The sequence below is a fragment of the Callospermophilus lateralis genome, chromosome 6 (genome assembly GCF_048772815.1).
Source record: "Callospermophilus lateralis isolate mCalLat2 chromosome 6, mCalLat2.hap1, whole genome shotgun sequence".
Lineage (NCBI taxonomy): Eukaryota > Metazoa > Chordata > Mammalia > Rodentia > Sciuridae > Callospermophilus > Callospermophilus lateralis.
In genome coordinates this window covers 18,975,699-19,047,234 of record NC_135310.1, presented here as the reverse complement: position 1 = coordinate 19,047,234, position 71,536 = coordinate 18,975,699, and the positions used below count along the sequence as shown (strand labels likewise).

Below are 71,536 nucleotides of genomic sequence, written 5' to 3'. Positions count from 1 at the left end.
CTGACCTCCTAGACTGCCAGGTCCCCTGTTCCAAGCACCAGTAGTGCCATGCCACTCTCCCTGGCACTTAAGAACGTTCGTCCTCAGCCAGGGGTCAACTGGGCCTCTCTCTGCTCTACATCACGGCTCCCCCTTGCTCACCACTGACTTCCCAGCACCTGGCCCGGTGCCTAGTAATTGGTAAGGGATCAATTTGAATTTTGGGGTAGACCAATGACTGAGAAAAAAAAAACTAGCCGTGTCAGCAGCTGGAGAAGGAGAAACCCAGAAAAAAGGGACAGTTCCCTGGAAAGACCCTGATGCAGGTGGGACACGGCATGCTCCAGGGACAGAAGCGAGAGCGTGTGGAATGAACAAAGGGGACACAGCGGCAGGGACAGGTGGACCCCTTGAGAGCCCAGGGTCCTGAGGGCCTGAACAGAAGCAGCCTGCCCACTTCCGATGGGACTACACCCAGTGTCCCTCCCAATGCTTTCCTGTGTGTGTGACCTTCCCTACAAGTTTCTCAGGGGGCTCAGGACAGTCACAAGTTTGTAGAGCAAGAGAGGAAGGATGACCCTGGAAGCGCTGGTCAGCCGTGCTGGATGGCAGGCCCTGTGGAGCCGGAAGAAGCCACACGCGCTGCCAGGCCTGGGACTCTCCTCTGGCCAAAGAGCAGGCCCTAGGAGGTGTGTGCAGACAGAAAACAGAAAGTGCTGATGGGATACGTGTGGAAAAAGGAAGGGGAGGTGGAGCACTGACCCCCCCTGCCCTTCAGAAGGCAGAGGAAGATGGGAGGATGAGAGGTCATTCACGTGGTCACTCAGCCCCTCGCCCCACCCTGCTCCTCCCCACTGAGCCAGAAGAGAAGGGGAAACATCAGAGTGGGTGTGAACAAGAGGAGGAAGCCTCCTGTGTTTTCCAGCTTCAAACCCCCCAGAGAAGCCTAGTGTCTGCAGGGCGGCCTTGGAAGGAAGTAGCCTATAGGTGATCCCACAGCGACACCCAAGTCCCCTGCAGGCCCCAGGCCTGGTGGGTTAGAAGAATCCTAGGGTGGACCAGGAGGCGCCTACCAGGAGGAAAGCATTTTAAGTCAGCATGGCCCCCAGGGAGCCTGGATGGGACCAATGACACGCCCACCCTCACCCAGCCGCTCTCGCAGAAGAGCCCTGAGGGACAAGACCCCCTCTTCCTGCCAACACCAGGTCTCAAAGCCCCCAGAGGCCATTTGGGAGAAGAGCACAGGGAAGGAGGGGACACACGGAGCCTGAGTCTTCGGAAAGACAAGACACAGACATCTGCAGACCCTGGAAAATGTCAGGCTGCTCCTTCCCCTGCTGAAGAGCTGGGGAAGAGATTATGTCTGTCACAGGAAAAGAGGTGCATTTTCTGTGCACGTGGCAGTACTGTGGGCAATGGACGACCCACCCCAGCACACGCATCTGTTGACTGCACCAATCCATTCTGTCCATTCCAAAGTAAAAATGTCACCACTGCAGTTATTTTAAAAATCATTTGTTAACTGATCTCTTTCCCAGGGCTCTTCACAGATCTGTTTGAACCACTCAAAAGCCAACGTTCACTCCCGACATTTTCTGTGGGTATATGATTAGTGGGGGCCAGGGAGGACATTCAGTGGTGAGGGAGAGGGAGGGAAAGAAGCCCTGGCAGAGCTCCCAGTCAGGCTGAAAGGCACGGACAGTCCCTCTGGGGCCCCTGTCCAGCATCCACTGGGAAACACAGAAGCCAAAGGCTCCCGTTCCTCTGTGCTTCCTCACAGTCTCTGCATGGATTCGTGGACATTTTCCACACAAGGCTGTGGCCGGCCTGTCTGCCAGGTCACTTGGCACATTCATCTCATTTAACCATTACAAGCCTTTGAGGAAGTGACCTGTACCCCCCATTTTACCCTTGAGGAAACAGAAGCAAAGAAATGTTCCCAGCTCTCTGTTGAAGTGTCAGACCTCCAAATGCAAACTCCTTCTCTCTTGGCCCCAAGACCCCTGAGATCCAGAGGGCAGCTCTTTTGGAGCAAAAACGTTGCCTGCTGTTTAAATGCTCTTGCTGAGCCAGGCGCACGCCGATAACCCCAACGGCTCAGGAGGCTGAGGCAGGAGGACTGTGAGTTCAAAGCCAACCTCAGAAAAAAGCAAGACCTAAGCAACTCAGTGAGACCCTGTCTCTAAATAAAATACAAAATAGGACTGGGGATGTGGCTCAGTGGTTGAGTACCCCTGAGTTCAATCCCCAGTACCCACCCCCCAAAATATTACTGGGGTGGTGGCAGGGCCCTTCATGGGGTTATGAGCAGGCACCAGGAACCAGCTTCTCGGCAGCCTGCTGAGAGGCCTAGGGGAAGAGGAAAGGGGAAGTGGGTTGGCACCTTAGGCAAATTTCTACTCCACAATCGTGCCTGGGGCAGCTGCAGATAGGGTGTTGTCATTTCCAGAAACTAATTGTACACCCCTGTATCCCTGTATCTGTGTGGAATTTAGAGGTCACCAAACAGCCCTATGGGGAGGGAAGAAAGAAAGAGATGAACAATGGTCCATTAGTGGTTTGAGATGTAAAAGGACACCACCAGTTTCACTCTTGTTTCTTATTTGAGGTCAAATCACCAGCATGTCAAACCTTAGTCAGTGGATCTCTGCCAGATCCAGTCAGGGGAAAGAGAGAGGGTGAGCAGGGGCTGCCCGCATCATAAGAGAACTAGGTGCAGACTTAGGTAGGAGCTCAAGGCTCAAGTTAGCAGAGGAAGACAGGTGGGATTTCAGCCTGAACTCTCTTCACTGAATGATTCCTTCCTCCAGAAGCCAGAGTCCACCAGATGGTCTAAGTTTAAAAATTAAACAACAACCCAAAACAAAAAGTCCAAAACACTCCAAACAAGACATGCTCAAATGGAACCCTCCTCTGGGACAGGAAGAGGAGGTAAAGTTTACCAGGTGGCTTCCCGCCAAACTCCACACTCCCAAGCCCCTGTTGTTTCTTGATTTGCCTACAGGATGTAAACAGGTTGGACACTTGTGAGTTTGCCACTCCCAACTCTCACAAAGAAATGCTGCGCCCGTGGCTACCAAGAATCTGTGTTCTTCCAAATACCAAGATGCAGCTTCTAACAGGCTTTCAAGGAAAGCCACCTCTAAAACGTTGCTGCAGATTTTTCTTAAGGCCTTGTGTCCACAGTTATTCTCTCTCTCTCTCTTTCTGTCAAACACACACACACACACACACACACACACACACACACCTTGAAGGTACAGGAATTGTACTTGAGAATTGTCTCTGGGATGCTATTCCATCAGTGTCACCAATGAACGCACACATGTCACCTGCAGGTCCCCAGTCTTGGTGGCAGCAGGAGTAGATCCCAGGTTCTAGCCCTCCAGGACCCTGGTGAGGGGAGTAGGGGCCTCACGCCTCCATCTACAGCTGCCAGGTCCAGGCCTTATCCTGCTTGGGCAGGGCTCTGGTCAGCACAGGCAGGCTCCGGCCCCAGGACAAAGGCCCAGGGTCAGGATCTCCCACCCTCTGGCCAGACGGGGAAAAAAGCCATTGGATGTGATGGGTGGCTTTGGAAACAGCACAAAATCCAGAGCTGGGACTTACTGCTCTGGGACCTTGGGAAAGTTATTCACTCTCTCTAAACCTCTGAAGAAAAAGGGAAGTCCCTTTATAAAAGAAATTCCACTTATATCTTTCTACCACACATAAAATAATCACCTGGAATCTCAGCATATCAGAGATTAAAAAAAAAAAAAAAACCTCTTAATGATCCAGCTTTTAATCGTGTAACTGTGTGAATAGGACCCAAGAAAGTCAGGGATTTGCACAGTTGGTAAAGAAAAGTGAGAGCTCCTCTCTCCATGTGTGGCCTGTGGGCCTGGCTCCTGGGAAACCCCGTGCAGGATACAGAGACATCACAGTGGGAGAACGGGCAGGGAACCGAGTGCAACCTTGGACCCACCCTCTCCCAGAACTTGCGTTTCAAGGGAACAAATTTAGTTCCCTGAACAAGTGGTTATTGTGCAATTTCTCTTTTTCCTAACTATTGGGACCCAAGGGGCAGGGGGAAGGGATGTTTGTGGGCGTGTAAGCCCGTGTGTGTGCGAGCGTGTGCATGTGTTTATGCGTGTGAATGTGCGTATGTGTGCATGTGCGTGCACCCGTATAGAGAAGACATATTGGTTGATCAGGTGTTTTTTAGGCCCCAGGTGTGTGACAACATCCAGGCTCTAACACACTCTTTGCAGTATGTCTGAGTAATGGTTTCCATTTATATCCCACAAAGATTGAGTGAGAGAGGAGCAAACTGATTACAGGGGTGAGACTGGAGCTGGAGATGACGGGAACAAATGGATTCACCCAGGACATTTCATGGTCATGTGCAAGTAGAAGCTGTAGTTTAAGTTTGAATTCTAGGCAACAACAGAGACTCCCATCAAAAGAAAACCCTCCATGGCCACACTATCAGAAAACTAAAATTCTTCTCTAGCCCCCAAGGAGAGAATGCCTATGGCCTATTCTCTATAGCTGTTTTTTCCCTATAGCTATTCTGCTGTTTTGACTTGGAACAGTGGACTCAAATAATCTTCTGGCTGGGAAGATCTTTGATTTATGTAATATCATCCTATAACCAAAACCCTCTTAGCAGGGCATGGTGGCACACACCTGTAATCCCAGCTACCTGGGAGGCTGAGGCAGGAGGACCAAAAGTTCAAGGTCAACCAAGGCAACTTAGTGAGACCCTGTCTCAAAATAGATATTTTTAAAAACAGGGTTGGGGGATGTAGCTGCTGGATTCTAAAATTACTTAAACAATCCATAAATCTTAAACTTAGCAGGATTTCATAAACTCCCCTGTTTGGTGCTTGCTGGGGATGTGAGTTAGAACATGAGCGTGACCTGGTGGAGCAGCTCCTAAGTCCAAGAGGGCAGCGGGGACTCAATCACCTGCTAATATAACCAAGCTCAAAGAGATGGAGCTGTCTAAAAACAGAACAAACATTTGGTACACACCACGCAGGGTGTATAGGGGCAGTCCCTGAGGCTGGGCTGTGTGGGGTGAACCATTTCAAACTTGTGTCTTGCAATGCCAAGTCCAAAGTGAGCTCCAATCCCCAGGGACAGCTTGGGGATGCCTGACACTTTCGGAGCCGCTGATAACTGCTTTTCCAAGCTCCTACTCAGCTTCTACAAAAGGAAGTGCATGTGTGTACAGCTGTGAGTGAACAATTTCCTATGACTCTGCCCTTTGCCTGCCTGTAACTAAGCCAAGTGGTAGAATAATCCATTGGTTTGGGCAATGCCCCTCCTCACCAGCTCGAAGTGCAGGAGGCCGCAGACTGGCAGTGGAGTTCTGTCAAGCTGGCACCATAACCACATAGGGCATGATGCTCACACCCCTGAAACACAGGAAGATGCCAAGACCCAAATAGGCACACTGCCTCTCCGCAGCATAAGACGGGAGGGGAGGACCACAGACACTTCTGTCAGACCTAGCAAGGGGACTGCAACCTCACTGCCCAGCAACCCCCAGCAGAGGGTTCCCAGCGCCATTCAAATGCTTCTTCCCATCTGAGTCTCATAACCCAGAGGGAGACAGAAGGGAGGTCTATTGACCTCTTTTGCAGAAGAGGAACTGAGTAGTTTTGCTTTCCCAGAGTCACGCAACCAGTTAGGGACAGAGTCCAGAGAAAAAGCCACATCTGTTAACACCTGACCCCAGGTCCTCCCCATTACCCATTACCTTCCCCAGAAGAAGCAGCTCCTCTGGGTGAGTGTAATAATATCACCCACTTGAACACTCACTCTGCATCAGCTCCAATCTTCACAACATCCTCCAAAGAGGGTGAAATCCAACATTACAGAGGGAGAAAGTGAGGCTCAGAGAGATTCAGTGACATACTTAAGGCCACACAGCTACTCAAGAGATGTAATCGATTCAAAGCCCAATCCAATAGCTCCAACAGTCTTTGGACCAAACCAAAGAGAAGGGGTGGTTCTCAGGGCTCCTGAGAATAGGTCCCTCACCCTGCCTCCCACTGTAGGTTGAAAGAAATCAGGAAAGCTACCTCATTGCCACATTGCTGCCGTCGATCACTATGGGACGCAGGGAGCTGGCCAAGTCTTCACAGTCCTCTTCTAGGGCTGACCTCAAGCCCCGCTGGGCAGAGTCTGGGACTCCACAGGAGCCCCGGGGAACGAGCAGAGGCCCAGTGCTGCTGGCAGGGCTCTCCTGGGCCCCAGGGCGGCTGCCCGTCTGGATCAGTTCCTGCAACACGTCGTTGACCAGGGCACCATCTCCCAGCTTGCCCAGCACCCTGACCACATCCTCCCGGCTGTAGCCCAACTTCTGGAAGAACTCCATCTTGCTCGGGCGCTCCATACTGTGCCAGCCACCTCCTGGCGTGGGTCCTGCCCCCAGCTTCCTCCTGGCAGAGCCCCACGGGCATTAGCTAAAGAGAAAAAGTGCCCATCAGGTATTTTCCGGGCAGTCTGGCACCCAGGATGCCAGGTGACCGAGAGTAAGTTGTATATGTGCTCCCTCCCTCTGACCTTATCTGTCAGGAAATCATGTCAAGCCTAGTCCCCGTGGGGATTTTCAGTTGCTCAGTGTGGTTTGTGGAGTCACAGATACAATCACACTGCTTCTACTGTGCATTCTCTGTGGCTGTCACCCCAGCACACCTGTGCAGGGAACAACACCCCGACCCCAGGGTGACAGGGGCTGAGCAGGGTACCCACAAGTCGGGACAGGCCAAGGAAATATTTCTGAGGCTTTGTTACAGGTTGAATGGTTTCCACACAAATTCCCATGTTGAAGCCCTTAGCCTCACCCCGCCGTCCTACCTTAGAGCGTGACTGTATTTGGAGACTGAGCCTTTGAAATGAGGTTGTTAGGGTAGGCCTCCTCCAATGACTGTGTCCCTGCAAAAGGAAATTTGGACACAAACACACATGGAAGACGGCCACATAAAGATTCAGGGAAAAAGGCAATCATCTCTGGGCCAAGAGACAGGGCTCCGGAGAAACCAGCCCTGAGATCACCTGGATCCGGGACAGTGGATTTCCAAGGTTTCTGCTCCAGCCCCTGGTGCTCTGTTAAGGCAGATGAACACAGGCTCCTGGGTTTACACAGGGAGAAATGCCCTCTGGAAAGTTCTATCTCCCGAAAGGCAATGCTCCCACCCGACCATGTGCTTTGGCACAACTTTAATTCAGGCCACACTGGACCTTGAAGATAGAAAGTCCTAACCGGTATTTGACAGTTTCCCCTCCAGGTACCCCTGAGGATAATGGGAGCAGGGACTGTAGCCTCAGAGATGCTGTCAGAAGGGACATGACTAAGCCAATAGGAACACTCCAGACAAACTGGGCCTGTCTCTCTTTTCTACTGCAAAGACCTTCATCTTACACCTTTCAAAAAACATTTAGAAATACAGACGTAACTTTGAAAACACATTTGCTGTGAACAATTTGAACAATGTCAAAGTCTAAAGAGCAATGCACATAGCACATCCGTGGTGCCTCTCCTGCCAATGATCTGCTCCCTCTCTCTAGCATGTTCTCTGCACTGCTCTGCATGTTACTAGATAACAAAGCCGGCTTTAGGACTGTTTTGCTTGATTTGTACGGAAATGATACCATACTGTATATAAAAGCAGTGTACTTTTCTTATCAAAAATGCATTTTGGAATCTTTCCCTACCAAGTTACCCGTTCTGCTGACCACTGTGTATGCCCAGCATCTAGAACAATGCCTGGCACAGCCGAATCCCAATGCATAGTTGTTGATTAACGAATGAATGAATGTGCTATCCAGCATTTAACCCTAAATCAAACCATGGAAACCATAGATTGCCTTTGGTTTTTCACTGTTAGCAAATCCTGCACGCTGAAGATATTTGTGCATCTTCTTCTCACCCCATCCTCTTCTCGGCATTTCGAGCTCCTCACCTTTAGATGCTATCTCTGATCTGCAGCAGTCATGCCTCTGTGGTAGGTTCCCACCGCAACTCTCCCTGTAGTGCGGGAATCAGAGCACGGCTAACAATGTCAGGGTCCGGCGGGGGAAGGGCATTTCACAGCCAACTTTCTGGGCAGAGAGGCCTCCACTGCAGCCCCCACCTGCCTGCTTCCCATCCCACCTCGGCCACTGACAACAGTCGTCCCAACTGAAACACTAAATCTCTCCCCCAAGGTCACCAGTCCCTTCTAACTGAAAATCCATCCAAATCTTCACAATCCTTGCCTACGACCTCCCTGCCACTTTTGACACCGTGGACTCACTCACTCTCCAAATTGTCATTTTAAATTTTTAAAATTATGAGCTGTCCCCAACTTGAAACTCTCTGCTCCCCCAGGTTGCATAACTTAGGGGAGTTATGCAACTGCCTCTCCTCCTATATGTTTCCAGCTCTTTCTCTGCTCCCTCCATCAGTGTTGGGGTCCTGCCCAGGCCCTCCACCCGACCCTATATTCCCATGGGTCCCACAGCTTCACATCTGGTTCCCACCTCTTATGGAGCACCAGGCACACACACAGTTATAAATCCATGCAGTACATGCCAGGCATGCGGTTTAAGCAAAATGCATCAGAACTCAGAACGCTGTCGTTCAACAGACATTTGTTAAGTGTCTACTTTAGTTTTTCTCAAAATGAACTCCACGGAAACTTGGGAGACCCCAAGCCATTTTCAGGGAGTCTGCGAGGTAAAAACTACTTTCATAATAATGCTAAGATATAATTTGTTTACTTCATTCTCAACCTCTCAAGAGTATACAATGGAATATTCCAGAGACTACATGCTGTGGATATTGCAGCAGTTTAAATGAAGAAGCAGATATGAGAATCCAGCTCTCATCTATTAAAACAGATATTAAAGAAACTTGCAAAAAATAAGTCAATGCCACTCTTCTTACTAATTTTTATCTTTTTGGAAATAGAGTTATTTCTCATAAAAGCATGTCATTTAATATAATCGATTTATTGCTATTTAAAAATAAATGAATTTTAAAAGTTAGTTTCTAATAAAGTAGACAGATATAATCTTCATAAGGAAAAGCTCTTGGGGTCCTAAAAAATTATCTAAGAGTACAAAGGATTCTGAAAATAAAAGTTTCTTCTTAAATCCAGACTGTTCCTAAGATATTTCCACATATGTGGTTCCATGAAGGGAGCCTGGAGACGGGGCCTCTCCTCTTCAGTCCCAGCCAAGAAAGCCCAGTATGTCCCCGCTTCAGTCAGGAGGTCTCAGGCCCACCTCCTGTAGCTCACCTGCCACCCACTACTCTGCAGTCTCCTTGGTTCCTTCCTCACCCATCTGCCTGTGCTTGGAGCCAGCATTTCTAACACAAATCTAGCCACAGCAGCCCCTGCCCATGGGTGTCGTCCCCACCTTGGGCCCTTGATGACTACAACATAGATGCCAAATTCCTAAGCAGGCTGAGCAGCTGCATCCCGTATGCTCTGACCCTGACTAAGTCACAGTCACCAGTGGCCCACCTGGCCCTTTCTCTAGAGACACACTGAATTTATCCCTGCTTCCTACGTATTCCAGAATGTTCTCATACACATATTCTTTTGGGCTTCACAAACATCAAGATTCAGCTCACACATCACTTGGAAAGGGCGTGTGAATGTGACCTTGGTCATCTCATCTACCACAGCCCGTGACCTTTGCTATCACACATCAAATCAATCATGTATATGTTTCTCAAGAGACTGAAGGATTCAGTATTCTGACCTACTCATCTCTCAGTCACCAGTACCCGGCATGGTGCCTTGTGTATTTAAGGGGTTTATTAGATTTTTCTTTAATAAATCACCAAAATATATATTCTCTCCTCAAATATATTTTTCTCCTTGGGTTCCCAATCTGATTGAACAGCATCCCCCAGAGGCCCAAAGAAAACATCTGGAAGTCCTGTGACTCCTCTCTCTCCCTCACATCTACATCTGATGGATCGTTACCTATTTCTGGGCATTTCCCATAACTAACCTCCCTCGGTGCTCATTCTGCCACCACCCCCCCCCCCCCCCCCCGTTCCACTCACTTCTTCCTGGAACAAATCTTGATTGATCGCTTACTCTGCACCAGCACTGTGCCGGGTCCCAGCTCCATAAAAACAAAACAAGACACAATACAGTTTCAACTTGTTCACAGTCTACTCAGGAAAAACAGAATCCAAAAATGTAAAGAAGAAATTGTGAAGGGCAATTCTTTTGATTAAAAAAAAAAGGTGCATTCAAAATACAAGTGAGAAATGACTTATCTTCCATTGAAGGCAAGGATGGGCCCCTCACAGAACTGGGTAACAAAGGAAGGGCTGTACCATCACTCTGGGGACTCCTGGGAGGCCTCGATGGTGCTCCAGCACCCCACTTCACCACTCACTGCACCCCACCCAGACAGTCCACGGCTCAAACACTTCCACGTCCCTCCATCCTGTGCAGAGTAAAGGCCAAAGCTCTTCTGCATGGGAGTCATGCCCTTGCAATCGGGTTTCATCTACCTCCTATCTCTTGTCCACAGGCCTCTGGTCGAGCCTTGTGTCCCTCTGTGACTAGTGACCACTTCTCTCCAGACCATTGTTCCCTCTGGCTGGGGTCTAGCTTTGGACCAAACTCCAGGCAGGAAGAAGATTTTTATAACAAACTGACAGTCCAGCTTCACACCAGGGGTCACGCAGTGACCCAAAAGGCCTTTATTCAGGTTCCTTCTCCCACCTAGAACATGGGCCCCTCCACCAAGCTAAGCCCACTCCTGTGGGAAGGCAGCATAGATACAGGTATTCTCCTTACCCAGATGAGGAAACAGAGGCTCAGGTTGGAACAGAATGATGGTTATATAGCTAATAAATCTCAGAGCCTGACAATCAGTATGTCTCCAAAATAGCTTGTCAGTTTGAATAGCACTCAGGATGAAGGTGGCATCCCATTGCAAAAATGGAAAACAAGAATACAACTGTTCAGCTGGGCGTGGTGGCGCACACCTGTAATTCCAGCGGCTCGAGAGGCTGAGGCAGGAGGAGAGTGAGTTCAAAGCCAGCCTCAGCAAAAGTGAGGCACTAAGCAGCTCAGTGAGAACCTGTCTCTAAATAAAATACAAAATAGGGCTGGGGATGTGGCTCAGTGTTCAAGTGCCCCTGAGTTCAATCCCTCGTACCAAAACAAAACGAACAAACAAACAAACAAAGAATACAACTGTTCAGGTGACTTTTCTTTGATCACAAAGGAACAGCTATGAGAAGAGTTTATTTTATAATCTTTCATTCAGATGTGACAAAAACATGAACAATTCTAAAATGAAAAGACGTGGTCTTTGACCTGGGCAGGCAAGCAGAGTGACACACCAGGCCCCCTGTTCAAAGCTGAAGTTTTCCACGAAGCCCAGAAGTTACCACCCAGGGCTCCTTTTCTGAGGATTGGCAAAAAGATTATGCATGGGACCAGACAACTGTTTTCACACAAAATTAACAGAAAGAATTCACCTACTTCGGAGAGTCCTCCCTACCCCCATCCCAACCCTGGAACTTTAAAGTCAACTTCCTTTCTTTTTACAACGAATTTCTCCTAATAAGGGAGTAACCAGGGTCAGGGGTTGTTCTCAGGAGCTTCCCTGGGCCTTTGGGTGACAATTTCCCCTTGGATGCAGTGGTCCATGAGCTCCCACACCCCAGCTGCTTGCTGGGTCTTTCTATTTTTAAGATCTGAAAGTCTGAAGAACTTTATCTCCGTTTCCTTCCTCAATCTTGACTGGAAGTCACAAACAGCAGATTAGTAACAAAATCTTCAAGGTTGCCTCATGAGCTGGCCCAACGGTCAGCGTCCCACAGCTTTCTTCCTTATGGTCAATCAAGGCGACCGCACCCTGGACATGGTGTGGAGCCCAGAGTCAGAGCCACCTATCAGAACAGCCAAGGGAAGTGGGGCAGATTTCGCAGGTGGAACAAGGTAGTCAGGTCAGATCTGTTTCTTCTAGAGTCAGCTGGCCTAGGTTGGGGACCTTGGGCCAAAGGTCTGGGGCGCTGACTGACTGAAAGAGGAAGAAAGAGGGAAAGGAAAGCAGAGAACCAGCAGCGCCCACGTGCACGGCGCCGCCTGTATTGCAAGAGGAAATCGCACCCTCCCTGGGAAGCCGAATGTGCTACCTCATTCCTCAGAATGCAATTGAGGAAACAGGAAAAGACAGGCTTTGCTGACAGCTGGGGCCCACAGCTGGCCAATGGGAAAGACCCGGCCGTGAGGATTGACGCCCAGGTCGGAGGGCGCCCCCCAGCGGCCGCCTCAGGCCATAGCGCCGTTCTGGGTGGCCTTTGCCGGCGCTAAATCCATGACCTTAGGTCCGCTGGAAGTCCTCCAAGTCGGCGTGTTCCCAGTTTCTCCGTGCAGAGTCCAGGCAGAAGTTTGGGGGTTCAGCTCAGATCTTCAGGCTCTCAGTGGAGTTGTCAGTTCAATTTTGAGGAAGTCACAGTCAGGCAAGGATTGCAGCCCAAAGGACTGGTGGTTTGACTGTTTTTTTGGTTTTGGGGGTTGTTGTTTTTTGGGGTTTTTTTTTTTTTTTTTTTTTTGTAATTTTTAAAATTTTCAAAAATTGTGATAAAATATAGCCAAACATAAAGTTTACCACTCTAACTAATTTTAAATGTACGAGATCTGTAGCATTAAGTACAACTAGTTGGGCAACTCACCACCATCCCCAGAACTCTTCACCTTGCAAAACCAAGAAATAAAATCAAGAATCAATAAATGGGATGGACTCAAACTAAAAAGCTTCTCCTTGGCAAAAGAAACAATCAATGAGGTGAAAAGAGAGCCTACATTTTGGGAGCAAATTTTTGCCACACACACATGCCACATAGAGCTCTAATCTCCAGGACATATAAAGAACTCAAAAAACTTAACATCCCCTCCCCCCGCCAAAAAAAAACCCAATTAATAAATGGGCTAAGGAGCTGAACAGACACTTCTCAGAAGAAGATATTCAATTGATTAACAAATATATGAAAAAAATGTTCAACATCTCCAGTAATTCGAGAAATGCAAATCAAAACTACTCTCAGATTTCATCTCATGCCAGTCAGAATGGCATGTATCAAAAATACAACCAGGGCTGGGGATGTGGCTCAAGCGGTTGTGCACTCACCTGGCATGCGTGCGGCCCGGGTTCGATCCTCAGCACCACATACAAACAGAGATGTTGTGTCCACCGATAACTAAAGAATAAATATTTAAAAATTCTCTCTCTCTCTCTCTCTCTCTCTCTCTCTCTCTCTCTCTCTTTAAAAAAAAAAAAAAGGATTCTTTAAAAAAAAAAAAATACAACCAGCAAAACTAAAACTCCGGACCCATTAAACAGTACCTCCCCGCTCTGGCTGCCCACCAGGGCTAGTGACCACTGCTGGACTATATCAATGAGCACAGCTACTTTAGGTCCCACCAGTGCAATTAGAAAGCGCTTGTTCTTTTGTCGTGGTTTATTTCACTTAGTGTAGTTTCTTTGAGGTTCATTCATGCTGGAGCAAATGTCAGAATGTTCTTTCTTTCAGAGGCTGAATAATAATAATCCGCTGGGTCTGTACAGCACATATTGTATCAATCATTCATCCACTGATGGGCACTTGGGTTGTGTTCATCTCTTGGCTGCTGTGGAGAACGGGGGTGTGCTGCCTGGCCTTTCATTTTCCCCTCAGAGCCAGTCCCCTGCTCCCCTGTGTGACTGTAGGTTGTGTAGGGGCATACACACAGGTATTTACAACCTTGATCCACATCCCAGAGCACCTCTACTGCATTCTGCATCCTGACCTAGTCACATGGCAGGTTTGACTGCAGGATGATCATCTAGCCTTCGAGAAAAGTCCATAATTGCAGAGGATGGGGGCAAAGCTGAGATTTCTAGTAGCTCAGCTGAGATTTCTAATATCTTCACCTCCATCAAATTAAGACTTAGTTCAATTTTCTCAGTAGCTTGCTTGACGCCCACAGAGCCCTCCTCTAGAAGAATAGTATTTGGGGCTGCTGCCAAAACTTCTGGATCTAGTTTTCTCCCAGAAAAGCCGAACTACCTTCTCCTGGAAAACTAGAGGCCTATGAACCAAGTTCTAGACAGTCGATGCTTTCATGAGCATGGAGACAGGGTAAAATGAGTTCCACTCCTTCTGATTTCATAACATTAACATATCTGTAAACAGGGCTTGCTGGGTGCAGTGGGAAATGCCTGTAATTCCAGAGACCTGGAAGACTGATGTGGGAGGATCTTAAGTTTGAGGCCAGCCTCATCAAGTTAGAGAGACCCTGGCTCAAAATTTAAAAAACAGGACTGTGGATAATGCTCAGTGGTAAGCACACCTAGGTTCAATCCCCATTAGCACCCCCCAAAAAAACACACCGAGGGCTTTGTTAAAACACCTGCAAATAGTCTACTTAACTATAAAGCTTAATCATTCCCCCATAAAAATCTTTGCTAAAATTGAGCAAAACTTGTGCCTAAAGGAAATCAAAGATGCTTACCTTGTTTTTTTGAGCACTTAAAATAATTTCAGGTGTGAGAAGTCATATTGTTCAGGAAAATATTCACCCAAGGTCTGCTCTCCAACCTGCTCTCCTCTTGCCCTGAGATTCTGGACTCTCTCCTCCTGCCCACTTGGCTGAAGTCTGCACAGGGCCTGCCACGTTGACTGATGGCCTGGGCACTTGCACTTACCAGCAGGGTGTGTCCCTCCGGTTCTCAGCTGCCTGTAGCCTTCACGCTGATGCTCTCCAGTCAGTAAGGGATCCAGCTCCCCCAGAGGTCCCTGGAGTCAGAGGAGAGCAGCAGGCCTGGTCCACACTACCGCTAGAAGCTACTGTATGCCAATGCTCCACTTCCTGTGCAAGAAGTCACGTTACCCTGCAAAGGTAGTTCAGCTTTGAGTTCAAAAAAAGGAAAGGAAAAAAGCAATCAGATGTGGGAGGAGGGAGGACTCGAAAAGAAGGTTGCATCTCAGCATGAGTCACCGAATCAAAGTTCAGCAACTACATGCAAAACAAATTCCCCTGAGGGTGGCAGCCTGCTCCCCCCCCACCACACACACACACACACACACACACACACACACACACACACGAAGGTCAGGAGAGTCCCAGTGGAAAAGGTGAACAATCTGAGGGTAGGCACTGCTGCTCCAGGTTCCCACACCTGCCTCCAACTGGGAAGAACATCTGCTCCTAGAAGCTGCCAGGGAAAGTTGGTGCTCACAGCAACAAGACTTGCAAAGGAGAGAAGAGAGACGGCTGTGGTGTGCACAGGGGACAGGGGCATGAAGGAGGACTCTGTCCTCCTTCACAAAGAGAGGAGTCTCAAGCAAATCATGGCGTCCTTTGGAATAGGAGCCAGGCCTCGGACTCACTCGTTGGCTCACCTCGATGCTGCCCTTCATGGATCAGGTGGCTGCTTCTCTCTTTCTCTCTGGGGCAGGTGAAGTCTGACCCAGGCCCACCCGGCCACAGCATTCTTCAGCTGATCTTGCTGCCAGCCTTAGCAAGTACAGAACTCTGTCTAGTTCCTGAATTTGGCAATACCCAGGTTAAGAGGAAAGATCACAACCACACCATGCAACAGCCCAGCTGTTAACAATCAACAGGGTGGCCAACAGTGACTGACCCAAGGACTCAGCCAGCCAGCGGGTCATACCAAATGAGAACCGGGGAGCTGGTGATGAGGAAGTAAGAATGGTACAAGTCAGCTGGGATCGGTTGCTCTACTTTATTTATTCCATCTCCAAAAGAAGAGTTGAAGCAGTCCAGAATATTCAAACACATACAGAATGGGCATTAGAAGGCAAAGAACATCCTACTAAAAAGCTAGATTAAAATAGTCACCTCATTGAGACATTATAATAGATTTTCTGATAACTACTGCCACTTTTACCATTTATAGTACATTTGATAACACTCCATCAAAATGTCCCAAGGAAAAATTGTGTCCATTTCGAAAAAAAGTTGTGTCCATTGGGGTAGATAGAGACAGGGACCCACGCTGCCCAAATTTACTCAGCAAGTGATTGAGTCATGATTGAAACCCAAGGTCACTGGGCCCCCAAAACATGTTTTTCAGACCATCTATGTTGCCTCTAAGCTCTCAAATCCCAGAGAAAGCATGTAGAAGTTTCAAAAGAAATAAATATTTTCCCAGGGTTAAATTTTAAGGGAAATCTAAATCCTAATGCTGAGTAGCTTAGCAGACAATCTCTTCAGCTCCAGCCTCATAAGAAATGCCAGGGTGCTCTCTAAATGCCTGTCCTTCACTGAAAGCCCAAGCAAAAGCTAGTGTGTAGCCTGGAGCCTCATCTCAAGGTGGGCATTTCTATGGCGGGGGGGGGTGAGTGTTGCCCAAGAGCCATGTTCTCTGTCTAACCAAATAAAGCAACAGAACCGGAAGACACCTTACATGGGGTCCCTGGATGATGTCTTTCAAACACACGTGAAATTTTTTTAGGTATAGGTATAGGACAGCAACCAGTCAAAGAAGAAATCCTCTGACGGACTGCCAAGTGGCATGCTGCCATGCACTTCATGAAGGATAACCCCCTCCCCAGCAGCTTGGGAGGCTGAGGCAGGAGGATCATGAATTCAAAGCCAGCCTCAGCAATGGTGAGGTGCTAAGCAACTCGGTGAGACCCTATATCTAAATAAAATACAAAATAAGGCAAGGGATGTGGCTCAGTGGTCGAGTATCCCGAGTTCAATCCCCAGTACAAAAAAAAAAGAAAAAAAAAAAAAGGAGAAAAGAAAAGAACTGCCATCCACGTCCTTTCCAGTGTCTGATCTGGGATCTGTGGATGCCCTCACTGCTAGAATGATTCAGCCTCCATGACTCTGGGAAGCCAGGTGAATTAAGGCACTATTTAGGTGACTTGTTGCCCACTTGATCAAGAAATGAAGACAGCCAGGGTGACAGCTCCAGATCCAGCAGCCACTGCCCTCCTGGAGTGGTCTTTAGACGCAGAGCTCCAGCTCTCCAGTGCCAACAGTGCTAGGGACGCGGGAGAGCCAGCCCAGCACACTTGCCTCCTCTGCCCTGTTTGGACTTGGCCCTGGGTCTGCCCAGTAGCCACTTCTGCCTACTCTGGCCCTTGTGGTGAGACTGAGGTCGGTGCTTTCAGGAAGTGGCCCAGAGGTGCTGAGACTGGATGGCGAACATGTGGGTACAGACCCTCACCACGGAGGAAGGCAGGGACGTGCAGAGAGACATGCACCAGGGAGCCCCAGGAGCCCATTGTGGGCCTAGGCAGCGAGTCCCTCATTGGCTGCCTCCTACCTACAGCATCAACAAACAGTGTTTGTAGTGGTGACCAGGCTGTGCACAGTTTTGACCCGAACTTATCACTGCCCAGCTCTCCATTCACATGTCCACCAGCACTGTGCCAAAGTTCCTGGTTTTCCAAGTCCTGCCAACATTGGGGGTTGGGGGACATTCTGCTTTTGGCCAGTGTGACATCTTGGAAGGGTTGTACCGAGGTTATTTTGCCTCTATTTCCTTGGCTAGTGAACCGGAGAGTTTTGCACTTGGTTGTTGGACATGTACTTTCCCCTTTCCTTCCTCCACCTCCCCTTTGCCTATTGTTGGCCTTTTACATTTTGATTTGTCTTAACTTTTATATATTCTTCACACTAAGCCCTTACCTTTTTTGTTTATGCTTCAAATATCTGCTCCCAGTGTAACATGTGTCTTTTAGTTTTGTTTATGTGTTTTGGGTCCCACCAGTGTTTTCACTTTTGTATAGTCAAAATTACTGACTTTCTCCTTCCTGATTTGTGCTCCTCAAATCTCATTTAAGAAATCTTTCCCTATCCTGAGGTTGAAAAGACATTTTCCTATATTTGGTGTAAGGTTGCAAAGTTTCATTTAAAAAAAAAATAATGATCAGGTCTTTAATCATGACCTAGAGTTTATTTTGATGAATAATCTGAGAAAGAACCTAAGCTGCTTATGACAGTCAGTTTGGGATCGTGAACTTGGACTTTTCTGCTATTTATTAGCAGAGTAACCTTGAGCTCATTTATCTAACTTCTTCATGCTTCAGTTTCCTCATATGTAAAATGAGGACAATAATCTTATCCATTTGATAAGGAGAATTACATTCAGGTCATAAAATGCTTAGAATAGTGCATGTTTCTACGGTCAGTACTCAATAGATGGCTGTTAACATTTTTGAGCACAAGTTTTTTTTTTAATTTGTTGTAATTAGTTATACATTACAGTAGAATGCATTTCAATGCATCATTCATAAGTGAAGTATAACTTCTCATTCTTCTGGGTATACATGATGTAGAGTTTCACTGGTTGTGTAATCATATACACACATAGGGTAATAATGATTCATTCTGCTATCCTTCCTACCCCCTTAAGCACAAGTTTTTTTTGTGTTTGTTTTTTGTTTTTAGTTTTAGGTGGACACAATATCTTTATTTCATTTTTATGTGGTGTTGAGAATTGAACCCAGTGCCTCATGCATGCTAGGCGAGCACGCTACCTCTTGAGCCACATCCCCAGCCCTTAAGCACAAGTTTTAATGAAGACAGGATTACTAGAACTTATGTGGCAAAGTCTAACACCCCTGAAACACTGAAAAATTGTCAGAAGACTATGAAGAGAATCAAAACACCCTCCTAGTCACCAGTAGGAGTGTGTGTGCCCGCACCACAGAGAAGCAATTGGAGAGCAGCTGTTTCAATACATTTACTATCTTAACAATGCAATTTCACACCATGCGCTGCACTGAGAATATAATCACCAAATGAATGAAGTTTCTGCCTGAGTGAGTAGAAATTTGATGGTACACAAATAGTCACGGTCACATGGCCAACATCAGGCTGCACGAGGCTTGTCACTCTCTGTGCTACTGACATTTGGAGCTGAATGCATCCACGTTTCTACATCTGTAGATTCAACCAACTGTGGATGGAAAATATTTTTCTAAATGTGTCTGTAACTGAACATGTACAGACTTCTTCTTTTGTTGTTATTCCCCAAAACAGCACCTTATAACAACTACTTACCCAGCATTTGCATCGTATTAGATATTGTAAGTAGTCCAGAGATGACTAAAAGCACATGGGAGAATGCACATGGGTTCTATACAAGTACTGTGTCAACTTATATAAGAGACTTGAGCATCCTTAGATGTCCCAGCACCAATTCTCCCTGGACCTGAAGGGATGATTGTAATCATAAGCCATGGGGGCTCTTCTGGGCTTTTTGGAGGGGTAGGGGCACTGGGGATTGAACTCAAACGCACTCAATCACTAAGCCACATCTCCAGCCCTATTTTGTATTTTATTTAAAGACAGGGCCTCACTGAGATGTTTAGCCCCTGGCTTTTGCTGAGGCTGGCTTTGAACTCGCGATCCCCCTGCCTCAGCCTCCGGAGCTGCTGGGCTTTAGAGGATGTTAGCAAATTCCCTGGCCTACCACTGGCTACCATAATACTGTTTTTTCCTCACTGTGACAACAAAGAATGTCCCCTGACATTGTCAAGTGTCCTGTTCTTGCAGGGGAAATGGCCCCTGTTTGAAACTGCTGAACTAGAAGGCAGGTCCGCTGCCAAAGCCCCATCAAAGAGGAACAGCCTGACAGGACGAAGAGGCCGAGGAATCCTGGGGAGGATTCAAGGGCTCAGTTGCCCTCAAAGGACGAGCTGGAGCACCCGGTGAAGACATCTGGGGCTCTGTGACACTCCAGGTGGAGGGAAAGTCCAGGAGTAGACTCAGAGGCCCAGGGAGGCATGACATAGTCCATACGCCTGGGACTGCAGCTCTTGGTAAAATAACTCAAAATAAATAATTATAGCAATGCAACCTATTTTCTTTTTCCTTTCTTTCTTTCTTTCAGCTCAGGAAGAACAACAAGCTTTTTTTAGAAAGCATTTTCACTTAAATAAAATTAATTGAATTGTTAATTGCATGAGCCTTCATACAGAGGCTATTTTATTTGGGTTTTGAGACAAAATGCTGGCTATTTCTGGTGCAGGGAAGGGCCTGGCCTTCTAAAGACTGGCTCAGCCCAGAGGCTCTCTGACCTTCTCACCAACCACGGTGAGGAGGGAACGACCTCCCAGGGCACTTTCCATCCTGCTCTATTCTTTGTCCAACCTGAGTTTGTGGCCCTATTGTCCAGTGTCTGGTTTACCCAGGGCTCCTGGAGCTGTCCTCTACCTAAAGGGTGAGACTGCGACTATGTAACCCAAGTAAGTGGCTTTTGGAAAAATCTCTCTGCAGTTGCTATAAAGCGTAGCTCTTATGGGCTGGAGTTGACTCTGAGGGATCTGCCATCTCTGGAATCAATAGTTCTCGCTCCTAAAGCCCTGAGGAGGGTAGGAGATGGTCTCTGCTAACACTCTGTCAGCTTCTAGGTAGAGGGACTATGAATGAAAAGACACCAGGCCTGTGGGAAGCAGGTGGAGGAACCTGGGTTGAGGGAGAGGATGATCGATGCTGCTCCTGTGTTAGGATGAAGCCCTAATGGTCTTAGCTATCAGTGGACCTGGGCACTAAGGCCCAGCCCCAAACCTTTGCTGATCTCCAGCCAAAGTACTGCAGAAGTTATTTTCTTGAGCTTTGAGTGAACACCTCACCCCTGTGGAGATGGAATTGTGTTCCCTAAAAGAAATGTTCCAGTCCTGACCCCCGCACCCCATCTGTGTGAGTTTATGTGGAGTTAAAGAGTCTTTGCAGATATTGTCAAGGTAAAATACAGTCACACTGGTTTAGAGTGGGCCATAAATCCAACCACTGTGTCTTTATAAGAGAAGGGAGTGGGGAGACATAGATACAGAGACAGAGAACAAGGTCACATGAAGACAGAGATGGAGCTTAGAGCGATGTTGCTATAAGCCAAGGAACACATCAGAAGCTAGAAAGCAGCAAGGAACTGTCCATTCCTTGTGCCTTCAGAGGGAGTGTGGCCCTGGCTACACCCTGATTTTAGACTTGTAGCCTTGTAGCAAACTGGTGTTTCTAGGCAAAATAAATAATAGCAATGCAACCTGTTTTCTTTTTCCTTTCTTTCCTTCTTTTTTCTTTTCGTTTCTTGGTACTGGAGACCACACCCAGGGCCTCATGCATACTAGACAAGGGTTCTACCACTGAGCACCAGCCCTAGTCCCAGCAATACAACTTGTTAATTGCACACAAAATATCATTTAAAAGCCCTACCCATCTCCTCATTCAATGAACAAGGGATAGGAATAGAAAAACATAAAACTGTTCACCCTCAGAACTGGGAGAGAATATATTCTTCTGTTGTTTTTAGTCACCTGGTTTGTGGTCATCTGTTATGGCAGCCCTGGGAAATGAATGTGATTTTCCACGTCAAAACACCTTCGCTCAGAGCTCTGAGCTGTGGGGACCATCTGGTCCAGCTGAACACACTCCTGCCGTGCAATGGGAAGCCAGGAGGGGCAGCTTTGGAGTGACCCCTGGGTCTGAAGCATTGGCTGGCAGGCCAGAGAGAGTTGTGTGTGTGCTGCGGAGTGGGGGTTGTGCAGGGAGAGGGACAGGGTGGTGACATCTCTCTTGTTACTTCCCATAAGCACCTGTGGCCCTTGCCACAGGGTCAGGGAGGACATGGATATCTGTTTCTGTTTTGTTTGATCTCAGTGACTAGGAGATAATCATCTGAGTAATAATGATACATCCCTCATGATGAAGTTAGAAGTACATCCCGCCACCCAAGGAACTGTCTATTCCTGGTGCCTGGGGATGTGGTATGTGCCAGGCCATTTTCTACTATATGTGAGGCACTACCTACATGCCAGGTGTGCTGAGATGAGTCTGATGAGGCACCTGTCCCCAGGAAGCTAGCACTAGCCCTCTGCCACCTGATCCACTAAGGTGGCATAGACCACCTTGACCAGGCAATTACTTCGACTCTGCTTACACCATATCAAAGAAGCTTTAGTAAAAGCTCATCTATCTGTGGCCATTCCAAAGACATTGGAACTGTTTTCTGTAATGACAAGTGAGTGATTATGTGGCAAAGACTGCATGACTTTTTAGAATTATTATTGTTGGGATGCCCGTTCTGTGTTTTAGCACTGCACCAAATGCAGTGTAGACATTATTTCTCATGTCTGGGAAGCCTGCTTTGATGGAAATCTGGGTCTGGGGATTCATGTGGAGCAGATAGTGAATGAATCATGTTCAGTGCCATCGAGGAATGTGGAGCTGGTCCTTGGCCAAGATGCTTTATACAGCTCCCAGAGTTACATTTTCAACTATCCCAGGGCCTCTTCCTCCCTAAGAAATATGCTCAAATTTTTTGCCATCCAGCAAATCGAACCTGAGATTCTTAGTTTAGTGTTTGGTGTCCTTCCCGTCTCTATCTGCTCCCCCTTTTGGCCTTCATTTCTCTTTGAAGTCCTCTGCCTCCGGGAGACCTTCACATGGCTCTCCCTTTGCATCTTCCTGGTTGCAGATCTTCATATGCCTTTGCCCTTGACTTAAAATTTCTGGCGCAAATCCCAAACTCTCTACCAGATCAAGGAAACGATACAAAACAAAACATTTGTTTCAGGAACCAGAGGTCATTGTGGTCTTGTTCTAGATTCACAGCAATTTTCTAACTTCTCCTTTTATGTGAATTCTCTTTGCTAGTGTGTTACTCCATGTGCAATTGTGTGTGTGTGTGTGTGTGTGTGTGTGTGTGTTTGAGAGAGAGAGAGAGAGAGAGTGCACGCAAACTGGTGTTTCTAGGTAAAATAAATAATAGCAATGCAATCGGTTTTCTTTTTCCTTTCTTTCCTTCTTTTTTCTTTTCGTTTTTTGGTACTGGAGACCACACCCAGGGCCTCATGCATACTAGACAAGGGTTCTACCACTGAGCACCAGCCCTAGTCCCAGCAATACAACTTGTTAATTGCACACAAAATATCATTTAAAAGCCCTACCCATCTCCTCATTCAATGAACAAGGGATAGGAGTAGAAAAACATAAAACTGTTCACCCTCAGCAGTTCCCCTACTCATTGTCCTGTGTGGGCAAAATTGGTAGGAATAAAGATTACCCCATGAGCAAGAAGAGTCCCTGAGGTTACTTGCTTTAAAGAGACAATTTTGAAAATGAAGGGGATCTCCACATTCTATCATTTAACAACAGGAAGCACAAGCTTCTCTGAAATTTCCCATCAAAACAAGTTTTCGTAGCAACAGTCACCGAAAGGTAAGACTTCTGTGATTTCGATTTTACTGTCTGTTATGCATTCTTTGTGACTCAACCTAAATGGGTAAGAAATGTCAATCTTGAGATTCATATTTTTTATGATGAGTGGAAAACAAAGATGAAATATATCTTCCAGTAACAAAAGAACAACTAATTTATTAAAAGAATTTGTGAAAGTATGATTGCTGACTCTACATAAAGTTTCTCTCTTATTTATCCTTTAATTGTCTGATCAAAATCTTTGAAAATTCAACTGCTAAGAAAAATTAAGCTGAAATTTCACAGTGAAGTTATAATTGACAAGAAATTTTAGGCTCAAAATAACTATTTTTAACCCCCTCCCGCACACACACAATCTGACTACCCACAGCTGACTCAATTTTTTCAGCTTTAGTTGGTAGGAATTATCACTGATGCCTGGTTTAAGAGTTCCCCTAAGCCTTGTGAGGTGGGACATGCCTATAATCCCAGCAGCACAGGAGGCTGAGGCAAGAGGATCACAAGTTCCAAGGCAGCCTCAGCTACTTAGCAAGGCCCTAAGCAACTTACCAAGACCCTGTAAAAATAAAAAATAAAAGAGTTGGGCTGGGGATGTGGCTCAACTAGTTAAGCACCTCTGGGTTCAATCCCCGGTATAAAAAAAAAAAAAAGTTCAACTAGCCACTTGGGCTGTAGTTTAGCATGTGTGAGGCCCTGGATTTGGTTCCCAGGGAAAAAATAATTCACCTAAAATCTAGAGAAAGCAAAATCGAAGAAACAGGAAATGTGGTCACTTTACCCTAGATATTGGCAGGATTACCACAGATCCCTGGATCTCATCAAGGATACTTGATAAACACTATGATTAAACTCACTTTCTCATGAATGTAACCATTTCCATGCAAATGCTTGTTAAAACCAATTTCTCATAATTTGCAATTAAGCATAGCTTTTCCTTGAAATGCTAGATTCAGAAATCTTTACTGTTTTGATTTTTCCCCCACTGAATGTATTAACTTTTATTTATTTATTTATTTATTTGTGTGTGTGTGTGTGTGTGTGTGTGTTGCTGGGAATTGAACCCAGGGCCTTATACATGTGAGGCAAGCACTCCACCAACTGAGCTACACCCCCAGCCCAACTTGAATGTATTAATTTTGAGTTTCTTGTCAGAACAATATTTCTTCTCACTGCTGCCATCGCATACAACCAACCAACATTTCTCTCTTGCTCATTTATCCGTTCAGACCACATTCTAGAATCTTCTAAATGGAGGATATTTTTATTTCTACATTCAGGATTTCTTATCTAATTAAGGTTTTTTTCTATTGATGGCCAGAAATTATGTACACTAAGTGGAGAGACATCTGCTCTGGGCAGTACAGTGCACTGAATACTCTGAACCGTAACCACCACTCCCCCATACAATACTCTCATGCCAAGTATAATACAGCTAGCACACTTTCAAATGCATTAATGAGATTGCAAGTCAGGGACATATCTTGCAAACCAAAAAATATAAAATGCTAAACAAATTATGAGCCAGGGTGGCCCTGTGTGTAGAGCTGGGGCCTCAGGTCACCCTGGTGAGGGCCAGTGATAAAGGTGAAGTGTTGGACCTGAAGGAGTTGGGAAGGTAAATCTAAGATTTCATATAAAGCAAAGGGACTTGAAGGGCTCGCCATCAGAGAAAGACTAGGCTGGGAAAACACCATTTGCAGGAGTTGTCCCCAGCTCTGCAGTGATGGGGGTATAGATGGGGACCTTAACAACAGACCTTTTTTTTCTGATATTTTGCCAACTCTTAGCTAAAGAACCCAGACCCCTCTGGCCTTCTGTTTCTGTGTGCTTTGGTGTTGCTGGGGGTGGGCCAGGATGTATGACAGGTGCACAACATGGCCAAGACTACGATCCATGACCCCTGGTCTCCAACATGCGCAGGCACTGGCTTTCACCCCAGAAGGGCTGATGCCGTGGATCAGGCCTGGGTTGCCCAGCATATCCCCCACTCACGATCTGGAGATTTAGGTGTGTATATTCAGGGCCTCCTGGCACATTCAAGCCCCCAGAGCATTCCCGTCTGAACTCTGTGCCCTCCCCTGACCCCCATGTTTTAGGGCACCACCCCTGGGTTGACAGTGCCAGTTCTGAACCCCAAGACAGTTTCCCTGAAGGTTTTCCATCAGTCGACCTTCCTTGCCGAGTTCCTCGGGCCTCTCTCGGACCCTGAAAACAAGTGTGGCAGCGATCCCTTCTGCTTCTTCCCGGGGACACTCTATCACCCCTGAACAGCCTACTGGCAGCAGGGTTTCCACCACCTTCCCACAGGGCCTCTGGTCTCTCTGAGCAGTGCCAATTGCCCTCCCAAATGTGTCTGGTGAGTTGGGCTCACCTCTTGGCCAGGGTCTGGGACTTAGAATGGTTCCTCCACCTGGAACACACCCCACCCTCTGCCTTCCTCAGAGCCACCAACATGGCTGTCTTCCTGGAACTTGGAGGGGAGCACAGGCTGGCAAGTTGACCCCCTGGTTGCCCTCTGGAATTTTGTGTCTGTCTTTTTGATATCCTAGTTGGTGCTGCTTTGTGTCTTAGTGACTGTAGCGTTCTTCTTGTCATTCATGGCAGAGTAAAGGCTCCCAGGAGAGATGTGAGGCCCCAGAGTCATGGCTAGTGGGGGTGCCATGACCCACCAGGCACAGAACAGGCCCGAGGGGCTGTCCCTGGCCTAGATTCACCTTGGTGTCAGTGGGGCTTTGCGCAGGTGTCTTGCTCAGAAAAGGCATGTGTTATTATGTATTTCACTGGATTTAGGATACATGGTGTATTTCGATCATAAGCTGGAAGGGAAAGAGAAAAGTGGCCCCCCACCCACCCCACTCATTGGAGACCCCATGAACACACAAAACTAACCCTAACTGGAAGCAGTTGGCGAGAGGCTGCAGCTCACAAGTTCATGGGGGCATGTGTGAATGTCGTCTGCCTAAAGAGGCTATGGATGGACACTAAGAGCTAATGGCCCCTGCTCAATACGAAGTCACAAATCGTGAGCGGCCCTTCTGGACCCTGGCCCTACTCCCAGCTTGGTGAGATTAGTTTTCTTGAGACTTGAATGATGCCAGCGGCCACCTCTCTGGTTGGCTTTCTTAGCCTCTTTCACAGCAAGGATTTGTTTTTTGTTTTTGTTTTAAATACAACTCTGTTTTTGAACTCATGTGCACTTTCCCCTGATGTGAAATGTTTGCAAGATCAGATGTATTCATGTTTCCTAAACGACTCATTTTAGACCATCTTGCAAACAAAGGAATTGACTCATTGTTCCTGGGGACAGTGTGTTTTCTGCTTTGGCTCCATTCCGAAGGAGGCTTTGGATTTGAATCCTCTAAGGATAAGGAAGTTTGTAGAGTTTGTTTTCTGAAAAGAATGGCGAGGGACGGGGAGGTAGAGGGAGCACCGAGACGATTCAAAATACAAGTGTGTTCTGATGCTGAGGGCCATTATCCAAGTAGGTATGACAATTTCCTTGCCAGCGTACCCCATGTTGCTTACAGGAAGGACTCGTGGTAAAATGGACTTGCCTTAGACATTTTGCAGTGACATTGCATGTAAGGTGACCTTGCTCAAGGACCAGGGCGGATCAGGGTTTAAGGCTCTCCTTGGATTTAGGGCATTCCCGGTTTAGGACAATCCGGGTTTAGGGTGGTTCCAGGTTTAAGGTTATTCTTGCTGGGAATAGGGCGTATCCTGCTGCCTGAGTTCCCCTTGAGTTCTCACGGGATCAGACAGTATTTTGGGGAGTCAGAAGCCCAGAGGAGGTGGATTTGGGCAGAGAACATGGATTTCCCCAGAACGTGTTTGTAGAGGGCCGGTGTGAGATCGGGAATAAAGAATTGCTGTTTGAATCTACAAGGCTGTGAGTGGCTCGTGATTTTGTGCCCAGCCAGACTGTGGCATTCTGCAACTGAAAACGTACTCTTTTCTTTCCTTCCTCCCTACCAAGCCCTCAAAATGAACTCAGCTAATGTTCAGTAATAGACATAAATAACACTTCATGAGCATTGTCTCTAGGTGGGGCCATACCTCATCTGTCAATCAAACCTACCACTTCAAAAGAGTGATTATTGCTGTATTCCTTCAGCTCGAGAAATAGTCAACAGCTGGCCTCAGACAACATAGCTTCCCAACAAGAGCTGGGATGTCACACAAGAAAAGCTTTGCAAGGCAGAATGGCCAGTGATGCTTGTTGAAAACACAGATTCTTGCCACCACCACCCCCACACACCCCATCATGCTTGATTCCGTTGTTTGCTGATGGGGCTCAGGAATTTGTATTTTTAAAATCTTCCTGCCTCATTTTAATGGGCAGCCTGAACATACAGCCTCTCAAGGAAATAGAACTTCTGCAGGCAGGCCAGTGTCCAGGCGAGGGTCCACTTCATAAGAATCAGCTGATGGATGTGAGGAAGTTTTGCTTAGAAAAATAAAGAAGGAGGTGGTTTCGCATGGCTCATCCAGTGCTGAGTGAGATACCGATGGGTGCCTGACGTTTTCCAAAGAAACCAGAAAGTGGCTTTGGGTTGGCAGCAGAGTTAAGGACCTGAGGACTGCTGGGGTTGGGGAGAGAAGGGCAGTTCCTGGAGAAGGGGGGCCCAGTTACCAATGAGTGAGTTGAAACCCAGATATGTAAGCAAAAGCATCTGGACCAATGTAGTGGTGTAGTAGGGACAAAGGAGGCAAGGCACCGAATATAGCAGGAAACGTTTTATTTGGCTGCAGCCGGGTTCAGAGGGTACAGCCTTTGCTGTAATCAATCAATCCCCTGAACCCCAAGTTCAGGGAGTTTCAGAGTTTTATACCCAGTGTGTAAGAGGAGGGGCACAGTCTGCAGAAGTTCACATAAAAGCAGCCTTTTCTTTCACTGTACTGAGCAAGTTAACTCTTCAAGGACAACCCTGAGAAGGGGAGAGCTTCTTCTCCCCTTTCTTTGTTCCCCCTGCCAGCTGTTACCATGGAGCCCATTTGTAACTTATCTTAAAAATGTAGACATCGCTGTGAAGCCCAGCTCAAGCCCAGAGGCCTTGTTTGCATAGTTCTACAAAGTACTATACTTGATACGTTTGTGAAAAACTAGTAAGGGGGTGTCCAGCACCTGGAGTGTTGGTATCTTCTCGGCCAGTGGCCAAGTAAATAGCGTGACACAGAAATAGGAAGTTTATCTACACTGGACTCGTTTGCAGAGACTCTTTTGCTGACAGTCCCAAAATCAGCCATGGTGAAGAGGGCTTTTCTGTGGAGAAAGGGGGTACCCACTTCAGTGGCACCCCTTTTCTCCACAGAAAGGTCTTAACTGGGCTTCTCCAGAAATCTTCACCATGGCTTCATTTGTTTGCAAGAAGATAGGAAAACTGCTGAACATGGTGGACAATGCAGGGAGTTTATGCTATGCCAGGCAAACAAAGGTGGACTCTAAGTCTCCAGGGTGGTCTGGAGGGGCATTGAGTGACAATAAGGAGCTGAGGCTGTCTCCTGAAGCCCTGTCCCATGTGTCTGACTAAAGACTGAGTTGGTGGCCACAGGAGGTGTCAGTCAGCTCTCCCTCACTGTGACAAAAATACCTGAGAAAAACAACTTAAAAGGAAGAAATATTGAATTTGGCTTAGAGTTTCAGAAGTTCTAATCCATGTTGCTTCATCCTGTCGATTTAGGCCTGTGGAAAGGCAGAACCTCATGGCAAGAAGCAGAGGGCAGAGCAAAGCCACTCACTTCATGTAGCCAGGAAGCAGATAAAGGGGGTGAGGAAAGGGATTAAGAACAAAATAACAAAATATACCCTTCTCCAAACAAAGTATTTCAAGTGAGTTTATACCTTTAGATCCATGAACCCATGATAATAGAAGTCTGGCCAATCCCTGTACCCTTAAGGTATTTTTGTATTGTCCCAGTGCCAAGTGCTTAGCTTCTTTCTAATAGTGTTAATCTCTTCAGAAACCACATTCTCCTTTGTCTCAACTTTAAATGTTATAAATGTTAGAATTTCACACAGTATAGTGAAATTCTAGAATGCCAAAGACAAAGGAAAAAACCTTAGAAGTAGCCATTCTTGTCAACAAATGGTGCAAGTGGGTGTTCATCAGTAAATATATTCAAGCTTCAGAAATGGGTTAAGAACTGTCAAACTACTAAAATTTTAGAAAAAAAAATCCGATATGTAAGACTTATGAAAAACTTTTAACTTTAAAAACAAAAACTTCTGGAGCGAGGACTAGGCTGAGTTCTTATTTTGGGCACAATCAGCACAATCCATCAAAGTCCTCCCAGGGGATATTATCAAAAGAAAACTCCCTCTCTATCCTGTGAGGCTGCTTCTCATAATAAAAATTTCTACAAAGGATTGGGGCTGTAGTTTAGTGGTAGAGCACTTACCTAGCATTTCTGAATCCCTTATTGATCCCCAGTCCTGAAAAACAAAACGAACGAAACACAAAATTCCCTGAACATCAGCAAAATTGAAATATATTGTTCTGCAAAGACTGTTAAGAAGATTGACAGGGGCAATAAAAAGACATACCACACAATTAGAGAAAATATTTGCAAATAATATATCTGACAAAGAATTAGTATATATAAAGAACTCTAAAAACTCAAAAGTAACCCCCACACTCAATCCAAATAGCATAAAGTGACATTTTACCTAACAGGATATGCAGATGGCAAAAAGAGTATAAAAATGTTCATCATTAGCAATTAGATAAATGGATTAAGATCCAAATGACACACATACACACACACACACACACGCTTCCTCCTTATCAGGGTCCCTAAGGTAAAACAGTGACTACACAAAATGCTGGTGAAGATGAAGAGAAACTGGATTGCTTTGTACATTACTGCTAGAACTGTAAATGGGTTTATAACCCACTCCAGAAAATAGTTCAGCAATTTCTTAACAATCTAAATGTACAATTACCATATGACCTACCAATTGCACTCCTTGGAAGTTATCCAAGAAAAATGAGGACTATGTTTACACACAAACAACAGCAGCTTTATTAAAGTTCCAAAGTGTACCCATTTTCCCATGAGGAAGAATGGCATCATTTAAAGAGGCCAGAAAAGGAGGGCAAGGAAATTTTTCAGCAATTCAAAGAAAGTAAACTCAGAATGGCTCATGTAAAGGAGATGTTAAGAGAAATATATGAAGAGCTGAAGGACATAGGCCATAGACCAGGCCTTTGGAGACACACTGCACAGGACTGAATCCACGCAGCTGTATGTAGCCCAGCCTGTGAGTCCAGAACTCAGCGCAGGGCCCATCACTGGACAGGCTCAACTGCTTCTGAGTTTTACTACTCTGTATCCAAGAGAGCCAACAGTTCTGTCTTCCCTTATTGCTGGGAGCCATCAGCCAAGTAGGTATGACAATTTCCTTGCCAGCGTACCCCATGTTGCTTAGTGGAAGGACTCGTGGAAATAGGACATTTTGCAGCGACATTGCATGTAAGGTGACCTTGCTCTAGGACCAGGGTGGATCCGTGTTTAGGGTGTTCCCGGTTTAGGATAATCCGAGTTTAGGGCGTTCCCCGTTTAGAATAGGGCGTATCCTGCTGCCTGAGTTCCCCTTGAGTTCTCACGGGATTCAGAATATATTTGGGAGACAGAAGCCCAGTGGGTGTGGATTTGGGCAGAGAACGTGGATTTCCCCAGAGCGTGTTTGTAGACGGCCGGTGTGAGATCGGGAATAAAGAATTGCTGTTTGAATCTACAAAGCTGTGAGTGGCTCATGATTTGTGCCCAGCCAGACTGCAGCACCGTATGGAGAGTTGAAAGCATGACTGTTGGGTGTGATGCTCAAGGTGCCTCCTGGATCACTCCAACATCAGAATGCTTTCTTGTTGGGGTACTCAGAATTTTGCCACTGGAAGATATTACTGGGAGGTGGATGTGGGAGACTCTTGGAAGTGAGCTTTTAGAATCTGTAATTATTATTGGAAAGAGAACAGGGATGACAAGATGGATGAGGTGGAGGGGCTCTTTCTCCTTGGGTATGTTCAGGAGGGTACCTGTTACACTCTCTACCACCTTCCCTACTTGTTGTTCAGTATGTACCAAGGCCCTCTGGCCAAATAGGAGTATTCCTGGATTGTGAAGGTAGAATCATCAGGTTTATTAACATTGCTCAAAGTTCCCTGATATTCAGTATCCCTTCCTGTTCCTTCTCCCCATCTCAAGCCTGTCTTTTGCTGTAGACATACTTCTGACTAGACATACATAAGGACTTGGCCCCTACGCTTTATGGGAAAATCCAATGTCTAAGAAAGCCCTTTTCCTTAGGTCCTATCAAACATGACAAACAGGTTATATTTTATTAACTTTAGGTTCCTTCTAATGTTGTGAAAACCTATTTACTGTGTTATTAATTATGGTGATAATATTAAAAGCCCATATACTCTTAAACTAAAAAAAAAAAAAAAAAAAAAAAGTTCCAAAGTGTAAACAACCCAGATGTCCTTTAATGGTTAAATAAATTGTGGTATATTCATATCCTAGAATCCTACTCAGCCATAAACATAAGGAAACTATTGATACATGCAATAATCTGTAAGAATCTCTGGGGAATTAATTAGGCTGAGTGAATGGAAAAAAAGAAAAGCTAATCCCATCAGACTATATACTAGATAATTCCATTTACATAAAAATTCTTGAACAGACACTATTATAGAAATGGAAAATGGGTTAGTGGTTGCCAGAAGTTAAGGAAGAAATAGAAGTGGCAGGGAACAGGAACGTGAGGGATTCTTACAGGGAAGGAAATGTTTGGTGTCTTCTCTCTGTCAATGCCAACATCCTGGCTGCTCACTGTACTGTACTTTTGAAAGATCTCATACTGGGAGAAACTAGGTACAGGGTACATGGAATCTCTCTGTATTACTTATAACTGCAGGTAAGTCTTCAATTATCTTTAAAATTAAAAATGTAATTAAAAATAAAAAAGCAGCCAGAAGAAGTTACATTACACCCAAAAGAATACACTAAGAATGACAACAGACTTCTCACAGAAATAAAAAGGGAAATGACAGTTGAATGATACCTTCAAAGTACTGAAAAAAGAATAACTGTAAATTTTTGGGAAATACAGAAAATCAACTTTAAAAAATATGGTTGAATTAAAAAAATCATTTTGATAAATAAAAACTAAGAGTTTATAATCAACAGATTATTGCTAAAGGAATATACTTCAGAAAAAATGAAAATTATCCTAGGTGAAAGGTCAGATACAAAAATGTTGAGTACAGAAACCATTTAACACATGGGTAAATCTAAACAATTATCTGATTTAAAATAGTAATAGTCACAAGAACTAATTTTAATATTAAAAATCAAAAGTCCAAACTAAAATACTGAGTGATGGTAGCACAATAGTTAAAAGAAAGTCAGGCATGGTGGTGCACACCTGTAATCCCAGAGGCTCGGGAGACTGAGGCAGGAGGATTGCAAGTTCAAAGCCAGCCTCAGCAAAAGTGAGGCATCGAGCAACTCAGTGAGACCCTGTCTCTAAATAAAATACATAAAAGGGTTAGGGATGTGGCTCAGGGGATGAGTGCCCTTGAGTTCAATCCCTAGTACCAAAAAAAAAAAAAAAAAAAGTTGAGAGAGGGTAAACATATTAAATTCTATCATCCTAGATGTGGGGCACCGATAAATACCTAACTGAGCAACAAATATACCACTTATAGTGGTTTAATGTGTTTTTAGAGTTCTATTCTTTTCAGAAAATAGAATGATTAGAAAATTTTAAAAAATATTTATTTGAGGCTGGGATTGTGGCACAGCGGTAGAGTGCTCGCCTAGTTTGGGTGGGACCGGGGTTTGATCCTCAGCACCACGTAAAAATAAAGGCATTGTGTTGTGTCCATCTACGTCTAAAAAGTAAATATTAAAAAAATTATTTGCATATGTATGTATGTTATTTATGGATATACATAAATAATATGTAAGTTTTAGATTATGATTTCTAACCTATTTTAATGCGCCTGTGCTAATTTCACTGAAATATTCATAGAATTGAAAAATAGGGCTTTAATGAGTTAAGTATGGATGGTGAAAGTGAAAAGCAATTTCTCAAATGGGTTGAACTAACATAATTTTTAAGTTAATTTAAAAGAAAATAGGGTTGGGGAAGCCAGAAAAAGTACAAAATGAGATAGCCAGCAAGTACTATGAGAATACTACCAGCTAGGGATGTAGCTCAGTGGTAGGGTGCTTGCCTAGCATGTGCAGGGCCCTGGATTTGATCTCCAGCATTGCAAAAACAAACAAAAATAAAGAACAGTCCAAATGTATCAGTACACATCCAAATGTATCAGTAAACATTACAGTGCGTTAAACTCATCAGTTTAGATTAAAACTATATGCTATTTATGAGGCATACTAAAACAATAATGTAAAAACAAAGGGATGGTAAAAATCTACCAGATAAAGCTATGAGCAACTGTGAGTCAATCAACCTAAAAACTTCAATGAATATGATAAATTCCCAGAAAAATGTAATCACCAAAATGCTAACACTAAAAACACAGAAAGGCTAATAATTCACAATCATTAAAATGTAACAAGAGTTGAGAATTTTTTTTTTCACAAAAAGAAATACAACATTCAGATAATTTTGTAGGCAAACTCTATCCAACGTTTAAGAAACAGATAATTTAAGTCTTTTTCTTCTTTTCCAGATGAAGGGTGGTGGCAAAAAGCATTCCCTACCTCATTCTATAATTTGGACATTAAAACTAGACAAAAACAATAACAAAAAATTGCAGGCCATTTTTTCATCACTGTACTGGAAATTTTAGCCAGCTAAAATCATAAGAAATCACCATCCTATTCAACATTATACTAGAATTTTTTTGCCAGAAAGCACCATAACACTACCACATAATAATATTTATTTTTAAATTTTTAAATAATTAGCAAAGGAAAAAAAAAAGACTGTCATTATTTGCAGATATTATTGTCCACATAATAGACCCCCAAACCCTACAAATTTTAAATATAAAAAACTGAGTGAAATGGCTGAATATGAGTAGTAATCAAAAAACAACTTGTCAGCAAACCAAAAATTTATTTTTAAGATGCCATTTACAATAGCACATTTTAAAAAAGGAAACAGAATAAATCCAACCTAGATGATCAAAAGCTTTATTAGGAAAATTCTAAGAACTAAATGGAGAAGTATGTAGCTTAATGAATAGAAAGATTCAATATTATAAAGATTATTTTTTCCTGAAAGTAATTGACTATTTTAATGCTAATGCAATTAAAGTCCCCATAGAATTCTTCAGGAAACATGGTAAGATGGTTCTAAAGTTATAAAGAATGAAGAGTTAAGCCATTCCTAACAGATAGAAGGACCTGTTTAAATACTGAGACTTTCTGTTAAGTCATAGAAATACATGTGTTTGATACTGGCTCTGGGACAGACAATAAACCAAAGGAATGGTGATCTCATGAAATAAAACCCACACATATACAGAAACTCATATACAAATAGAACTGTAGATCAACAGAGAATGGACTAAGCTTTCAACAATGGGCTTCAGGCAACTGGTTATATCCAAATAAATGTTAAAAACAAACAAACAACAACAATAACAAAAAACTAATGTAAAAAGTGAATTTGGATCCCTGAATCATAAAACACACACACACACACACACACACACACATTCAATATAGATTTAAATGTAAAAATACAAAGCCTTATAATTTTTAGAACATAATTTATCTTTATTACTACAGAATAAGTAATTTCTTTTTTGTTTTTTTTTTTTTTTCATGGCACTGGGGACTGATCCCAGGGCCTGATGTATGCTAGGCAAACACTCAGTACCACTGAGCTATACCTCCAGCTCTGGTAGATTTCTTCAACAGAATACAAAAGCATTTCTAAATTTGGTGAAAACCATAAACACAGAGGGAAAAGGTTGATACATTTGCTATCAAATTCTAAATGTTCTGCCTAAAACGTATAATCTAATTCTCTAATTATATATCTACACCTAACTTCATTTACAGAAAATAGAGACTTGAGGGGACCATGAAGATTCCATCAAATAATTCCAGAATGTGTAACTTTTTTGTTGTTGTTCTTTGTATTTTTTTAACCCAATATTACAATGGAGGTAGGGAATGAGGGTAGAGAATGAATAAGTACATTAAAGCAGCTATTAAAAATATACTATAGCTGGGCACGGTGGTGCATGCCTGTAATCTCAGTGGCTTGGGAGGCTAAGGCAGGAGAGTTCAAAGCCAGCCTCAGCAAAAGTGATGCACTAAAGCAACTCAGTGAGATCCTGTCTCTAAAATACAAAACAAGGCTGGGGATGGGTCTCAGTGGTTGAGTGCCCCTGAGTTCAATTCTTCGTTACCCCTCCACCCATAAAAAAGAGAGAGAGAAGACAGAAAAAGACACAAATGAAACTTCTAAAGATTAAAAATATAATGTCTAAGGTAAATATACTTTGGATGGGATGAAATGACTAGATCCTTCTCAGAAGAAAACATTAATGAACATGAGGAGGCAGCAATGGAAACTACTTCATATGAAACAGAAAAAGACTAAGAAACTGGATGGAGCATCTGTGTGCTATGGGACAACTTTAAGTGTCCTAAAATACAGGTAACTGGAACCCCAGGAGAAGAGGAAGAGGAAGAAAGGAACAGAAAAACATAATTGAAGGACTAATACGAAACAATTTCTAAATTTGGTGAAAACCATAAACCCACAGATAAATACTGGCAGAAGAAATGTGAACAAAACTATACCAAGTACATCAAAATCAAATTGTTTAAATGCAGTGATAAAGAGAACAGCAGTCTGGGAAAAAACTGATAACTTACATATAAAAGAACAAAGACAGGAATAATATAAGTCTTCTGGATGGAAATCACAGTATCACTTAACATCCACTAGACTGGTAAGGTTTCAGGTCTGAAAGTAAGAACTATTGGAGATGTAAAACAAAGATAACAGAACAAAATAATGCTGATGGGGTGTAATCAGGACAACCCCTTTAGAATAAAATTTGGCATTATCTTGTAAAGATAAGATTCTCAAACCACATGACCTGGCAATATCACTCCCAGATAAAGAATGTTCATAGCAGCACTGCCTGCAATAGCACAAACAAAAAGGACCAAACAAAACCCAAATATCCATTAGCAAAGGAATGGATAAGTTATAGTATATATCCATACAACACTACATAGCAATAAAAATGAAGTCTTTGAAAAAAATGCTAATTGAAAAAAAGTCACAGAAGTAAACATAATTATGCCATTTATATAAAATTTAAAAACATACAAAATTAACATTTCATTTAGGGATACATACATATGTTGTAAAACTACACCAAGAAGCAAGAGAATGACAAACGCAAAACTCAGAATAATAATTACTTGAGAGGGAGACAGGGCATATATGTTAAATGTAAGTAATGTTCTATTTCTTATGCTAGCTGAGGGGTATACAGCTACTTATATTTATTATTCCTTATACCTTATATATACATGTTTATGCATTTTTATAATATGAAAGACTTCATTTTAAAAAAGAGTAAAACTGTGAAAGACAAAAATGAATTATGCCATTTCTGTATAACAATAAAATTAAGTATTTTTTAAAAAAAAGAATGTACAGGAAATGTTCAATTTTTTTATCTCTCAGTGCCCTATGCCATCAGTATTAATCTAAAAGGGCCATAATCCTAGAATGAAAACGAACACACAATCTTTAACTGCTTTGATACAACATCTAAACATCTGTTTAAGTCAAGAAGCACGTCAGCCACTCATTTCTGATTCTTCATCTTTCATCTGTACTTAGATTTTTCTTTGTCTTTGGACTTCTTTGGACTTCTGCTTCGGTCCCTCTTTTTACTCCTTTCTCTTTCATAAGGATCTGTTTGGTATTTGGGCTTATGACTGTTACTGTAATGGCCATCCCTCTCACGAGATCGGCTGCGACTTCGGTTCTGAGGTCGATCTCTCTTTTCACTCTTTTGTTTCTCCCAACAGCTTTCATCCTCTTCATAATGACCAAACCCCATTTCCCTATATATATCCTGTCAAGGAAATGCAGAAAGAGTTAAGAGTTACCAGTAAAATAATCACTTTGTGAGCACTGTTGGTTAATAAAGTCTAGAAAAGTCCACTATTAGCAAGCTATTGTAACAGCTCAAATTTATTTTTTTTAAATATTTATTTTTTAGGTGTAGATGGACACAACACAATGCCTTTATTTTTATGTCGTGCTGAGAATGGAACCCGGGTCCCACCCATGCTAGGCGAGCGTTCTACCACTGAGCCACAATCCCAGCCCACAGCTCAAATTTAAATACTCCTGGTAATGCCAAGAATCAGACATAAAAAGCAAAATAACTCAGAAAAAGATTTAACAATTTTACTTCTCAGTCTCATTGCTCTGTATCTGCTACTTAGGTTGAACTGAACAATCATATCCACAACATGGAACTGAAACTGCCAAGTGAAATTAGAACAAGTGTTTAAAGTAACGTTGCTATACCCAAATTTCTAAATACTACAGTTACATTTCCACTTTCCCTTTCTCCATTCCTCCAAAAGTGTCTGTCCCATTATTGATCTTCAATGGAGCTACTACCATCCCCATTAAGAATTCTATAAAGAAGATATTTAAATAACAGCAGGAAGAGGCCTTAGATAAGTCAATCAGTTTAAAATGAAAACAGATACTGCTTTACTTTGGTCTGGGTGATTACTTTTTTTTTTTTTAATTTAAATTTTTGTTCTAGGGATTGAACTCAGGGTCTCCCACTTGCAGTCCCAATTAATTTTCAAAGGGTTTTATTGCATAAATCTCCTCTCTAGATCTTCAAATACATTTTTATATGTTTAGGCCAGGCTTTTACATATTTTTGTTAAAATTATTACTACACATTTCTTAAAAATTAGTTAAGAAACACTGGAATACTCCACTGTCCTGGAGACAACACAATAGGTATATTTAAAAATTCTATTCTTAGTGATTAAATAGTAATGTTTCCATACAGAAAAGAACTATTTAACAATACTTTTTGTTGTGTCTTCTCTTTTAATTGAAACAAGTATTTCAGAAAGTGGTTGAAATCCAGAAAGACCAGAGCTAATCCTTTCAAGAGCCTGTAAAATTTGGATTTCTTAAACATTTTTCAAAGAAAAGGTAAAATTCTGAGAATTAAACTCCTAAAAGTCCTGATTCCCTCACTGTTAACATTATTATAGTAGATATAACTGTCAAGTTTAAAATCCAGAGTGATAGACCATGACTCATGGTTAAAGGCTGAATTTTATGCAGATGATTATTTCATAAACTGTATACCTTGCTTTGAACCTGGAATAGTTTATAATATATAAAAATAGATCTAGCATAATTGTAATAATGACACTGTTTGTAGAATATAATATAAACCGATTCATGATTTTCCACACAATTCAATAGCTCTCATCATTCTATAAAAGTCTATGAAGTAGATTAGGTGGGCATATGGCTCAGTGGTAGAGTGCTTCCCTCCCATGTGTGAGGCCCTGGGTTCAATCCTCAGTTTCACAAACACACAAGATGAATAGGATTGTGGTTTAGTCCCTTACCAACAATTTTCTAGCAAAACATGACATTTGTGGAGTGGCATACTTTGAATTCTGGGGGCTTCTTGCAACATATATTCTGCCTCAACACATAGTATTTATTTCTATATTGATTGAAACAATAAAGTTTTAAAATGTAGACACTGCCTGGTTATGGTAGCAAATGCCTGTAATCCCAGTGGTTTAGGAGATTATGAGATTAAAATCTAAAACATTTTAAACCTTAAATAAAATTTTAACAAATACTGGGAATATATAAACACATTATCCAAACCCTCCTGAAATCCATTATGAAATCTAATCTGAATATTCATGAATATTCAATGTAAATTTCAAAGAGCAAACAATTTCAAATAAACCCAAAAACAGAATTAAAAAAAAAAAGAAAAAAAAGAGTAGGTTTTGGTTTGGAGTGGTTACAAGAAGGCTGATGGAAATAGTGCATGTGAGAACTGAAAAACAAGGAAGAATTAGTTCTGGGCGGATGCAGGACACAAATTTGTGGGGCTGGATGAAGGCATAGTTGAATGGACCCTCTAAGTATGTGCTAACACAGCGCTGTGCTTCAGGAGTGCAATCTTAACCTCATTCTAGCAATAAGGAGACTGAGACTTTAGAGATCTATAAGGGTCAAAGATAATTAACTGATCAAATCACAATAAACATTAAAGTTCTAGGTTTCCCCCCAACGTACAAAAGTTTCAGAGTTTATGGGACAGTATCTTCACATCTAATCTCTGGGATTAAATCAAAGATTTTATAAAATCTGAATCACTAAAACAACATTAAATCATTAAAATGACAACAAAAATGTTCAAGTGCCAAATTACAAGAATACACATACTACAAACACCTCAGTGGAGAATTGACACCTAGTCTGAACACTTCTCAATCAGGCAACCCAAGGCTGACTACTCATTTCCTGTAGCCCCAGTAAAACCCAAACTTCAACATAAAAACCATCTTTGGAATTAAGACATTAGGTGGAAAAACAAAGAAGCTTTCAAATTGAATATTAAGGCTGTCATTCAATAAAAACAATTTGAAGAAATAAGTTAAAACTTTCTGAGGAAATTGGACTTACCCAGCAAAATACCAAGAAATAGGAAAATCTGAACTATGCCTAAAAATTTAGATAGTACTAAAAAATGTGCTTTAACTATTATTGTCTTTGAGGCTGAAATAAAAAATGCTGGTGTTGAATTTTATTAAAAAGAAGACAAAATCATTATAGCTATGTTATTAAATCAAATATAATACTCAAAACATTTACTTTAATACCCACTTAGAGGAAAGAAATAAAGTTAGAAAATTATTATTCAAGATTTAATAATTTTATAGTTACCAAATCCCTTAAAATTCTTCTAAAAATGTTAGTTGTATTCTCCCCAAAATGTGATGCTTTTTACTCCATGCCAAAAGAGAAGAATATTTGCCATTGTAAGATTACAAGTAATGATTAACAGCAGGATCAAAAGGTTCATAAAAGTTAGGTGAGGACAGAATTAAAATGCCGTCTGTCTTTGAACTGTTTAGACCTCTGATTACCTTAAATACACCAATGTTTACCTCAGGCATCACTTCATCAAAGATTCCACATACTAGTGCAGGACAAAGAACTGTAGCTAAAAATAGCATGTGGTTGGAGGGACGATTATGGGTTTTACAGTGGAAAATGTGTTAAACATATCTCAGGAATGTGATATAACCACCATTAAAAAAAGTCTGGGATAATCTCTGCCTAAATCAATAGAGAACAGAAATGAAGAGACAGGAGACAGTCCTGTTATATCCTACTTGGATATTATATATGGGGCAAACTGTCTCAGATAACTGAGGAAAGAAAACTGAAAAGAATATATTCTAGGTAAGAACTGCAATAGAGCAGTATGAGTCTGATGTAAATGTTGATTCTATTATTTACTATCTATGTAAAACTAGGGTCCAGTAGCTTAAATCTTTTTTTCATTTTCCAGTTTCTTCGTTGTATAATGGGAATAAGAGAACACATCTCACATCATAAGGACAATATGTTAGCTACTATTGCTTTTATTACTACTGATTCATAAGGAATATTTGCAGAAACAGACAAAGGTGCAGTACAACCAGGACAATGCATGAACAATGTAATCTGTAAATAGCTAACTGACAATGGAAAGAGAGATTATAATTCTGTTACACAATAGCAAAGGGTAGGGATGTATGCTTTCTGGGACACAGCTAAGAATACTTATCAAACATTCTACTGATTTTTTTAAAAAAATGAATATAAACCATAAAATGGATACTTATAGGGAGGAAAAGAAAAGGAAGAGGGACAGTGGTAGAGAAGTTAGGTTCTTTGCATGTACCATTTTGAAGATTTTACTTTTGAAGCATATAGTTTTAAAAACTCAAACCCCAAACTATTTAAACAATCCTTTAATAACAACAACAACAACAACAAAAATAAAACAAATTAACTGAAATGTGAACTCAATTAATGGCATAACCACAGGGAAACCATTAAAGTAATAAAAAAATAATGTGGTGGTGGGTACTGGGGATTGAACTCAGGGACACTTGACCACTGAGCCACATCCCCAGCCCTATTTTATATTTTATTTAGAGACAGGATCTCACTGTGTTGCTTAGCACCTTGCTTTTGCTGAGGCTGGCTTTGAATCTGTAATCCTCCTGTCTCAGCCTCCCTAGCAGCTGGGTTTACAGGCGTGTGCCACCATGCCTGGCTAAAACAGAAATTTGATTATGGTAAAAATAGGGTAGAAAGAAAAGTCAGTATAGAAAAATGTTTGAATACATGATTTTTTTTTTTCCCATTTAATCTTAGCAACATGCTAAGAAACTGTGGCTCAGAAAGTTAAATAACTTGTCAAGGTCTCATCATGACTAAAAGTATAGAAACATAAGCCTAAATCCCCTGACAGAACACTCTTTATTTTGCCTACCATACTACATTTCTCCATCTGTGTCTTTGTTAGACATTCTCACCTTCTTCCTCAATTTCTTCCCTCCTCCCCTCAGGCGACTGAAGTCATGGTCAACCAGGGACTAGCTCACATGTCTTATGTGTGGTAAAACAAAATCAAGCCGGGCAAAATGGCACATGCTTGTAATCCCAGTGGCTCAGGAAGCTGAGGCAGGAGATGGTGAGTTCAAAGCCAGCCTCAGCAATTTAGCAAGGCCCTAAGCAACTTAGGAAGACATCGTCTCTAAAGAAAGTATAAAAAAGTCTGGGGATGCAGCTCAGTGGTTGAGTGCCCCTGGGTTCAATCCCTGGTACCAAAAAAATGCTAAAACAAAATCAAAATCAAGGAGCTGGGATGTTACTTGCTTTTTGTTTAATGGAGGAAAAAAGACACACATTAGAAATGATTTTTTTCTTTTTATAATCAATTCCTTCAGGGAATTTTTGTTATAATTTTAGAAAATTTGCTCTTCTGAAGAACTTTGGGATGATAAATTATAAGTGCTGTTTTTATTTCATATATACAATATAAAAGGTCATAATTTTTTTTATAGCCATAAAATCTCCAGGTCTGCAAGTTCTATATGTGAAACCCCTGTTGACAAATTAAGCTAACAACCGAGAAACATTTTTTCAGCAGTTAACTTGTTTCAGAGCATTCACAAGGATGGAAATTGCTCTAGTTTCACAATGTGGAAATGTATAACTTAAGTGACTCTGAAAACAATTTTTTTTTTTTTTTTTTTTGCGGGGAGGAGAGAGCGGATATCGGAGATTGAACTCAGGAGCACTTGACAACTGAGTCACATCCCCAGCCCTATTTTGTATATTATTCAGAAACAGGGTCTCACTGAGTTTTCAGCACCTTGCTTTTGTTGTGATCCTCCTGCCTCAGCTTTCTGAGCCACTGAGATTACAGGTGTGCCCCACCCTGCCTGGCTGAAAACAATCTTTTATAACTTGGAAAAAATATTCTTGAAAAAGTCCATTACCCCTGTACAATCATTCTAATTTTAAAGCTAGGAACTAATACCTATCCTTGTTCAGAACTATCCTTTACCTCCTAAATTGTGTCACTAACGTGTCATTTACAGAGGAATAAAATTTTATTTCTTTGAATGTAAGTTGGACATCTGAAGTACCTGGTTAGTATTTCTGATTGGCATGTAGTCCTCATCTTCCTTTTCTTCAGAGCAGTGCCGGGTTTTCTTCTTGTGTTTTTTACTTGTGTGTGAGTGACTTGATTTTGAGTCTTCTGCCTGCTCATCTAGTATAAGATCATATTTTGCACTGCAACACTTAGTTAAGGGCAAATATGAGAAATGACAGATAAAAACATCAAAACATAAGAATCTGGTAGATATGGGAGGTTAGAAGGCCAAATGTAACTTTTTAGAGCAAACAGTGGGCCCCTCCAGGGAGCACAGCCCATTGGAGGGGGACCAGTGAGTGAGTCACTATGGATTAGGATGGCATAGCACAGCCCCTGGCGCCCTAAGTTAGAGGGGACACCCTGGCAGGGGCTACTTTCTACAGATCCAGAAATGGCATCTGTGGCTTTTAGTACTTATATGGCTCACGCCTGCAGAGCTGCTAAGGAGTCTTTCTACTATACCACCGTGGATAAGTGGCGCCGTCTCTTATCTGGCCTATACACAGGCACAGCCACCCTGGTATGGAATGGAAATACCATTTCAGGACAAGAGTTCTCCAGTGAATTCCAAATCAATGCGGTAGACTGCCAGCCTGTTCATGAAGCCACATCGAACCAAACAATAGTCCTTGTTGTGATCTGTGTAACAGTGACGTTTGAGGGCAACAAACAATGGGACTTAAACCAAAACCTCTTCCTAAACTGCTAAAATAATACAAATGTTGCGGGATAAAAAGCAAAAGCAAATAGCACCTCAAAAGCATAGAGAATATGTCTAAAATAAACAGTTATTTTCTTTCATTATGTAATAAGGAGAAATGCAAAAAACTTTACAGTTTTTTAACAGTTAATTAGTAAGCAAAAAATATGAAGGGGGAAATAAAAAACAATGTCCACAAATGAAAATACAACTAGCAAAAGAAATAAGGAAACATGCTGGACGGTGCCTGTAATCCTAGCAACTTAGAAAGCTGATGCAAGAAGATCTCAAGTTCAAGGTCAGCCTCAGAAAGTGAGACCTAATCTCAAAAATAAATAAATAAATAAAAGATGGTATATAATTCACTGATAAAGTGCCCCTGGGCTTAATCTCCAGTATCAGAGAGAGAGAAAGAGAGAGAGAAAAGAAAGAAGGAAATATATTTGTTAATAATGAAAAACTTAAAACTTAGAAAACAAGGTCTATCTTTATCTAGAAAAAAATTAAAAATTAAGATAGTATAAACCCAAATACCAGAAAAGCTATATATAAACCACCAGCAATTTGAGAGCTGAGGAGGAGAACAATAATTTCAAGGCCAATCTGGGCAACTTAACGAGATCCTGTCTTAAAATAATAAATAAAAAGGACTGGAGATATACCTCAGTGGCCTAATGCCTCTGGGTTCAACCCCTACTACGCCCCACCCCAGCCCCAAAAGAAAACAAGTACTCCCATGGTTTTTCTTTCAGACTGATGCTACAGAAGGAAATTCAGCAAAGTATATCAAACAGTTATCATGTTTAAATTCCAATAAGAATTGATAGAAATTAAAATAAGTTAAATGAACAAAGATATAGATAGCAGAATTATTTTTAATATTAGAGTAGGAAAATATTTAGTAATAAAGATAATTAAATATAGTATTTCATCATGATATATTCTAAAGAGAGTTGTTGACAAATGATAAATGCTCTAAAAAATGTGGAAAGATGTCTATGAAAACTAAAAGTAGAAAAAGCTTAAATCAAAAACTGAATATACCATACAGTGATTATAACTTTATACAACTTAATAAAAAGACTTCATAAAAAGGCTTGAAAGGAACAAAAAGAAATAAACACTATCACTGGCCAGGATGGTGCACACCTATAATCCCAACGAATCAGAGGCTGAGGCAGGATAGCAAATTTGAGGCCAGCCTAGGCAACTCAGAGAAACCCACAGCAACTTAGCAAGACCCTGTCTCAAATAACCAAAATAAAAAGGGCTGGGGATGTAGCTCAGTGGTAAAGTATCCCTGGGTTCAATCCTCAGTACCAAAATAAATAAATAAGATGAAAAATCATTATTTTTCTAGGAGATAGAACTGAATGAATATTTCCTAAAGTTCATATAAATACATTATTAAAATTTTAATAATGGGGCCATGGTATAGTAGGATGAACCTCCCCAGTATGATGAAGCCCTGAGTTCAATCCATAGGGAAGGAAGAAAAGAAAGAAGGAAAATTAATAATGTCTTAGAATAGAGAAAAGATAAAATTGTTATAACTTCTTCTAAAAGTAATCTCAACTTCTAAATTGGATTTTCAAGCAGGCTGACATGGGCTACAATAGCAGTTTTCAAAAGAAAGCTTATGAGGAAGCCAAAAATACAGGAACTATTGTAGTTGCATGTGGAACTGGAGTAAACAGACACACTTCCTTCAGGACGAGTCTCATATCTGTTTTCACAAAGCCACAGCTCAAGGCTTTCCTCAAGGATGTCTCTTGTCTATATAATACCAAATAGGAACACTATGCCTTCTAGCTTTCCTCCAGATGGCTAAAAATGTTCGTCAGCCCATATTAGCCTTATCACTCCATTATCTCAAATTTTTTTTCTCCTGTATACTATGGCACCCAGAGTGCCTTCTGGATTTTCTCTCAGATACAAATCCAACAGCCCTTGTGTGCCCAGTACATGGGGCTCCCTCTGTCAAAGATGTTTTGCAGCATTGTTCTTCAAACCAATGGGGCTAAAATCCATAGGTTATGATCAGCATTATTAGACATACCATAGAACAGAACATGAAGTATAATGGTGACTAATAAAAATACTATTTTATGGCAGGCACAGAGGCATATACCTGTGATCCCAGTGTCTCAGGAGGATTCCAAGTTTGAGGCCAGTCTGGGCAACTTAGTGAGACCATGTCTCCAAATAAAACGAGGTGGAGAATGTAGCTCAGTGGTATAGTACTTCCTAGCATAGATGAGGCCCTGGATTCAATCCCCAGTATCTTTCTTAAGATACACATACAAAAGGTATAATCTTTCTTAAATGACAGACCAAAATTAAATAAAGAAGTTGACTGGCTCAGCGGCTATCCTCTGCCCTATATTCAAGTTATAGTTTGAATGTTACTTGACAGAATGCCCTCATATCCCACAAATGTACTTTTTTTAAAAAAATACTTTTTTAGTTGTCAATGGACCTTTATTTTATTTGTTTATATGCAGTGCTGAGAATCAAACCCAGTGCCTCACACATGCTAGGCAAGTGCTCTACCACTGAGCCACAACCCCAGCGCCACACAAATGGACTTTTTTTTTTTTTTTTAAATGTTATCTTGCTATGTTGGCTAGGCTGGTCTTGAACACAGAAGCTCAACTGATCCTCCTGCCTTACTCAAACTTCTGAGTAGCTAAAATACAGGCACATGCCACTATGTCTAGCCCATGAATTTACTTCTTTGCAATGCTCCAGCCTATTAATGGTAGGTATTTTATGTTAGTATCTCATCTGCCACACTCCAAAATAAAATGCAAGTTCCATGTGGTTAGAGACAGAACTTTTCACTGCCAAACTGGGTATTTAACAGTTTTTAATTAAATAATTGTTGATTACCCATTACACCACTAAGAGACTTGTTCTGCCTCTTCCTATCTTCCACTTAACTACTAAAACCAACACTTTAAAATCTTTTGTATAAAATACAAATTTGTGACTCTACTGACTTGTTTTCTCTAATTTCTTCCCTAAGATCTAAACTTTCTAATATTTTTAGTCTTTTTAATTAATAATCTACATTTATAATTTCTCTTTCTCTCAAGATCCAGTACATCTCCATCATGCCTTTTAACTGACTTCAGACAACTTACCTGTACATATATTCAGATGTCCTCTGAATCCCCTTCCCTTGCCATAAGTAACAAATCACTTAATACATGAAAGGAATGTAAGAGAGTCTGTGTTGTATGTATGTAGCTTACATACTATAAACATGTTCTGTCTCTCTGCTGTTCTACCTGAGAAAATAAATGCCTCGTTAAAATGAAAACTAGTAACTACCAAGAACATAAAGATTATCTATTAGGTTAGATTCATGAATTTCCTCTTTCCTGTACAATATTCTGTCAATTATTTGACAATGTTATCAGGACATGTTATCAGGACATGTCTGTCTTCTACATCAACTTCAGAAGACTAGAAGCTGTACTGTTCAATACTAGAAATATGCAATCATATGATTAAAATTTTAAAAAATTTAAAATTCAGTTCCTTAGTCCATCTTATAAGCTCACTAGCCACATGTGGTTAGTTGTTAAACTGGACAACAGAGTTATAGTACATTTTTATAAAAGTAGAAAGTTCCTTTTTGGTACTGGGGATTGAATCCAGGGATGCTTTACCCCTGAGCTACATCCCCAGCTCTTTTTATATTTTTACTTAGAGATGGGGTCTTGCTAAGCTGCTTAGGGCCTTGCTAAGTTGCTGTGGCTAGCTTTGAACTTGTGATCCTCCTGCCTTAGCCTCCTGAGTCATTAGGATATTACAGGCGTGCACCACTGTATCTGGCTAGAAAGTTCTACGGAATAGTACTGGATTAGAGATTAACTTTTAAATATGCCTAGTTTTCTTTTTTAACTCAGAAATCTATTCTCTTGATTTCTTTCTTTTCTTTTCTTTTTTTTGGTACCAGGCATTGAACCTAGAGGTGCATAACCACTGAGCCATATCCCTAGCCCTTTTTATTTTTTATTTTGCTTAGTTGTTTAGGGCATTACAAAGCTGTCAAGGCTGGCTTTGAACTTGTGATCCTCCTGCCTCAGCCTCCTGAGCTACTGGGATTACAGATGTGTGCCACCACATCCAGCTAAAACAATCTTAAATTTTAAACATTTTTAATGCTATGCATTTCTTCTTTTCAGCTTCCATGAGGAAAAAGAAACCTCCCTCTGCTTTATACTCTATAACTGTACTTCCTTTTGTTTGCCCTCCACGTTCCCCTTCTTCTAGCTACAGTTACTAGTAGGTAGCCTAAACACAGCTTAAGAGATTCGGTAGATAAATCTCAAGTGTATTTATTTCATCGATTTCTCTTATGATTTTGACTTTCAGTCAGATGTCCTCTAATGTGGCTCTTTTGGGGCCAAATCTCAGCTTGTTGGTCTGTTTGCCTGTGAAAGCTTCTGATGTTGATTTTGCCAGCATTCTTCAGAATTTACCTGGCACTAACATCTCACAATGCTTTATATACTGCATAGACAACCAACAATATTTTAAAACATAAATATATAAAGGTCAACCTGATATTCATCTTTCCTTAAAAATACTTGGAAAAGAAATGTCTACATAGCTTAAGAAAAAACAATCCCTGAAACACCAACAGAAAAAAGGAAACAAAGACACCATTTACCAGAAACAATCACCAAAGAAATAACCTTTGCAATGTGTGGAGTGATAGATTTGTAATGGAAAAAATCAGTGAACAAATTAAATGACATAATATGAACAGTATGTTTCATTGCTTTTTACTTGTCTCAACCTAAAACTTGGAAGAACTTGAATTAAGTAGTAACTTAGTAGATTTCTTTTTAATTCTATAAACATCAACTCTTGCATTCAACAGCAGCTCAATAAATATTTGTTATTAAAATAAAATGTAGCATGCAGTAAAAACCAACCTAATCTCTTAACAAAGAACTATAGGATTTTCTTACCTAGGTAAGGAAGTTAAGCATAAGAGAATGATTAGCACAAAAGATTTAGCTTAGCAATAATGAATTTCTAATTATGAGGAATTTAAAAAATTGCAATTATATACAGAAAATTAACACCTTACCCTGAATATCATTTGGGAATATGATAAATAGGAAAAGACTTAGGTTACTAAGATTCCTTTTGAACTTAACTTTATAATAGAATTAATTTAAAAAGACTAGAATGAAAACACAAAGTATATGTAAGGTACTGAAAAAAAATAATAATAAGGGGTTGGGGTTGTGACTCAGTGGTAGAGTGCTTGCCTAGCATGTGAGGCACTGGGTTCGAACCTCAGCAGCACATAAATAAATCAAATAAAGGTATTGTGTCCATCTACAACTAAAAAATGTATTTTAAAAAAATTTAAAAAAAAGATAACAATAAGTTACTTTTTTACAAATCATTTAGATTCAAGAAACTTGCCTTTATGACATTTTATAGCTCATCACATAGTACACATAATGGGTGGTCAATGCACACTGATTAATTGATTCTTATTAAGGATACTCCTGTTTGGGTTTTACTTTATCTTTCAGGACCAAATTCGAAGGTTTATCCTGTTCCTTTTCATATTCTTTGAAATCACTCTTGGTGTATTTCCCACCTATTTATTAAGAGAAAAAAAAAAGGAATTTAGTAAGAAAAGTCACATAATTAATCAAGAACAATAGTTATTATAAAATATATACTTTAAGAGCTATTTTATAAATGGTATCTATTAGTAAACAGAAAAAGGGTAAGAAAAGAACAAAAGAAATCATAGAAATTTAATCTCCATTATTATTATATTAACCGACATAAGATTTTGCTAGATAGCTGTATACTGCCACCTAATGATATATGTGAATATTACATCAAACTTTCAAATAAAAGACACATACAGTGCAATGTTTAAGTAGATCCAATAAACCCAGGAAAACATAAGTCCAAGGGAAAACTGAAGATCTGGAGCTTGAGTTTGAAAACTGAATGACTTATTAGTTTGGAATAAGATGTTAAAGACAACTGACTTGTCTCCAAACAGAGCAACAGACAGGTAGGAGATAACAGAATGTGCACAGAAGTTCACTAAAGAGATGTGAAAGAGGGTTGGCGACAGCACAGTAGAGAACCATTCCCACTTTGAATTCTCACCTATAGGCACCTTTATTCCTCCCAACTGCCAGAAGTGAAATCAATAATCTCTTCAGGATAATAAGACTATTGTTAACATCCAACTACTCTCCAGTCTAGTCTCCTACCAAATGAGGATTCAGATTCCATCCATGTCCCAGACCTGCTAACTGGCACCTTTTCTATCCCTTCAGCTACCATGAGGAAGTGCTTCTTATGGGAAGGCTTCTTATAGCAGGGCCCTGGATTGCAAGGACAAGAAAGGAAAACTAGAAGTACACTGAGAGATGTCTTGATTATGAATACTGCATATCTTGATTGTCAGGGTATTAGGAAGGGGAAAACAGGAATGAAAAAAGAGGATAAAAGCTGGGCACAAGGGTGAATGAATATAATCCCAGCTACTCAGAGGCTAAGGCGTGAGGATCACAATTTCAAGGCTAGCCTGGGCAACATAGCAAAACTCCTCAAAAGAAAAAAAAAAGTGGTGGTGGGAGAGGCTAGATTTCAGACTCTGAAAATAAAAATGGTCAGCAAACTGTTTCCTATAATGTGAAATAGACTTGTAAGAGTTAAAATAACTAGATACAGTAACAAACAGGTAGCATTTTATGGGGTGAGTACCAGGAATTGAACTCAGGGGCACTGGACCACTGAGCCACATCCCCAGCCCTGTTTTGTATTTTATTTAGAGACAGGGTCTCATTAAGTTGCTTTGCATCTTGCCATCGCTGAGGCTGGCTTTGAACTCACAATCCTCCTGTCTCAGCTGCCTGGGGCCGCTGGGATTATAGGCATCCGCCACCACACCCAGCAACAGGTAGTATTTTATCCCTGAAAAATGATTTACCATGTGCCTGTTATTAGGCGTTTCGGTATGGATGCAGTAGTTATGGTATATAGAAAGGATAACAGATTAAAGCGAGAGATTTTAAATTCAAATCTTGGCTCTAGTAGGAGTAAGACAGACATTTCACTTCTCTGCCAACTCATTCTCTTCATTTATAAACTAAAAATAATGTCAACATTTCACATTGCTAGTTAAAACACTAAATAAGACTGTGGGAATGTATTTAGCACTGTGAAGAATATACATTCAATTTTTTAAATGTGAGTCAATTACATGTATATTCAAAAATATCTCAGAATTAAGAGACTAACAATAAACTACGTTTATGATGGCGTCTGTGAACCCAAAGCATCTCTCTCTCATATGCTGCATTTTATTTTAGAAAACAGCATGAATAAATTCATGTAAAAATGATCTTGTAAATAAACCATGCTGAAACAACTTAGGAAAGTAGGATCATGTCTTCAACGTGTCAATGGGTTGGGAAGAAAACTGAAAGACTGAGAGAAAAAAAATCCAAATAGACTTAAGGTCTCCAAATCATCATAGTATATGACTCTGGGTAAATTATGTCACAAAATTATGCCTTAAGTTTCTTATCAATAATGTAAAATTATAGTTAATACATTTAAAACAAATGATAAAATTAAATTAGCTCTGTGGAAAAAAAGCCCTACATAAAAGGCCACTTGGAGCAGTCACTAATATGCCATTATGTAAAAATGTGAGTGTGTAACCGATGTGATTCTGCAATTTGTATTTGGGGTAAAAATGGGAGTTCATAACCCAATTGAGTCAAATGTATGAAAGATGATATAAGCTTTGTAATGTTTTGAACAACCAATTAAAAAAAAAAAAAAAAGGCCACTTGGCAGTACTACTGAACAGAACCACATCACTTCAGGCCAGCAACTCACCACTACTACTGCTTTTTTTTAGTTGTAGATGGACACAATACCTTATTTTATTATTTATTTTTTTTAATGTGGTGCTGAGGATTGAACCCAGCACCTTACATGTGCTGGGCAAGCATTCTACCAATAAGCTACAACCCCACTAAGCTTACCACTAAATATACTTATGTGATGTATTGTTCGTAAAGCTGTAACATGTGAAAAAAACATGTTGGTACTTCATCATAGTTTTCACAAGTCACTCAGAAGCATTCATGGGAGGAAACAAGTAGTACACAGGGCCCCAACCCAAGTCACTCTCTTCTACCACAGGGATCTTGCCTTCCACTAGGCCTTCTTTGCCTTCTCCAGTCCCTAACAATTTCTCCCTTCTCTGAACCCCCATACGGTATCACAATCTACTAAACAATTTAGCACTTCACTACCAAACAGTGTTCTCAATTTCTTTCTAGTAAAAAAGACTTCATTAAAATCATGGGAAATGAATTGGGCATGATGGCATATACCTGTAATTTCAGCTACTTGGGAAGCTGAAGCAGGAGGATCCCAAGTTCTAGGCCAGCTTGGGCAACTTAGTAAAACTGTCTCAAAACTAAAGTTAAAAAGAAAGAAATGGTTGGGCATGGTGGCACATGCCTGTAATCCCAGCAGCTTGGGAGGTTGAGGCAGGAGGATCATGAGTTCAAAGCCAGCCTCAGCAACTTAGCAAAGCCCTCAGCAACTCAGACCCTGTCTCAAAATTAAAAAAAATAGCTGGGTGTGGTGGCGCACACCTATAATCCCAGAGGCTCAGGAGGATCCTGAGTTCAAATCCAGCCTCAGCAACTTAGCAAGGTCCCAACTAAGTGAGACCCTGTCTCTAAATAAAATATAAAAAAGGATTGGGGACATGGCTTGGTGTTTAAGGTGCCCCTGAGTTCAATTCCTGGTACCAAAAAATAAAAAATAAAAACAAGCTAGAGATGTGGCTCACTGGTTAAGTGCCCCTGGGTTCAATTCCCAGTACCAAAAATATATAACATAAAATTAAAAATTAAAAAAGTGCATGTTCTTTCAGCATCCAATAGACCCAACCTTTAGTTTGGCATGCCACTACCAGGAATTTATTTAATATGCATTTATGCATATGTGGGACATGTCATATATATAGGAATAGCAAATAGTACTGTAGTACAGAGAAGAGTAAAAAGTTAGAAACACTGAATGTCCATTAATAGACCTGATTAAAAAAACTGTGATACCTACATTCTATAGAAGACTGAGCAGTCTGGGGCTGAAGATATAGCTCAGTTGATAGAGTACTTGCCTTGCTGCACAAGGCCCTAGGTTCAATCACCAGCACCACACACACACACACACACACACACACACACAAAAAGACTGAGCAGTCACTGAAAGAATAAACTTGCATTTTAGGCAGGTGCAGTGTTGCACACCTGTAATCCCAACTCTCAGGAGATTGAGGCAGGAGGATCACAAATTCAAAGTCAGCCTCAGCAAGTTAGTGAGACCCTCAACAAGTTAGTAAAAGCCCATCTCAAAGACTGGGGATGTAGCTCAGAAGTAAAGTGCCACTGGGTGTAAATTCTAGTACCCAAAAACAAAAACAAAAACAAAAAGGTAAGAGTGGTTATTTCTGGGAAGAGAAACTAGGTAGATAAGAAACAGGAGTGGAAGAGATTTTTTTTTTTTTGTCTTATACCTTTTCATGAATCGTCTCAATTTTTTACCATGACCACTAAAACACACTTAAGAAAACTTTTAAAAAAGAGTTTTGTATCTAAAAGACCCACCCAAACAACCTTAAAATCAGAGTTACTTTAGAAACAAATCAAATCTATAGTCAGATACTACTAAACATCTTCCAGAATGGATATAATTTAAAAGACTGACCATATTAAATGTAATACAGTTAAACACAGAAAATGCAGATCTTTTTTCATTAGTTTCAAATACATACAGCTTAGATTCTAGATAGCAGATGGGTAAAATCATAAATGGCAGGCGTTTATGTCAATTGACATTTCTCCTAATTAACAGTATCAAGTTAAAGGCTACATATGGAAGCATGCAAAACAGAACAGAAAAAAAGAAGTTAAATCAATATACCTTTTCCTTTCCATTTAACCTTTGCAACAGACTGGCTGAAATCCACGTGTATTCTTCTGTCATCGATAAGCACATTATCCATTTTGAAGAATGCTTTCTCACAATCTTCTTCCTATTGTAATTATTTAAAAAAAGCATAAGTCTTTACAGAAAAGATTTCTGTAACAAAAACAAATTCTGAAAATAAATAAAATTTATTGTTATTGAAATTGATATTTGGAAAATTCTTATACCAGATGTTGTTAAATGTTTTGCATCTATTATTTATCTCAACTCTAGTAACAACCCAAGAGGTACTAAGAGAATTTTAGAGAGGTACTGAAGCTGCTAAAGATTACACAAGGGTCAAAGCCAAGAGTTCTAATCAAGATCTGATTGCAATAGACATAGATATTCTTGCCTATACAATTCCATACTCCTTTTCACTTAAAACTCCAAAATACTGAATCCTGAAAAGTGCAAGCATTTTTTTGTTTGTTTATTTGTTTGATAAAAATTCGGTATTAAAAGTAATTGGGCAGCAATATCTGACCTAATGAGGTTATGGCCTTTTTTGATTCTTAGTATGAATATTCATTTGCTTCACTGCAGAAATATTTTTGTGATACATTACAGAATGCTTGCCCAGCGGAGTATTACATAAGCCACAGATGTAATGTGTATTTGACTATATCCACACACACAGTGTACCTTTCAAATCTAAAAAATTTCTAAATTTAGAAGCACAGCCAGTGCTTTTGAAGTCAGTGCAATGGCACACATCGACAATTCCAAAGACTTGGGAGGCTCAGACAAGAGGATTACATGTTCAAGGCCAATACAGGCAACGTGCCTCAAAATAATAAAAAGGGCTAGGGATGTATCTCAGTGGTAGAGCACTTGACTAGCATGAGCAGGACCTGGGTTCACTCCCTCCACTACAAAACAAACATCTAGACATGGTAGGCAATCAATGTTACTGCTGATTAATCTAATTAATTAAGTATGGGCAGTGATAATTTACACAGTGTTAATTTTCCCAAAGAGAAAGTTTCTCAGATCATTTTTTTCAAAAGGATAGCATTTGAAAATAGTCAACAGACTTACATCTAAAAAACAGTTAAGAATTTCTTCAGGTATGAGGGTGTAAGAACGTGTGCTTAGCTTGGGCCAGGCCCTAAGTTCAGTCCTCCAGCCTTCACTGGGCTGATCTCCCTGTGGAATGGAAGAAAGGCACAGTAGTGCCTTTGAACAACAACAACAACAACAACAAAAGAGAAATGTCTTATTGAGAAACTGATTGAAAAATGCATTTAGAAATATAAAAGACAAAATAGCCAAGAAAATCTTCAAGAAGAAAGTTGGAGAACCCACACTACAAGATATCAAAAAAACTATAGTGATTAAAAAATGTAACAGTGGTATAAGAATAAACAAATTGGGCTGGGGATGTAGCTCAGTGGTAGACCACTGGCTTAGCATGCATGAGACCCTAGGTTCAACCCCCAGAACCACTGCCAACAACAATAAAAGAATAGACAAGGGGCTGGGGATGTGGCTCAAGCGGTAGCGCGCTCGCCTGGCATGCGTGCGGCCCAGGTTCGATCCTCAGCACCACATACAAACAAAAGATGTTGTATCCGCTGATAACTAAAAAAAGTAAATATTAAAAAAGTTCTCTCTCTCTCTCTCCTCTCTCACTTTCTCTTTAAAAAAAGAAAAAAGAAAAAAAGAATAGACAAACTGATCTGTGCAACATTACAGCATCCAGAAACAGACATTGCACTATATAAATAGAGAGCTGATTTATGATAAAGGTGGCCCTCCAGAGCTATGGGAACAGAACAATCTTTTTAATAAGTGGTGGTAAGTCACTTGCCTATCCCATCAAAGAAAAACAAACCTTAAATGTAATACACAATAATCAAATTATATATCCAATGGGAAACTGTTTACAACAAAGCTGCTAAAAAATATAATAGGAAAATATCTTCATGACTTTGGAGAAGGCAAAGATTTTCTAAGCAGATACAGAAAAAAAATACTGACAAACTTAACTGTTAAAATTAGAAATTTCTGTTTATCAAAAGACACTATTAAAAATGGGAAAAGGGGGCTAAGGATGCAGCTCAGTGGTAAAGCACTTGCCCAGCATGCACAAGGCTCTAGATTTTATCCCTAGCACTATCCAAAAAAAAAAAAAAAGAAAGAAAATTCATAGAAGATAACTGCATAAAACATGCCCCCCACTCCTGCAAAAAAGAGCTTGCACCCAGAAAATACAAAGAATTCTTAGAAACCAGTAAGTGAAATACACAATCAAAAAGTGGGCAAGTCTTGAATAGGTACTTCATTTAAAAAGTACATTTAAATGATAATAAATTTTTGAAAAAGTGACTCAATGAAGGAAATGTAAAGTAAAGCACAATAAGATACTACTAAAGATCTTCCAGAATGGATATAACTTAAAAGACTGACCATATTAAGAGTTGGTCAAGACATGGAACAACATGGAGTACCAAACACTACTGCTGGAAGTGAAAATCAGTATGACCATCTAGGAAAATTAATTGAAATTGTCTGCTAATGCTGCATCTACTGTAGGACCCAGCAATTCACAACTAGATATACATTCTGCAGAAATACATACATACCACAACATCAGAAGGTATCTTTACAGAAATGATTAGAAAATTTAAAAATAAATAAAAGACACAGTAGATCAAACAAAACAACAAAACTTTTTTATTTTTAGGTATTAGGAATTGAACCCAGAGCACTTAACCACTGAGCCACACCCCCAGCCCTTTTAATTTTAGTTTTGGATAGATGCAGTACTTTTATTTATTTATTTTTATGTGGTGCTGAGGATCAAACCCAGTGCCTCACATGTGCTAGGCGAGCACTCTACCACTGAGCCACAACTCCAGCTTTCCCCCAGGACTTTAAAAAAAAAAAAAAAAAAAAAACATTCGTTCATTCATTCATTTATTGGTACCAGGGATGAAAGCCAGGGGTACTTTACCACTGAGCCACATGCCCAACCCCCCCCTTTTTATTATTATTTTGAGACAGAGTCTTGCTAAGTTGCTTAGGGCTTTGCTAAGTTGCTAAGGCTGGCCTTGAACTTGCAATTCACTTGCCTGAGCATCCCCAGTCTGGTATTACACACATGTACCACATGCCTGGAACAAAATTTACTTTCTCATAGTATCGCACACTGTAGTCGAAAATTGGAAAGGACCTAAATGTCTATTAACAGCAGAATGGAGATCCACATCATTTTATATGTATACAATAAAATACTATGTCAAAAAAATTAACTTTAAAAAGTTAACTTTAAAAACCACATACAGTAACACATATAATCTTATAATACTAGCAGAAGAAGCAAGACATGACAGCGCATGCCTGTAATCCCACCAACTCAAGAGGATGAGGCAGGAGTATCCCATGTTTGAGGCCACTCTCAGCACTTAGCAAGAATGTCTCAAAATAAAAAATAAAAATGACTTTGTATGTATGTAGCTCAGTGTATAAGGCCTTCAGTTCATTAAATCCTCAGTACCTAAATAAATAATAACAAAAAGAATCAAGATGCAAATGAACACATTGTGTTCCCATTTGTATCAAGGTTAAAATTAGACAAAACTGGGCTGGGATTGTAGCTCAGTAGCAGAGCTCTTCCTCACACACTGGGTTCGATCCTCGGCACCCATAAAAATAAATAAAATAAAGGTATTGTGTCCCTCTATAACTAAAAAAAAATTAAGACAAAACTAATCTATGAGCTGGGCATGGTGGTGCATGCCTATAATCAAGCATCTTGGGAAACTGAGGCAAGAGGATCTTAAGTTTGAGGTCAGCCTCAGCAATTTAGCAAGATGCTGCCCCAAAATAAAAAGAAAATAAAAAGGGCTAGGGATATAGCTTAGTAGTGGAGTGCCCCTGAGTTCAATCCCCAGTACAAAAATAAAAAAATGAAACATATTCATAAAGTAAATACCAAACCTAATATATCTCATTTATGCATACCTTTTCAAATTCAATAAAAGCATAGCAGAGGGACTCTCCTGTCTTCCAATCCCGAATAACTTCACAACTGAAAGAAAATTTTAAAAAGTGACTTTGTTTTAAAAAAAGGAAAGTATTCACTCATACTCTTTGGAACTAAATAACATAATAAGCCAGTTATTAAAAGGCAAAGTTAAGCCGGGTGCTGTCCTGAACACCCATAATTCCAGTGACTCAGGAAGCTGAGGTAGGAGGATCAGAAGTTCTAGGTCATTCTAGGCAACTCAACTCTATCCCAAAATAAAAAATAAAAAGGGCTGAGAGGTAGCTAAGTGAGGGAGTGCCCCTGTTTCAATCCCTAGTACTGAAAAAAAAAAGGCCAAATTAAACTCACCATATTTCTTAAATAACAAGTCTTCTTTTTTAAAAAAAATACTCTACTAACCCAGTTTACTCTAAATGACCTAGATAGGCCTACAGTCCTTAAATTCCCTAAGCACTAAGGAAATAAAACAAAAATATTTAATTTTCCTTTAACAAAAATAAACTCCTATAAAGTTTTTAAATCACAAAGATGAATTACAACATACACATATAAATGTTTAAGCAAGTCTACACTTAGGAATTTTAATATCAAGGTAAAATTTAATACCGTGAGTATAGCTTTTACATGGAAATAATCTATTGTACAATAAACAAGCAAAATGGCCAATAAGCTGAAATTGACTTGTCTACTTCTCCATGTACCATAGTCTTACTTCAAAAATATGAAACAAAATAGTAAAATAATACATTTTAATCAATTATAAAATAGTCATCTTTCTCACAGAAATACTGCCCTCATAGACTTTTGCATTAGTAATGCAAGGAAAATAAACCAAAAGAAAAAAAAATTGAAAAATTTAAGTTTGAAACAGATTGCTGGTAATTTTAGGAGTAAAATGAGATAAGTATTTTAAATATTAAAGAGGACTGCTGAAAATTTATAAAAATAGACCTAAATCATCTCACTTATTTCCTGTTTTAAAGTGAAAATTTCTGCACAGCGAGTAGAAACATCACTCAAATATTTTTCTTTATATATTCTTTTCTTTCTTACTGTTCAAACATTCACTTGTAAAAATTCACCAGCATAAAATTCAACCAAAGTTCACAGACTCACCCAAAATATATCATTAGAAAACCATCAATACCTATATATTTCCAAATTTCTCTTTTATTAATTGCAGGATTTACCTTTTTTTTTGATTTAGTTGATATTTTTTTTTAGTTGTAGTTGGACACAATGCCTTTATTTTATTTATTTTTATGTGGTGCTGAGGATCGAACCTAGCACCTCGCACATTCTAGGCAAGCGCTCTACCACTAAACCACAACCCCAGCCCCAGGATTTACCTTCTTATTGGCCCAAATCTTGAGAATATTATTTCCAGATCCTCATCTGTGGTCACTGGATTCAATTTACATACAAACAGCACATTTTCTGGAGGTTTAATATCTGCATCAGGTAGATCTCCTACCTAAATTATAAACAAAAACTTAAGTCAATTCCTTTATTTAGGTTCCATCCTAAATACTTTATCTAAGCCCACAACAGATTTCCCTAAAATATCTAAATTTCCTCCATAAATGCCAGCCTTAGGAAAATAAATCTAATAAGACTAAAATTTGAAACTCTACCATTCCTAGTATTAACAATATTATATTATGTGCATAATGAATCCCACTATTATATATAATTATAAGGCAATATTACAAAAACAATAAAAAAATAATAACAGCTAATATTTGCACCATAAAAAAGAACTGAGAGAATGGTAAAGTGGACATAGCAAAAATGTTAAAAATTGGTGAATCTGGGCTGTGGTTGTAGCTCAGTGGTAGAGCACTTGTCTAGCATGTGTGAGGCACTGGTGCAATCCTCAGCACCATATAAAAATACATAAAAGTACTATGTCCATATACACCTAAAAAATTTTTTTAAAAACTGGTGAATCCGGGGCTGGGGATGTAACTCAGTTGGTAGAATGCTTGCTTCGCATGCACAAGGCCCTGGGTTCAATCCCCCACATCACATACACACACAAAAAATTGGCAAGTCTTACTTTATGTTAATTGTACCTCAATAAAAATTGACATAAAAATTGTTTAAAAAAAAGAGTGTTTAAAGTAAATACTTAAAAAAAATTGGTGAATCCTAGTAAAAGGTATATATAACTTCTATACGCTGTTCTTCTATAAGTTTGAAATTATCTAAAAACAAAAGTTTTAAAAATGAGAACCCATTTTTCCTTTGGCACAAACTTCAAGTTTTACTGTTGGAAGTTTGAGTATAATCTAATAATATTTCCCTTATAAGTCACTTGTTCTTCTTGCCAGTTCCTCAAAAGATCTAGGGGCACTTAACCACTGAGCTACATCTCAAGCCCTTTTTTATTTCTTGACAGGGTTTCATTAAGTTATTTAGGCTGGCTTTGAAATTATGATCCTCCTGCCTCATATAGGTGTGAGCCACTGTACCCTGCCTCAAAAGATCTTTCTTTTATGTCCAATAATTAAAAAAAAAATTTATTTGTTCTTTTTAGTTACACATGACAGTAGAATGTATTTTGCCAAATTATACATATATAAAATATAACTTATTCTATTTAGGATCCCACTGTTGTGGCTGTACATGATGTAGAATTACCCTGGTTGTGTATAAAAATACAAGGCTAGGAAAATTATGACTGATTAATTCTACTGTCTTTCCTATTCCCCTCCCCAATCCTTTCCCTTTGTCTAATCCAGTGGATTTCTATGATTCCCCTTCCCAACCTCCTTTGTTTTGGGTTAGCATTCACAAATCAGAGAGAACATTTGAGATTTGTTGTTTTGGGGATTGGTTATCTCACTTAGCATGATATTCTCCAGTTCTACCCATTTACCAGCAAATGCCATAATTTCATTCTTCTTTATGGATGAGTAATATTCCAATGTCTATATGTAAAACATTTTCTTTATCCATTCATCCAGTGAAGGACACTTAGGGTGTTTCCATAACTTGGCTAAGTTGAGCTGATGTGGCTGCGTAAATGTAGTATGCTGTTTTTAAGTTCTTTTGAGTATAGATCAAGGAGTGGGATAACTGGGTCAAATGGTGGTTCCATTCCAAGTTTTCCAAGGAATCTCCATACTCTTTCCATAGTAGTTGCACCAATTTGCAGTCCCACCAACAATATATGAGAGTACCTTTCTCCCCACATCCTTGCCAACATTGTTACTTGTATTCTTTACAATTGCCATTCTGACTGGAATGAGATGGGCTTTCACTGTAGTTTTAATTAGTATTTCTCTAATTGACAGAGATGTTGAACATTTTCCATATTTTTTTTTGACCATTTGTGTTTCTTCTTCTGTGAAGTGTTTGTTTAGTTCCTTTGCCCATTTATTGATTGGGTTATTTATTTTTCTGGTGTTAAGTTTTTTGAGGTCTTTGTATATCCTGGACATTAATGCCTTATCTGAGGTACTGGTGGTGAAGATTTTCTACCAATCTGTAGGATCTCTGTACATATTCCTGATTGTTTCCTTTGCTGTGAAGTCTTTCAGGTTGATATCATCCCATTTATTGATCCTTGATTTTACTTCTTGTGCTTTGGTCTTCATATCTGTTTTGGTTCCAATACCATGCTGTTTTTGTTACTATAGATCTGTAGTATAATTTAAGGTCTGGCATTGTGATGTCTCTCTCCTGCATCACTTTTCACTCTAAGGACTCCTTTTTCTATTTCTGTGAAGAACATCATTGGGATCTTTATAGGAATTGCATTAAATCTGTAGAGTGCTTCTGGTAGTATGGCCATTTTTTTTTAATATTTATTTTTTTAGGTGTAGACGGTCACAACACAATGCCTTTATTTTTATTTTATGTGGTGCTGAGGATCGAATCCAGGTCCCACCCGTGCTAGGCGAGCTCTCTACCGCTGAGCCACAATCCCAGCCCCAGCATGGCCATTTTGATAATATTGATTTTGCCTACCCAGGAACATGGAAGATCTTTCCATTTTCTAAGGTCTTCTTCAATTTCTTTCTTTAGAGTTCTGTAGTTTTCACTATAGAGGTCTTTAAACTCTTTTCTTAGGTTGATTTCCAAATATTTTACTTTTTTGAGGCTACTGTAAAAGGGATAATTTTCCTGATATCTCCTTCAACTGATATATCCTTGGTGTTTAGAAATGCAATTGATTCATTGGTGTTGATTTTATGTTCAATAGTTTTCTTAGAATTTGTCTTGCTATTGGTTGTTCTGGATCAATAACTCTTAGGTGTATATATGCTCAATTAAAAATGCGTGTGGCTGGGTACAGCGGCACATGCCTGTGATCCCAGTAGCTTGGGAGTCTGAGATAGGAGGATCATGAGTTCAAAGCCAGCCTCAACAAAAGTGAGGCGCTAATCCACTCAGCAAGACTGTGTTTCTAATAAAATACAAAAAGGGGCTAGGGATATTGTGCAATGGTTAAGTGCCCTTGGGTTCAATTCCTAGTACCAAAAGAAAAAAAAAAAAAGTGTTTCCAGCCTGGCCTATGCCTGCAACCTGAGTGATTTGCGAAGCTGAGGTAGGAGGATACCAAGTTCAAGGCCAGCCTGGATAATTTAGCAAGACTTTGTCTCAAAATAAAATTAAAAATAGGGGTGGGAATGTTCCTTGGGTTCAATTCCCAGTACTGCAGAAAAGAAAAAGTGTATTTTCAACTTTTTTATTTCATTAAAGTTCTCTGAAATGAGAGCTTTTGGCATTTATTCATTAATACTGTTAACATAAATATAAATTAATTAATAGAATATAAATTAATATAAATTTTAAAACAGACAAAAATATAAAAACATATTATGTACAATAATATTAAAAACATAATTGTTATCCTTTCACTTAAGTGTTTATTAATCATCTATTATATAATATGCATACCTATTTCTTAAAAATAAGAAGGAAAAAAATGCCTAGTAGGTTAATTAATGGTCTACTGAATAACTAATCCCCAAATGACTTCATACTATGAGCAAGACAAAGGAGTGTATACAAGTTAAAAAACATATAAATGTGCATATATATGTATATATATATTTTATATGTGCAGACATGTATTTATATATTTTTTAACTGATACACAAACATGAAAGTTGTATAAATATGTAACAACAAATCCCATTGTTACATAAAATTATAATGAACAAATAGAAAGGAAAAGAGAAAACATCAAAAATTATATATTTGAAGAAGTATATTTCTGAATTTTCAATTTTTACCCAGGTTTATTTTATCATTCAATGACTATTCTATTTAATTTCAACATTTGAGTGGTACAATGAAGAATTATTCTTAACATAAGATTTAATCTAATAAACATGCTTTAAAAAAGAGGTGAATATTAAACAACTGAAATTCAATTAATATTTATGTTAAAAATAATGAAATATCCACTACCCATTTTTTATAAAAGCACTTGATACTATAATGATAATGGAACTGAATTTATTCATTTCCATGTGTTATTATATCATTCAAAACTGAATCTAGAGGAAAACTCTAAACTAAATTTTTAATATTTTAAGACTATCACAAGAGCCAGAAATAAACTTATAAATAAATATTTATTAAATATATGGCAGATCAACTATTTGAACAAACATAATCATCTTACCATCTCTAAAAGAATAGCTTGAGTTTTGGCCTCTTTTTCTGCCTTTATTTCTTCTACTTCTTCAGCTGATCTTCCTTTGAAATCATCAATTTCTTCGTCTGCTCCTATTCGACCACTCTGTAAGGCAGAAGTTATTAATATAAATATTTAACAAATAAAAAAAATCTGAGAATCATGAAAGGTATTACGCTTCATTTACAAACCTCTGAAACTGATTTAAATTAATTCTATGACATTAGCCAGATTGGGCTTCTGATTTATTAGGAAATGAAAATAAACATCTATTTAGATACTATTATCCAATTAAGTGCTGCTTGGAGAAGATAAATCATCTTAGAAATAAGCAAGCATCAATTTCAACCATAAAGATAAATTTGTCTTTGAGAAAGCCTCAAAAGCAAAAATTTATCTTAAAATATCTGGGGGAAAGTCTGTGCTGTTCCACAGAAATTTCTGGTTCTAGCCTGGCTCTAGAGTATCTCCAGTTGAAAAATTCCCTCACAGGATGATTGTTTAGTTTGGCCTTGAAGTTATTCTCCTAACTAGAGTTAGATTAAAAAAAAAAAAAAATTCCAGATTCATATAAGCTTCCAGTGCTAAGGCTGTTACAATGAAATAGATATTTAAAAAAGGAAGTCAGGGAAATAAAAAGATAACTAGAAAAATGAGTATCTCCGTGGAGTAGAAAAAGAACTCAAATCATTCTAGTATAATTTATTAAGCAAAATAATCATTATGAAGAAATTAATTTTTAATAGACTAAGAAGTTAAATCCATGCAAATTAATATGCACATACATTCAATCACAAGAAGGCTCTACTTACATCTAATTGTTCCTTTGTGGGTTCTGGTGATCGATCAGGAATTATTAAATCAGGAGGGTCATCAAACGGATCATCTAAAATCACTGTGTGATTTATCCTTACAAAAGTCCAAGTCAAATGTTACATTAAATATTTCAAAATCTGTATTTTATTTTCATAGAATAACTTAAGTATCTTTAATGCCAAAACCCCCATTTTGCACAAAGATATTACTAATTCACAGTACACTTTCACAATGAGTATTACCGGTTTCCATTTTTTGTATATATTTTTCTGCATTACTTCAAAGAAGCAAAGTAAATGTCTAAATCTTAGTAATTTTCCACATTTCTCAATAAATTGCATTTAAAAATGAAAGCACAGTAATTTTTCCTAACAAAATCTACTATAAATAATTAGTACAAGTAGCAGGACACAGTGGTACACACCTGATATCCCAGCCATTTGGGAGGCTGAGGCAGGAGGATCACAACTTTGAGGCCAGGCCTTGAAACTTAGTGAGGCCCTAGGCAACTTAGTGAGATCCTGTCTCAAAATAAAAAATAAAAAGGGCTGGGGATATGGCTCAGTGGTTAAGAAACCCTGGGTTCAATTCCTGGTACCAAAAAAAAAATTAAAAAGGGCTGGAATATAGCTCAGTGGTTAAGTACCCCTGGGTTCAATTCCTGGTACCAAAAAAGAAAAAAAAAAAATTAGTATAAGTAGAAAAATATAAAAGGTTCTTTTTATGAGGATTCATTTTATATTAATTCACATTTTGGAATTAGTCAAAAACTAATCCTATGTGCACCAGTCTCGTCACACATCATAGTATTAAAACATTCTAATACATTCAAGATAGTGAATTGTAATAATACCTGATATCCTGATATGGTACAAAATCCTTGTCAACAAAGGTCTCATTAATTTTCTTAACTATGTCCATGCCTTCTGTCACTTCACCAAATACTGTATGAACACCATCAAGGTAATCTAGATTTTCTCCTGTAGTAATAAGAAACTAACAGAAAGACAAAATAAATACAAAAATACGTATGTGTGTTTTGTCAGCTAAATTGACAAAACACACACACACACACACACACACACGAGTGAAACTCTACATTTACTGCACCAGTTCTTAAAAACTTGTTCCCAGAACTAAATAAAAAACAGAGTTTATATATAAGTTATCAACATGTACACAGATGTTTCCTCAATTGTTTAAAATGATTGGAAAAACCATGGCTCATTTTCTTCATGCATAAACAGTGAAAAACAATGGCACCTACCATAATAGATGGTCATGAGGATTAATCTTCCAATTAATGGAAGATTCTCAAGAAAATCTATTTATTTATTTAATTTATATTTTTCTGTGGTGCTGAGAATCAGTCTCAGGGTCTAGCACATATTAGGTAAGCATTTTACTACTAAACTAGACCCCAAGCCCCAGTAATCTGTCTCCATCTCTTTCTCTCTCTCTTTTTTTTTTTTTGTGGTGCTGGGCATTGAACCCAAGGCCTTGTGCATGCAAGGCAAGCACTCACCATCTGAGTTGTACCCCCAGCCCCTCCAGCAATCACTTATAAAATAGTCAAAGGGAGAAGAATGCAGCTCAGTAGTAGAGTGCCTGCCTAGCAAGTATGAAGACCTGAGTTTGATCATAGTATCACGAAAAAATAAAAAATAAAAATAAGTAATAAACACTGAAAGGGTCTATAAATGTGAACAGTAATAATCATGAACAGGATTGTGGTTAATATTATTCTTCTTTTTACTTTTCTGTATTTTCTAAATTATTCAAATTTAAATTTAAAAGAAGAAAATAATGTTTTCTGTTTTGCTTCAATCCCAGAGCCTTGTACATGTTAAGCACCTCCTCCATCCCTGAACTTCACCCTTAGATCTTTTCTTTTTTAAATTTTTAAAATTTATTATTATTTATACATGACAGAAAAATGCATTTTGACACTTCACACATAAATGGAGTATAACTTCTCATTCTTATGGTTGTACATGATGTAGTAAATATTTTTTAAAATATTTTTTTAGTTGTAGATAAACACAATACCTTTATTTTATTTATTTTTTATTTTTATGTGATGCTGAGGATCAAACTCAGTGCCCCATGAGCTTGAGGCAAGTACTCCACCACTGAGCCACATACCCAGTCCAATATTTTTTTTTTTTTTTGAGAATTTTTTTTTAATATTTATTTTTTAGTTTTCGGCGGATACAACATCTTTGTTTTGTATGTGGTGCTGAGGATTGAACCTGGGCTGCATGCATGCCAGGCAAGTGCGCTACCACTTGAGCCACATCCCCAGCCCCCCAATATATTTTTAATATAAGAAATACAGTGCAAGTTTTTTCTAATACATATCTTTGAATATGATTAACACATTCTTTCATTACTGAACAGTTTAAAAAGCCACTTTGAAAGTGGCTTCTAGTCCTTCATTTCCAAGCAAAGTTCATTTTATACACATTTCCTAACCTGAGATCCATGCTGATCACTGCCATTGTTCACCATGGACACAGTGCCTTTCTTCTTGTGCTTAATTCTTGGCACTTTTTCTGCCTCAAAAAAGCTTGCTTGATCACCATACAGCTGACTGGAAATACATATAATAAGGTTATAAAATATAAGTTCTGTCAAACTATAAATGTAGAAGTACTATAATACAGTATTACCAACTACTTCTCTATAGAAATGATACTATGATTCAAAAGACTCCTCTCTTTTACTAAAAACATTTAGAAACTTTCCCAAGTTTCCTACATTTTAATCATATTTTAATATGAAGACTTAAATATAAGCAATTCTAGTTTTCATTTAAAAATAAAAGAACCTACCCAAAAATAGACTCTCCTCCTCGGCCAGTCCCAGTAGGATCACCAGTTTGTATGATAAAATCCCTCTATAATATTCAGAAATTTTTGTTAATTGTCACAGAATTTGCTAGTTCCAATAACAAAGAACATGACTAACAACCACTAACTCACCTGTACATTGTGAATAAGGCAATAATTGTAATATTTTATTTTGCACAATTTCAGGAAATTCAAGCAGGCTGAAAGACAGTAAATATACAATTTATTATAATAATCCACAAATTTGGTTTTAAACAAGTAAAACCACAGTTAGTACAATTTAATATCTAAATTACTATTAAAAGTAAAATTCCAAAGTCAAGTGAACACAAATAGTTACAATACTAGATATCTAATAGCATAATTTATGCCACTTAAATAGTAAAATGGTAAAAAGTAGTATAAAAACTGTCACAAGGGTTCAAAAGAGAGATTGTTTCTAGATGAAGAAATTAAAAGCCTCATGGAGGCTTTGGGAAAACATTCAAAGATCTAGACTATACTGGAACATCACATGGTATACCAAAAATATGTGCAATATCTATACATCAATTAAAAATAAATATATAATAAAAGAACTGGGCTGGCAGAGAGTAAAAAGTGATCATTTCATGCTGGGAAGGTATATGGAAAAGCCTAGAAGTGGGAATTTAATTTTGCAAGGAGGGTGGTATCCAAAAGATCAGTCTAAATTCTACAATATTCTGGTATTACAAAATGATAGATGGTAAAAATCTGGAGAGATGGTGCCCAAGGTGTTGGACAGTCTTCAATATCAAGTTTTCAATTGTTTTCTTAAAAATATTTCTGAACTCATTGTAAAGCGACAGAATTACAGGCTGGGGTTGTAGCTCAGTGGTAGAGCACTTGCCTGGCATTTGTGAGGTCCTGGGTTCAAATCCTAGCACCACATATAAATAAATAAATAAAGGTCCATCAACAACTTAAAAAAAATTCTTTAAACAAAAAAAGAAAAAAGACAGAAGTAGTACTTTTACTAGAAAACAAAAATAATGGACCTAGGCAATGACCATCAATGGCTGCCAAAATCTTTAGATGACAAACTGATGGAAACACTTTAAAGGCCTGAAACCACTGTCTAAGTTCAATATCACAAAAAGAGCCAACCAGACATCAAGTGCATCCTAAATGTGATGTAGGCAAAAGTACACTCTATATGAAACATTCTTGCCCCAAACAAATTTGATGGAGGTTCTGAATCTAAACAATTTATAGAAAATAGAAGGGATAGAGGAATATGTTAAAAGACACAAAAGAGAAATAATCAGCCGAATGCCAAATGAAATTCTACAAAACAAATGACCCAGGTTCTTTCTCAAGAATTTTTTCGGGGGAAAAAAACGGTAGGGGGATACCATAAGCTAAAACATTTAAGAAATATATTAATTAATATATATATAGGTATTGTTGAGATCCTAGTTTAAATTATCACATTTTAAAAATGTTCAAGAGCTAAGAGGAAAGTTTAAATAATACCAAGAAATTATTGTTAACTTTTTAAGGTATAATAATGATTTGTGGGTGTTTTTTTTTTTTTTTTTTTTAAGGAATTATCTTGTAATTCAATAAATCCAGTGGGTTTCTCATAAAGGAAACAAGACTGGGACTAGTTATGTGATGAGAACTGTTAAACAAAAATGGCCACGGAATATGAGACTTCATTTACATGACTGTCTCTACATTTATAATACAAAGTAAAAAGAGAAAAAGAGAGAGAGAGAGAGAGAGAGAGAGAGAATGCACGCAAGCAGGAAAGATTGAATATACTATCAAATGATAAGCAGGTATTCATATACCTTCAAATATGTATACCTTCAAATATGTGGACTTGGGTTTTTGGTATTTTAGGTTACCTACACAGAACCACTGCTTTCTAATTACGTGAGATGGCCTTACCTTACCTTTAGTTCTTTACAACACTGGGAAGAGACCCATTCATTTTGTAAGATGCTGCTCTACAGGGACAGAGTCAATGAAACTTAAAGGAAAGCAAAACGAAGAGACAAAACACACAAGTCTCATTGGGTAAGATGGCACATGCCTATAATCCCAGTAACATGGGAGGATGAGGCAGGAAATTTCAAATTTTGAGGACAGCCTCAGCAAGTTAGTGAGACCCTCCCTCAAAACAAAAAATAAAAAGGACTGGGGATGTAGCTCAGTGGCTAAGTGGCTAAGTTCAATACCTAATACCAAAAATAAAAATAAAACAATCCAATTCCCTAAAACATCCTTTTGTGTGTGTGTGTGTGTGTGTGTGTATTGCTTGGGTTTCAACTACAACATCTCTTGAACTCAGAGATTCAGTCATCCGTAAAGCCAAGCTTACTGCAATAACATAGGCAATTATTTTGTTTAAGTCAGTTTTAGTTGCATTTTTATCACCTGCAAAGAGTCCTAGAATACAACACGTTTATATGCATGGGCCACTACAATTAATCTCTCAGTTTGTCTCAAAGTAGAAAACACTGTACTGGATACTCAAGACACAGAGATAATTAAGGTACAGTTTCTGCTCTCATTGCAGTACATTCTTGAGAGGAGACCAGACTTGTAAAAATAATTTCAGGACAATAGGTAAATGTCATAATGAGTGTCATATGACTTACAAAGCTACCTGAGGCAGAGCACAAGGAACAGATCTAACAGATCTGCTTAGGGATGAGGAGTGCTGCATAGAAGAGATCATGCTTGATCTGAGATTTGAAAAAGCAGGGTTCTCCAGAAGAAAAAGAGTGTAGCAGAACATGGAACAGGGCAACAGTAAGCGAAGGGTAAAAACTATAAAGAATAAGTGTTTGCAGGGGATAGGCAACAGCTGAGTGTGGGGAGTAGGAGACACTCACTGTACAGCATTGAAGCCAGTTTCATCCTCTTTGATAAACTGCATTCCTTGGGGACAGGACCAAGGCTGTAACTAATTTCTCCTAGTCTCCAACTTCTCCTAAATCTGAAACATTCTCCACACTGCTGCCTATTACTTTCTCAAAGCAAGTATGCTACGCACACACTCATCAATCCTGCTTTTAAAACCTTCTTTCCAAGACTCTGGTCCTCAGCATGGCACACAGAATTATTCAGGATCTGACCTAATCTTACCTGACCAGACTGCAAGTCTACCACTCCCCTTCACATACCTCCTTCCAAACTACTTGCCATTTCCCCAAACTCCAAGCAAACCAGGAGAAAAACCTTCATTCCCACTCATCTTTGAAAAAGCTAGTAGATGTGTTCTCACTTTGCATCTCCTTACCCGGACTAAAGAATTACTCTCGCCTCTGGTTTCCATAGCAACTTACACGTTCCTCCACAACAATTTAAGAGTTCAGACGGATTCGCGCATCGAAGTCTCCCAGGGGAGAATCAGACCATAAAGGGCAGGACGCCTAGGCTAAGGCTTAGCCCAGTGGCTTGCAGCCTCTGTCCACACCTCTGGGCACCGGCTTCTTCCCTCTAGACGGGATGCGATGCCAACACTTGCTGTGCCAAGCACATCCTCCTTGCTTTTAAGACTGAACTGATCACACACCAATGAATATTTGTTGTGTTCCTCTCAAGACAAGAGAAAGCAGAGTAAAACCACAAAAGCCACTGGCATGGCATAGGCAGCCCCCTCACCCCACACATCCAAAGGCAATTCATGACCGCAGCGCCCTGCGCCCGACGGGCCCACACAATATGCAGAGAAGCGCTGCCTAGGTTCAAACGAATTCTCCTCACAAAAACTTTTCTAAACAAGGCCCGCTAATGGAATAGTGTGGCGGCAGGCACCAGCAGCTCGAGCCAGTGGCCCCTGGGGACCTGGGGAAGCAGAGAGGGGAAAGCGGGGAGACGGGCTCGTGGTCCCGGCCAGGGGTGAGAGGGGCATGGGCCTCACCGCGCGGCCGCTCCTCCGTGTACAAGTCGATGACGACGTCGCCCAAAGTGGTCTCCAGCAGAACCGCCATGGCGCCGGCTCCTCCTCGGCAACAAGCCCCTGGAGGCGGGGGGCGGAGGGTTGACAAGCGCGGCCCGACGTTTTCTACGCCACGCGTCGCCCTGGGCGCGACGCGTGCTTGCGTCATCCCCCGGCGCCACCGCGCTCTTTCAGGCTGCTTTTCCTTTTGGGTCAGTCAGCGCTCGGCCAACCCCGCAGGAGTTTCTCTGGCCCTTGCTGACCCGTAGGCGAGCCTATCTCTCAGAGGATAACGCTATAAGATTTTTGTGCCCCATTTTGTGCCCATCTTCAGAATAGGAAAGTTCTCCTGGCGGCGTGGTCGTCCCCGACCTTCTTTTCGACTCTCATAGTTTTACATTGAGAACTCCAGGCCCGAAGCTCACCGTTTGTTACTGGGAAAGGTGATTAACAAGGAGTTTGTTTTTCCTGCGAGTATTGTCTACCGACTAACCCTGGTAGTAGCCACACATGGCGAGTATAAAGTATAACTTGTTAGGTTTTGGAATAAGTGTAATAAGTATAACTTCCTTTGTTCGACAAGCTAAAAAGTAACAGGCGCTACCCCCA

At 40.1% G+C, this 71,536-nt stretch overlaps 2 protein-coding genes across 4 annotated transcripts in view; both read right to left on the bottom strand.

Moving 5' to 3' along the window:
• The window catches only part of Zc3h12d (zinc finger CCCH-type containing 12D), a 17,457-nt gene extending 10,486 nt beyond the window's left edge, over positions 1-6,971 (bottom strand). Inside the window, exons 1-2 of the mRNA XM_076859655.2 lie at positions 6,832-6,971; positions 6,054-6,437 (exon numbers count right to left, since the gene is read on the bottom strand). Of these exons, the coding sequence (XP_076715770.2) occupies positions 6,054-6,367 (314 nt within the window). The 5' untranslated portion in view covers positions 6,368-6,437; positions 6,832-6,971. The remainder of the gene's footprint in view (positions 1-6,053; positions 6,438-6,831) is intronic.
• Positions 6,972-34,391: 27,420 nt separating this feature from the next.
• On the bottom strand, positions 34,392-71,023 carry Ppil4 (peptidylprolyl isomerase like 4). 3 transcript variants are annotated; one of them, XM_076859652.2, is made up of 14 exons: positions 70,910-71,023; positions 67,144-67,211; positions 66,994-67,058; positions 66,635-66,752; positions 65,013-65,155; positions 64,156-64,252; positions 63,332-63,448; positions 59,040-59,164; positions 57,666-57,732; positions 54,738-54,875; positions 53,652-53,763; positions 49,173-49,269; positions 42,924-43,071; positions 34,392-37,273 (listed from the first exon to the last, which is right to left on the bottom strand). In XM_076859652.2, exons 1-14 carry the CDS (start codon positions 70,977-70,979, stop codon positions 37,022-37,024), a joined length of 1,617 nt encoding a protein of 538 aa, XP_076715767.1. In that variant the 5' UTR covers positions 70,980-71,023; the 3' UTR covers positions 34,392-37,021. The 3 variants fall into 3 exon arrangements, with proteins under 3 accessions (XP_076715767.1, XP_076715768.1, XP_076715769.1); XM_076859653.2 differs by having other exon boundaries at positions 54,738-54,845; XM_076859654.2 differs by lacking the exon at positions 54,738-54,875.
• Between the last annotated feature and the right edge of the window lie 513 nt (positions 71,024-71,536).

Coding starts and splice junctions, on each gene's coding strand:
- Ppil4 (XM_076859652.2), bottom strand. CDS start 70,979: ATGGCGGTTCTGCTGGAGACCACTTTGGGCGACGTCGTCATCGACTTG. Junction 64,253..65,012: donor GTACCATATCAGGATATCAG/GTATTATTACAA, acceptor GACTTTTGTAAG/GATAAATCACACAGTGATTT. Junction 53,764..54,737: donor TTCTTAACTGTTTTTTAGAT/GTAAGTCTGTTG, acceptor TAATTACAATAG/GAAGAAGATTGTGAGAAAGC.